This window comes from Dendrobium catenatum, unplaced genomic scaffold (assembly GCF_001605985.2).
Source record: "Dendrobium catenatum unplaced genomic scaffold, ASM160598v2 fragScaff_scaffold_1290, whole genome shotgun sequence".
In the NCBI taxonomy this organism is placed as follows: Eukaryota; Viridiplantae; Streptophyta; class Magnoliopsida; order Asparagales; family Orchidaceae; genus Dendrobium; species Dendrobium catenatum.
In genome coordinates this window covers 15,781-86,977 of record NW_021319752.1, presented here as the reverse complement: position 1 = coordinate 86,977, position 71,197 = coordinate 15,781, and the positions used below count along the sequence as shown (strand labels likewise).

The 71,197-nt window shown below is 37.2% G+C and overlaps 5 protein-coding genes across 11 annotated transcripts; 3 read left to right on the top strand and 2 right to left on the bottom strand.

Annotated features, from left to right (window-relative positions):
* The first annotated feature begins 2,603 nt into the window (after positions 1–2,603).
* On the top strand, positions 2,604–5,549 carry LOC110115096 (cytochrome P450 81E8-like). The gene is made up of 2 exons (XM_020848229.2): positions 2,604–3,572; positions 4,932–5,549. The coding sequence occupies exons 1-2, from the start codon at positions 2,604–2,606 to the stop codon at positions 5,547–5,549; spliced, it is 1,587 nt and encodes a 528-aa protein (XP_020703888.1).
* Positions 5,550–10,560: 5,011 nt separating this feature from the next.
* LOC110115092 (isoflavone 2'-hydroxylase) lies at positions 10,561–17,231 on the top strand. Its single transcript, XM_020848224.2, has 2 exons — positions 10,561–11,544; positions 16,469–17,231. The coding sequence occupies exons 1-2, from the start codon at positions 10,636–10,638 to the stop codon at positions 17,081–17,083; spliced, it is 1,524 nt and encodes a 507-aa protein (XP_020703883.1). The 5' UTR covers positions 10,561–10,635; the 3' UTR covers positions 17,084–17,231.
* A 5,990-nt stretch (positions 17,232–23,221) lies between these two features.
* Positions 23,222–35,909, bottom strand: LOC110115093. 4 transcript variants are annotated; one of them, XM_028699452.1, is made up of 2 exons: positions 35,672–35,909; positions 23,222–23,345 (listed from the first exon to the last, which is right to left on the bottom strand). In XM_028699452.1, exons 1-2 carry the CDS (start codon positions 35,887–35,889, stop codon positions 23,291–23,293), a joined length of 273 nt encoding a protein of 90 aa, XP_028555285.1. In that variant the 5' UTR covers positions 35,890–35,909; the 3' UTR covers positions 23,222–23,290. The 4 variants fall into 4 exon arrangements, 3 of the variants coding, with proteins under 3 accessions (XP_028555285.1, XP_020703885.1, XP_020703884.1); XM_020848226.2 differs by lacking the exon at positions 23,222–23,345 and adding an exon at positions 24,024–24,554; XR_002305293.2 differs by lacking the exon at positions 23,222–23,345 and adding an exon at positions 25,823–26,194.
* Positions 35,910–42,068: 6,159 nt separating this feature from the next.
* On the top strand, positions 42,069–43,041 carry LOC110115100 (zinc finger protein 4). The gene has a single exon (XM_020848237.2). The coding sequence runs from the start codon at positions 42,153–42,155 to the stop codon at positions 42,735–42,737; it is 585 nt and encodes a 194-aa protein (XP_020703896.1). The 5' UTR covers positions 42,069–42,152; the 3' UTR covers positions 42,738–43,041.
* Positions 43,042–52,790: 9,749 nt separating this feature from the next.
* LOC110115097 (mitochondrial substrate carrier family protein ucpB) lies at positions 52,791–63,509 on the bottom strand. Of its 4 annotated transcripts, XM_028699451.1 has the most exons (10): positions 63,391–63,509; positions 63,186–63,308; positions 62,953–63,014; positions 62,767–62,860; positions 62,624–62,679; positions 62,393–62,554; positions 62,219–62,268; positions 62,000–62,132; positions 60,963–61,000; positions 52,791–53,115 (listed from the first exon to the last, which is right to left on the bottom strand). In XM_028699451.1, exons 2-10 carry the CDS (start codon positions 63,301–63,303, stop codon positions 53,019–53,021), a joined length of 810 nt encoding a protein of 269 aa, XP_028555284.1. In that variant the 5' UTR covers positions 63,304–63,308; positions 63,391–63,509; the 3' UTR covers positions 52,791–53,018. The 4 variants fall into 4 exon arrangements, with proteins under 4 accessions (XP_028555284.1, XP_028555283.1, XP_028555282.1 ...); XM_028699450.1 differs by having other exon boundaries at positions 52,791–53,120; positions 62,624–62,860; XM_028699449.1 differs by having other exon boundaries at positions 62,624–62,860.
* Between the last annotated feature and the right edge of the window lie 7,688 nt (positions 63,510–71,197).

The following is a 71,197-nucleotide window of genomic DNA, read 5'->3' as shown; positions in this document are numbered from 1 at the left end:
CGAGACGAATCCAACGAGCCCAAGATCACAGAATTCTGACATCACTAAGGCCTTCAAATGTCCAATGAACGGTGTATGATCGTAGGATTCAATATCGGCCGGCCATTGGACCACTCCCTATTCGCCCCTGATCTCGCACCTATTTACGGACCCTGCCACTCCAGAAAATCTATAAATAGAGCCCTCATTTCTCATAAGAGGGAGGCCGAAGCAAGAGAGAGAAGAAGAGAAGAGAAGGAAGAAGCTCCTCCTCGACGGCTGACGGACCACCGCCGGACCACCACCAAAGCCTCGCCGGAGTTTCATTGCACCACTGCCTTAAGGTCCGACGTTCAGTCCCTACGTCCAGCTGAAGACTCGACGTCCCGTTTAAGGTCTGATGTTCAATCTCGACGTCCCGCTTAAGGCCCGATGTTCAGACCCGACGACCTACCCAAGGCCAGACCATCAACACCCGATCTTCCAAGTGACACTGGGTTTAACACCTGACTCCTTGTCTCCTACCGCCTACGGTCCTTCTGACCTCTATCGCCTACTACGGTCCGTCCGACCAACATAACTAGACAATGGTCTTTCAGACCCCAGTTTTCTATCGACTACGGTCCTTCAGGCCTTCGTCACCTAATATGGTCCTTCTGACCTCCATCAACAAACAACAGTCTTTCTGACCCCGGTTTCCTCCCAACTACGGTCTCCTGCCGACTACGGTCCTTCAGGCCAAACAAACATGTATATGCAACTCATACCATGTAATGATATCTATATCATGTATATTTGCTACATCAATCCAAGGCCTTCTCCTAAGGAAGAGCCTCATTTGTAATCGACTGCAAATACTAGTGGATTCATTCAAACTGGGCCAGGCCCCGTGGTTTTTCCCCCTTTTTAGGGGTTTTCCACGTAAAAACTTTGGTGGCACTTATGAATGCTACACCCTCTCACTTATCTATTTGTGTGCTGGATCTTCGTACAATGCTAAGACGTTAAACTAAATATTTCTCTACCGTCACGAATACTCCAGGACGCAACATATCTAATCAATTATTCAAAGAATGATAGTCATTACGATATATTAACAGTCAATTAAAAATCTATCTTTTTAATATTTTTAGTCTTTGCCGATTTAATGCATTTTTTTATTGGGAAGTAAACCACATACACAAAAGAACCACATCATATCAAAAAATTCATTATAAAAATTAACGGTAAGTTTACAAATCTCATTATCTCTTATTCTCTTCTTGTGTCACTTCACTTCTTAATTCGCTTTGTTCTCTAAACATAATTGACAAAGAGATGCACTTAAAATGCACCAATGGATGGAGCCTTTTCAAATTAAGTATGAAAAACGAGGAAGAAAGCTGTCCAGCCTAACTCATAGTGCTAGCTAGAGCTTGGAGAGGACACTCTCTATCTCTACGCCACCCGACATTGCCGCAACACATTATTCTCTTTATCCAACCAAAGACTGTGGCACCACAACACTCAAGTATATAGCGTCGTAACATTGTGCAAGTATACAAATTTTTTTTTTTCATATGGTCGTAAAGAGCTGCAGCATTATATACTCAAGAATTACAGTGCATCAGTCTCTAGTTGGAGACAAAGAACAGAGTGTTGCAGCACTGTAAGCGGTTGGACTAAAACAAAGAGAGTAGAGCGCTCAGACACTGCAGACCTCAAACCCTCAATGATGCGAATTAGGTTGGATGATTTTCTTTCACATATTTCATATTTCATTTGAAGAGTCGAGTCCTTTGTTGTTTTGAAAAACGTATATTTATCTTTTTTGAGTGTAGAACGAAGAGATTAGTAAATAGAGACAATAACATAGTGTGAAAAGAGAGATTTTTACGATTTCTCTAAATTTTCATATTGAATTTCTTGAATTTATAGTATTATGTAGTTTTTTTTCTTGATTTATAATTCTTTCGCATTAAATCCTGATACCCTTTTACATTATTTTCTTTTCTTATTTATTCTGTTGCGTGCTCTACTTCCAAACAATCGTAATGACTATTTTCTTAACATATCACTTGGGTGATTAGGTGTGATTAGGTGAGATATATACCATGACGTCCAAGCTGACTATAATCATCTATAATGATATTGTTGAACTTGCATGCACTCACAAGCAATTAATGATATGTTAAAGTAATCAAAACTGACGAGCTTGACAACCTGTAATAAGAAGGCGGTTATAGCGGAGAAATTATTTCGTGCGGAGTCTGGATGGTAAAGAATATGAGTGTATATATTATTTGTACAAACTAAGTATAACAAAATCAAACTGTGTACAAAATTATAATCAGTGACACACTTTGTACACTCATATTTTTTCTATTCTTTATCGTATGGACTTTGCATGTAATAATTTCTCGTTCCAGCAAATAACCGTAGTTAGCATTCTTCTGATGCGAAATATTAAAATTTTAAATTCTATATATGTAAATACTAAATAATATGATATAAAATGGTATTTATGTAAATCCTCCTTTATATTTCCGTTGGCATCAAAAATAAAGTATTCAAACATAAAAGATGAGATTCCTTTGTCGTCTCTCTGTCTCTCTCTCTCCCTCTTCGCAGTATAAATTATAGCGATGTCTCCATTCTTCTGCAGCCAAGAAAAGTCGATCATGGAGCACTTGAGCTCCATCTTCTTCACTTTCCTGGCTCTATGCATCTTCTTCACCCTCCACCTATCAAAACTGATCTTCTTCTCCACAAAAAATAAGAAAGAAAGGAATCACAATCTTCCACCAAGTCCTCGCTCTCTTCCCATCATCGGCCACCTCCACCTTCTCAAGAAACCCCTCCACCAATCCCTGGCCCGTCTCTCGGCCCGACACGGCCCGCTCCTCCTCCTCCACTTCGGCTGCCGCCCCGCTCTCGTCGTCTCCTCCTATTCCCTCGCCGAGGAGTGCTTTACCACCAAAGATCTCGCCTTTGCTAACCGGCCCAAATTACCCTCCATTCAACTCACCACGTACAACCACACATCCCTCGCAAACGCCGTCTACGGCCCGGAGTGGCGTAGCATGCGCCGCATTGCCACTATTGAAGGGCTCTCCGCCAACCGCCTCGCTTCCTTTTCGAGTGCTCGGGCCGAGGAGGCCCGAGCCCTTGCCCGAAATTTGTTTAATGAAACGACGGTTGATAGTTTCACCAAGGTGGAGCTGAAGACGAGGCTGTTCGGGCTGGCTATGAATGTGATGATGAGAATTATTGATGGGAAGAGATACTACGGAGAGGATGTGGAGACGAATAGGAAGGTCAAGAGGTTCAAGGAGGCGGTTCAGGCGGCCTTCTCGTTAGCTGGTACGACCAATTTAGGAGATTTCTTGCCGGCGGGGATAAGGTGTTTGGTTGGGCGAAGGTTGAAGACAAGACAGGCTTGGATTCATGAGTGTAGAGATAATTTTATTCAGTCTATTTTAGATGAAAGGAGGATGGTGAAGAAAGAGGAGGTTGAGGAGAAGAAGGATAGAAACTTGGTAGATGCGTTGCTGTCGTTGCAGAAGGAGCAGCCTGAGCAGTACACTGATCGTTTTATCAAAGCATTGAGTATGGTGAGTTCTTCAACATAAATTTAATATAAACATTTTCTTTTTTAATTGTTTCTTGGATTTTTATATCAATGAGCATTATTATGCAAATTTGTTTTTGTTATAACTAATAATTTTCGAATTGATATGATGCAGGTTATGATCTCTTATGAGACAGATAAGAAAATAATACGATAATTATATAGTGACCAGTAAGGCTTTGTTTGGGATGGCTTTATAACTATTCTGTAAAAAAAAAAATTAAAAAATTTTATCTTGGGTCTCTTGTTTAGAGTGATGGTGAAATAGATGAGGATATTATTAGTAGAATTCAGATTTGATGGTTGAAATGGAGGAATGCTTCCAGTTTGTTGTGTGATAGGAAAATACCACTCAAATTTGAAGGAAAATTTTATAAGATAGATGGTGGTCAAACCTCCAATGCTTTATGGCTTAGAATGTTGGAGATTAAAACTAGAAGTATAAAATTAAGTTGTGTTGTTGAGATGCGGATACTCAGGTGGATGAGTGGATTTATTTTTAGAGACAGGATACGAAACGAGGATATCCGTGAAAATATTGGAGTAGCTCCAGTGATAGATGATATTAGAGAGAGTTTTCTTAGATGGTATGGTCATGTAAAATGGTGTCCTTCCGATGGCCCTCTTAGAAGAGTATATGTATTAGATTTGGACGAGGATATGAAAGGTAGAGGTAGACCCAAAAAGACTTGATTAGAAAATATTAGAAATAACATTTCTTTATTATATTTAAACAAAAATTTGACTCTTAAAAGGATATAATAAAAAAAAAAAAGAATTCTTGTAGCAGACCCTACATAGTGGGATAAAGGCTTGATGTTATTATTGTCGTTGTTGATAAAATTGATATAGTAATTGATGTGATTTGCGGATACTCTTATGAGAGAAAGAAGTGGGTTAGAACTTAAAATAAGACGGCTACTTTAGGAAAGAATTGAATAATGAGCCGAATCTTTTTGATGGAGTCAAGGAATTAATATATGATAGAATAAATACAATATTGTGAGTAATAGTATTGCTTAGTCAATTTTAGTTATACTTGCATAAGAGTTTGACTATTTCTTATGGCTAAAAATTATTTTGATATAAAATAGATATATAATCATATTATTAAGAAAAAATTCACTAAAACTTCTAATCACATGATCAATAGTCGGATTCATTTGAAAATTATGACTAGAAGATCAAAATATGGTTAAAAGTTTTAGTTTTTATAATAGTTTCAGAGTTATTAACTAAAATTTAGTAAGTAATAAGTAGTATTAGATAATTGGTGAAGTATTTTATAATCAAATCAATAATTTCTTTTGTGAAAATAAATATTTTCTATATTTTATTGCAGAGTTTGCTATCTGCGGGCACAGACACTTCATCAAACACCATCGAATGGGCAATATCTCTCTTATTGAACAATCCCAAACAGCTTGTGAAGGCCACAGAAGAGATTGACGAGCAAGTAGGACACAATCGTTTGCTTGAAGAAACTGATCTTATCAACCTTCCCTACCTCAATTGTATCATCAACGAAACCCTTCGGTTATATCCTGCAGGGCCTCTCCTTGTACCTCACGAGTCTCGAGAAGATTGCACTGTGGGAGGCTACCACATACCCTGCGGCACTATGCTTATAGTGAACGCTTATGCCATCCAAAGGGACCCTAAGATATGGCCGGAGCCGACGAAGTTCTGTCCAGAAAGATTTCAAGATGTAAAAGTGGATGAAGTGGGGAAGATGCTACCGTTTGGTATGGGGAGGAGAAAGTGCCCAGGAGAAGTTCTTGCGATGAGAGAGATAGGGTTGGTGATTGGAACTTTGGTTCAGTGCTTTGAGTGGAGAAGAGTTACAGAAGAAGAGGTGGACATGAAAGAAGGTGTGGGAATAACTATGCCCAGAGTTAATTCTCTTGAAGCATTATGCAGGCCTCGTGAACCTATGATCAATTTATTGGCTCAACTTTGAATGTTATTTCCTCGTGAACCTATGATCAATTTATTGGCTCAACTTTGAATGTTATTTAATGTATCTTTAGTAAGTAAATTGCAGTTTAAATAAGAAAATTTCATTAAGGACTTTGTAGATCAGATATGAGGAATCTTTTCTGTATTAATTGATGCAATATAATGATCTTTTTCATCAATAAAAACGGTGTTTTGATTGTATTGAATATATTGGAAAATTCATGGTGATCGGTAGTGTAGTAGCAAAAAAGCTATGCATGTACTCACCTATCTATCTTTTATGAACGAGACAAGTTATTTCACTTCAAATTTCAAAACTTTTCCAAGGATCCATCTCTTTCAACCTTATCATGCCACATTATAAGATTATTATTGCATAGTAGCCGGATAAACATTGGAATTGGTTACACTAGTAACAAATTTTATGATTGATAGTCATTGATTGCAATAATCTCATAATCTGGCAACCCCTTTCTTTACATTTTCATTTATCAAATTCATAACCCTCAATCGCATCCACTCTGTCTCTCCCTTCATATGGTCTTCTTCTCTAACATCAGTAATTGTCCTAGACTAACTAAGATCTATGAAGACTTTCCTAGCTAGCCACATACATCATGCAAGATATCACACATTATTAATTAAGCAACATCCTGCAACTATCTGACTTCCCCAGATAGCCAGATAATGTCCTTTCTAACCTTTGTTGTTTGCTGCCTACAGTCCTTTCGCTCTCCGTCGCCAGATAATAGCCTTTATAACCTTAGTCGCTTGCCTTATCACCTACTAGCATATTCAGATTACGGTCTCCCCGACCACTATCGCCCAACTATGACTCTTCCTGTAAAACCCCTCAGATTTTTATTTTTTTGAGTGCTGTCAGTTCGTACGAACTGACTTTAGTACGGGACGAACTGAAGAAAATTGTAAAAATCTGTATGATTAGTACGTACGAACTGCCTATACGAACCTGAGTTTGTCCATACGAACCTGAATTCATCGGGACGAAATGTATCCAGAGAGCAAATCATCCCGGGACGAATAGGATTCGTCCCGTACGATCCTGCTTGATAAATATCTGATTTTGAGATATTTTGAAGAAAGAGAAATTTGGAGAGAGAAAGAGAAGGAAAGGAAGGAAAAAGGCTTGGTTTTTGAGGCTGTGGAGCGATTTTTGTCCGACGACGCTATTAGAAGAATTGTTTGTCTCGTTGTAAGGACTCTGAATCCTATTTCTAATTTCGAAGATTTCGTATTTTGGTATTTTTCTGCTCAGTTTTGTGTTTCTGTTACCAAAATTCTTGTATATCTTTGTATTGACAAAACTTTTACCGCGTAACTTTTGGTATATTATAGAAATGATGATTCTGCACGATTTGATTATTTTCTGAAAAGTTTTTACCGGGTATTTTGAATTCTGTGAGATTTTTATCAAATAGTAAATTATCTGGATGTTGAAAAATATTGCTTCAGTACAAGTAAAATTTTGAAATGATGTTTTATCCGATTTCTGATAATTTGGTAGTTTTCTGAAACTGTATATTTTGCCTCTGTTTAGGATTTATGCCGACTGTACAATATTTTAAGGATTTTCTTTAATTGAGTTAAATCGTGTTTGTTAATTGCAATGTATTAATGAGATGTATACGAATGTGAATATATGATTGTAATTATTGTTATATTACTGAAAGACAAGTAAAGACTGATTGAACCGTTGGTTAGAAAATTATTGACCTGTACGATGGTGGGCTGAGATTTCCTTTAAAAAGGGTTTGATGTTATCCTTTATTGATCACGTGATATAATGATTGGGAGTCATAAGAAGATTATGCCGACGGGTGAAGAATGACGACTCTATTATTGAGCCAACATATACAACGATACATCGATATTAACCTTGAAAAATGCTTTAATAGCCAGTGATTGTACTTGTCGAGTAAGACTATTGTGTTGAATTACATGTTTAAAGTATTATTCTTATGATTATCTTATGGATTTACTGATATTGAATTGATTTATTGTTACTGATTGATTTATTGTTACTGATTGATTTATTGATTACCGTACACATTTATTTATATAGACGGATTTACCGACGGATTTACGGGTTTACAGTTACTGTACGATTTCATGATACTGCATACTGTACATGTCACTGATATGGATATTAATATTGCATTGATTCATTGATACTACAGACACTGATATTATTGATTCATCGATACTATAGATTTATTGATACCATTGATTCATTGATACACCGAGCACGTGATATAGAATACATTTTTACTGCATTAATTTGATTTTAACTGTTCTTACGATGCTTTTTCTCTATGGATTTGACCAGTGTTTTCAGATATGATGGAATTGACGTATGTATTAATTTATTGAGCATTCCAAATTTTCTATTGTTTACCGATTCTCCTACCGATGACTGTGGATTTTATTGATTATGCATTGATTACTGATTTTCGTATCTGCATAGATTCAATGATCATGTGCAAGTGACTGTTATTGATTTGATTGATTGGTATGCATATTGTTTCAGTACCGTGCTTTGATTTCAGTTGTAGGTTTTTGGTGACCTGTTAGGCTTTTTGAAGCTCATTATATATGGTTAATATTTTCAGGTCAGAGCAAGGGAGCAGGAGACTGAGATTGAGCAGGAGACTGTTTAATACTTATTGATAATTATAGATAGCTATGCTAGTTGATGGTTTAAAGGATCGACTGAATAATTATTCTAAGTTAGATCTTGGGGCGTTACACTTCCCACCTACATAGCTCACTGACTGGTCATGCCAACCAAATTAAGCGAACATATTAGCACTGATTCTTCCAACTCCCACCATGTAATGCACTTTATATAAATGTATATTGGCTATACAAGCCAAGGCCTTCCCTCCAAGGAAGGGCCTCATGCATTTGTAATAAATTGCAAATACTAGTGGATTCATTTAAGCTGGACAAGGCCCTGTGGTTTTTCCCCTTTTAACTCTAGTGTGTTTTGGCAATGCTGAAGTGCTAGGCATGAGAATACAATGGTATCAAAAATCTCCCTCGCGCCATTAAAGGATACGTTCTACAATAATTATAGATTCAACATGCAGCGTTGTGGCGCAGAGTCAGGCGTGGGAGCTGGTGTGAGAGTGAGCGTGCGCGTGAGCACATAGGCAAGAGTGCGCGTGCTAACACGACCCAGGTTGGTTTCAAGTTGACTTGAATTTGACCAGAATTTGTAATATGAACAAGATTTGAAACTCAAATCCGACCCGTTTGGAAAAGGGGTCGTCTCAAATCTGATATTTTCGAGTCGGGTCCACGTCAATTTTTAGGTACTGTCAAGTGTTGATATCCTTAATCCTCTCGAGGAATACTATGACCCTCATGTTGTGTGTAGTGTTTCCTTAAGGTTTTCTTTTATGTATTATAAGACGCTCTATTTATACTACAAATAAATATATAATTGTTCTCTTTCATCCATATAGGTTATCATTGAAATATTATAAATCCTTAAGTCCCTTCGTTATAGATTCTTTCCATAGCTTGTGCATCATTTCTCTCTCCCTAATTGAGATAAGCTTGGCTTGCTAGTCTTTGGCTTCGATTGGATTTTTTTTTTTTAACTTTTTTCAAAAGAAAAATTGGGCTAATTTTAAAAAGGAGCATGGTTAAAATCTAATTAAGTAAAAAAGACATGATTATTAAAAAAAATTTAAAGGGAACAAATTCGTCAAATTATTTGACTTCGTCATAAATACACAAATGATTTGATAAATTCAGAATGTGTCAAATTATTTGGCATATTTAATTGAAATATGAGAGAAATGCTTTGGAGAGAGGAATACGTTGAAGAAGATTATTGAGGAGAGAGGAATATGCCAAATCATTTGTCGTTTTTAGTTGAAATAGAAGAGAAAAATACTTTGAAGAGAGGGATAGGTAGAGAAAGACTAGGAAAAAAGATTATTGAAGATTATTGAGAAATGATAGAGGGAGATCAGGAGATGGAATGTCATGTAGGCTTTCTTCTTTTTTGCAAGTATTCTTCCTAGCTTTCTTTTTTGCATGAATACTTTGGAGCTTTTTAATTTTTATTTTTTTAATACAAGTGTGAATAAAAATAATTCAATCTATAATTACTTTTTTATAATTTAAAATTTATTCAGAATTTTATATTTAAAATATTATATAAAAGTAAAAAAAATTACAATTTATAATTAAATATTATATTTTGATTTATTAAATATTTTTCATTCTTAAAAAAAAAGATGGAACTATATAAAGAGCTAAAAACCAACTATCTCATACTTCTTCATGATGTGGGACTAAAAAAGTTACATAAATGCTATATGAGCTTGAATGTGAGTTTGGGCTTTATTGGACCATTAATTTGAGTTGTTTGGGCCACAAATTTGAACTGGTTATGTCATGAATTTGAGCTAGTTGGATGCAAATTTATTTTAATTTGTATTAAAAATTTGTTATAATGTATATTATATAATTTAATAATATAAATCTATATATTATGTTAAAAAATTTTATTTGTTATAATGTATATTATAAGAATCTCATTTATTATATTTATAATTAAATATAAAAATTAATTATAATTAAAGTATTAGATATTCATAAATATAATATAATTAAGCTATATTTTTATAAATTATAATTATATTATAATATACTCATCATTTCAATTTAAAATTATATTGAAAGATAATCTATTAAAATTATATAGTTTAAATTTTTAAAATTATATTGTTTGAGATTAGATTCTGATAATTATTCTATTAATGTTATTAATTTTTAATAATATTATTATTTATTATATCATCCAATTTCACGCTAATTCGACGCTAACGTTAAACCTCTCCTTATTTCGAATCGTTGTTCGGTCTTGTTTTCAAGACCTTGTTTATAACTTTTATTTAACTCTTTCTCATATATCCCCTCTCTCACCTGTCTCTCTCCCCCTTCTCTCTCTGTGTGCAGTGTAATGCACTGCTAAATAATTTTGCTTACAATTCTATAACGTATATAAATAAGCTATTGGCGTCCCTTTCGCTCATCCCTTCCTCGCCGCAATGGAAACCATCTCAATCTTTACCTACGGAGCTCTATTCCTCTTGTTCCTCCAACTAACCAAACGCCTCTTCGTCTCCAGCCAAAAGAAGCTCCCACCAAGCCCACCTTCGCTTCCCATCATCGGTCATCTCCACCACCTAAAGAAACCCCTCCACCAATTCTTGGCCCGACTCTCGGCCCAACACGGCCCTATCCTCCTCCTCCGCTTCGGCACCCGCCCAGTCCTCGTGGTCTCCTCCGCCGCTCTAGCCGAAGAGTGCCTCACTACCAACGACATCGTCTTCGCCAATCGCCCCAGGCTTCCCTCCTTCAGCCTCAGCTCCTACAACTACACTAACCTCGCAACCGCCAACTACGGACCCGGATGGCGCGAGATGCGCCGCATCGCCATGATCGAGGCGCTCTCCGGCCACCGCCTAGCCTTCTTCGAGGACGTTCGGGCCGAAGAGGCCCGAGATCTGGCCCGACGGCTATTTCGGGAATCGGGGGTTAGGGATTTCACGAGGGTGGAGCTCAAGTCGCGGCTGTACGGACTGGCTATGAACGTGATGTTGAGGGTGATGGTGGGAAAGCGTTACTACGGAGAGGAGGATGGGAACGAAGAGGCGCGGAGATTCAAGGAGATGGTGGAGGTGACATCCTCTAACGCCGGCGCATCTAATGTTGGGGATTTTCTTCCGACAGCGATTGGATGGTTTTTCAGGCTAAGTGTGGAGAGAAGGCTTGCTCGAATGCACTCGTACAGGGACAGGTTCTTGCAGGGGCTTGTGGATGAGCGGAGGAGAAAGAGAAGGGTGGAGGAGGAGCAAGGGAGGAGTGCTAGTAAGACGATGCTGGATGCGATTTTGTCGATGCAAAAGGATCAGCCGGATCAGTACAGTGATACTTTTATCAAATCGCTTTTTGTGGTGAGTTATTCGATCTGAGATCTCCAGCTATTTTTACCCTCTTTATAACTTTTTTTTGCCAATTACTTGGGTTGTTTGAGATTTTTTTTTTATGTTCTTAATATTTGATTTATAGGTTTCATTTGTATTTATTGTTTGTTTTTAAATCAAATTATTTAAAAAAAGACTCAAAATTATTTTTAGGTATTTTCTTGGTGTTTCCAAATTTTTTTGGATGAAAGGTACTTGGCCACTGCTCATTGCTATTGTCAGCCACCACAATGCCTCTTATTATTATTATTATTTTTACATTTAAGTCAATTAAGACAAATTCATATACAATAAAAAAAAATTAAAATTACAAAAAAAAAAAACTAAAAAAACTCAAACTAAAACAAACTAAAAAAAAACTCAAAAACTGAAAAAATAAAAATTAACTCATAAAACAAACTCTCAAAACTAAAAAAAAAAAATACTCACAAACTCAAAAAACAAACTAAAAAAAAAACTCAAAAACTCAGAACTCAAAACTCGAAAACAAAACTCATATACACTTCGCATATCTAAGATTCAAATGTAAGGCCTCTTGATTGGTAGTCTAAGCTCCTAATCAACCGATCAAAATAAGCTGGACTATTTTTTGTTTTATTCTATTTATATCTTCATATGAATTAAAGCTATATTTGATATTTGATAATTACTATTTTTAGTTTTATTAAATATTAGATGTGTTATCTAATATTTAATAAAAAAAATATTAACTATTGAATATCAAATATATTTTTATTTGTATAAAGATATAAATAGAATAAAAAAAATAAAAAATAAAACTAAAAACATATATTGCAAATTATCCCAAACTAATTTATAGGTCATTGATTGTTTGATATAAATTTAAAATTAGAGGCGTAAGTGAGCCAAGTTACTTTGAACACAACTCGTTAATGAGTTCACTAAACAAATTTATTGATCCATGAGCTAATATCATATATGAGCCCAAATTTGAGCCTGATCCAGCTTGACTCATTGGCTCACAAGTTGATTCGGTTCTTATTTCTTCTTGTTCAATTTATAACTCATTTGATGAGTCACCCACTTCTCATCTTTTTCAAATATCATTGGTCTACCGCTATTTTGATCCTAGTGCTCTTGTTATATATATGACTCACAACTTTCCCAAATACTGATCATGTCGATGCATTCTTTAGTAAAGCTCCCATCATGTGACATGTGACTTCCCCAAACACTAATCTTATTGTTACCTTGTCCAACGAGCTCTCATTATATCTTCCTTCTATGATGTCGATCACTACTTCTTTGACACTCTTCCATCATTAGAATCGTAACTTCCCTCGGGATGAGGTCAGCCCATCATATGAGCTCGAGCCTACAATTTGATAGAGAAGCCGGGCTCAAATTAGTACTAATTTGAGTTTAGCACGACTCCCTTACCGCATGCAAAATTCATCTTTCTGTTGACACCATCATTTTCTTCTATACTTTTGAATCTGATCCAGTCATTTAGTTTAGGGGTGTCAATATTTGACACGACACGAAAACCCGACCCGGACCCGACCCCCGGGTCGTGTTATGGTCGACCCGTTTGAACCCGGGTAAGTTTCAGATCGGACCCGAACCCGACCCGTGACCCGAAATTGACACCCCTAATTTAGTTAGCCAAGCATCTGACATGCATGGATTGAATAATATTAAACTTGCGTGTCCCATTTGGAGACCCTTAAAAATAATATTTTTCAGAGTGACTGAGGTTTGGTCATGTGTTTCACATGGGCTAAATGAGATAAAATATGAGACTGCGTGTACCGTTTGGCACGCTAAAAGATAAAATGGGACTTGCGAGCATGCTCACCTCACGTACATTTCGAACTTTTATTCTCTTATTATAATTGTGTCGAAAGCAATTTTTCGAATTATCTAGATTCCGAAGATTGTTTGGGAAGGTAAAAAGTTGATATCATTTGATTTTATCCTACATTGATGGTGGAGGCCGCACCATTCGATTAGCTCTAACTGAGCTTATATTATACGATACTTTCAACATTTTTCAAGGAAGATATAATTAATATAGGAAAAAAAATTAAAATGGTCCGTTTAATTTTTATAAGGACTAAAATGATTCACAATTATATTAAAAAAAATTTGGTCTCTCAGGTTTATAAAAAAATTAAAATAATTTCATTGTGGAACTATTTTGATTCATCTTTAAGAAATTGAGGGACTAAAATTATTTTTTTAATATAGTTGGAGACTTTTGATATTTAATAATGAGTCAAAATATCATTTTGATCCTTTTCTCAATGATTATCATTAAGAATTTAAGTATTTGAAAGGGAGAAGAGAGAGAGAGGTTCAAATGCACAGCTTTATTAAAAAGTAAAAAAGATATGCAATATTAGATGCAAGAAAAAAAAACGATTCATGGTATTAAATTTAAATAATTACTAATGCTAATATGATCAAGGTTTTAAAAATTGGACCAGACAACAAATCAGAAGAAGAGGAGGTTCATGATTCGACCGAACTAGACAACGAACCGGATGATGAAATAAATAATAATATTATTAAAAATTATAAAAGGAATGAGAAATTTTCATGTAATACCTTCAGTCTAAATTTCATTTTCATATCAAATTGATCAAATTACCTAAATGTGGCATCAACTAAGTTTATAAAATATAAATAAATAACACATAATACAAATATGACATCAAGTAAATCTATAAAAGATAAATAAATATTTCACAAATAACTTAAGCAAGATTTATAGCTACCCTAATAAATGGAGTAATTGTAATTCAAAAAGTATCATCAAACGACACACCTTGTGGCTCCAGGTTCCTACACAAGGTGATCCGGCCATCCCGCGACTCTCAGTTCCCGCACAGGATGACCAAATGACATTGCATTGGGGGAGGAATGCATACCTTTTATCAAACCCTGCCACCTTCCAGTCACTTATGAACCGAGTATTCCAGCCATACCTTTGAAGGTTTGTCCTAGTATTTTTTTATAACATTTTGATATATAGTAAGATCAAGGCGGAACACTTGGAGCAGTTGAAGACTATCATGAAGACATTAAAGGAGCATCAGTTGTTTGCCAATGGGAAGAAATGCATATTTCGGCAACCATATGTTTAGTATTTAGGACATGTGGTGTTCATGATATTTTGGACTTTATGAGGTCTTGAAATGCATCGGAGCTATTGCCTATCAACTAAAACTATCCTCACCTCAGCCTTGCACCCAGTCTTTCATGTATCACAATTGAGGAAGGCGATAGGAGAACATACACCATCATCGCTATCCCCAATCTTGATAGAGGACATGGAAGTTATGTTGGAACCCATGGAAGTAGCAGGTGTATGCAATGGTAAACAGGGACACAATAGGTGTTGATCAAGTGGAAGGATATTCTAGAGCATGATACCACTCGGGAGTTTTATGAGACAATCAGAAGACAGTTCCCAATCTTCCACCTTGAGGACAAGGTGCATTTTTGGGAGAGGAGTAATGTTATGACCAACCCAACATCTAAGGGGCGGGCCAACTATAGGAGGTTGTAGGGGTGTCAATTATTGACATGACTCGACAACCTGACCCGAACCAGTCCCGCCTCTTGTACTCCTGTCAAACTCGATCCCGATGATCCGCATAGGCATAGCCAAATCGCGCTCGAAAAGCCATAGACCTCCGCCCTCACAAGGCTCGCGTCGAACCGTGGAGCGCTGGAGCCGCACTGGTCGGTCTGGTCTCACCTCGCCCAACCACACTAGCCCTCGAAAGGCTCACGTCACGTCGAATTGCCGAACCGCAATGCCACAAACTCTCGTAAACTCGCAGACGATAGGTGCACAGCTCTCCCCTATCGTGCTGTCGCGATGGCACCTCAAACCTCGCTGAATCGGCGAATCCTGATCTCCAGATTTAAGTTCCCGGGTTTGCGGGTCGGGTCGGGTCAACCCGGTAACCCTCACAGGTCGGGTCCGGGTTGGAAATCTTCACCCTTTTAGCTAAACGGGTCAGGTTCGGGTAAACCAGTTTATACCAGGGATAAGTCGGGTTCAACCCGAACACGACCCGTTGACCCGAATTGACACCCTAGGAGGCAGGACAGTTGGGGGATCGGGCCCTCCTTATGGTGCCCACGTAGCCAATCATTCTTTAGGCGAGAAGGAGGATTAAGGAAGGAATTAATGGGATGAATTTGAATTCAAAGTAAGGAGGGAATTTAATTAAGGAAAGGGGGTTCTTTTAGTTCTTTTTTGGAGGGAAAGATGGGGGATCAAATTAGGGTGTACGTTATTTTGTATTAGGGTTATGTTTTTGGAGTTTTTTCCGCTGTAGTTTTTTGTGAGAGCTTCCTAGCGATGTTTACGTTAATTGGGAGAGATGATCTACCTCTCTAAGTATATATCGATTGTATCTTTTGTTTCTTGTTGAGTTGTTATGAAAAAGCAGTCATTATATATTTCCCCTATATCTGCTGTAACTTGCTATTTTTCTATGTAATTTCTGCGCTTGATTGCTGATTCCTGCTCCCGGACGTATCATATTCACATTACCATAATCTCATAACTTCATGTCATTTTTTTTCTTAATTATAGTAACTGATTTATTGTATCTTTCAAACTCTAAGATCCAGTTAACTGTTTTTGAATGCTTTATTTTTGGATGCGGTGCAATGAATTATTACCTATTAGAAGTGGCTAACTCTACTATTCGGTGGTAGTGCACAACTCGAGAGGAGGAGGCATTAGTTCCTGCAAAGTTGGCCGCATGTAAAAGTAACGTCATATAATAATCAGCCAAACACAATTCAAAAACAAACATTATTTTTAGATCATATTGCCCTACATGTACGTATCAGTACTGATTTCTCTTATAAACTAAAATTCCTTCAATGACCTATATATCTCTTTCAGACTTTATTGGCGGCAGGTACAGACACTTCATCGAACACCATTGAATGGGCAATGTCTCTCTTGCTAAATAATCCAGAGAAGTTAGCCATGGCAAGGAAGGAGATCGACAACAAAGTTGGTCATGATCGAATACTTACGGAATCTGATCTTCCCAACCTTCCTTATCTTCATTGTATCATCAATGAAACGCTTCGTTTGCGTCCTGTCGTCCCTCTCCTCCTACCTCATCACTGCTTAGAACCATGCAAGGTTGGAGGCTTCGATATATCGTCTGGGACGATGCTTATGATAAATGCTTATGCGATTCAAAGAGATCTTAGTATTTGGTCGAAGCCAACTGAATTCATTCCTGAGAGGTTCTTAGATGGTGAGGCTGAGAGCGGGAAGATGCTGCCCTTTGGCATGGGGAGAAGGAGATGCCCAGGAGAAGGGCTTGCAATGAGGGAAGTTGGCTTAGTATTAGGGACTTTAATTCAGGGTTTTGAGTGGAGAAGAACCAGTTCTGAAGAGGTTGACTTGACGGAAGGCTCGGGCATTACAATGCCGAAAGCTAATCCACTTGAAGCCCTTTGCATGCCACGACAGATCATGATAGCAACACTATCTAAGCTCTAAGTAATATTAGAGTCATGAGTTATATGAGAGAGCTTTGTTATGTTTTAGTAATTTTGACTAAGATTATATTTTAGTCCCATGCACATTTTTTAGTCTTTGATTGTATTTTTATTTTTAAATTATGATATATGATTGTATGGCCAAAGGCTTGGTTAGTACTAAAAATAAGTATTTAATTATACGTTTATAAAAAAAAATAAAATCTAATGGTTTTTTTAAAAAGAATATATTATAATTCATCAAAATATATTATTATATATGATTCAAAATAACCAAACAAAATTTTCCTGTACTTTTAGAATATTTGACTAAAAGTAAGTATTTAATTATGCTTTTATTAAGTTGTATTACCGTCTCTTTCAAGTTTCACCCTATAGCCTCCTGCCTCCTTGTATATGTTACCTTAGACTTAGGATAAGGAAAACTATTTGAAGTATATTGTAATAAATATAAAAAATAAAACTTAAAACTTTTAATTTTTCATCTAATCAAATAAATTTAAATTTTAAAAATATATATATATTTATTTTAATTATTCTTTACCTTTAAAAGGTCAACTAAACCGCCCCTTTAAATTTGAAAAGTAAAACTTTTAATTTTTTACTTTTGAAAATTAAAAAGTTTAAATTTTGTTTAAATTCAAAGTTTAAATTATTAATGATTATAACTCAAAATCTTGGATTTTTTAATTTAGTATTTTCAAATTTATAAAAGTGTTATTTGAAATCATTAATAATTGATTATTAGATAACAAATTATTCAAATAATCAATTCAAATTTGGAATGGTCAGCCATCACTAATTTGAGAACAATTATTACGTCCTCTGACCAGACGTAGAGCTACGTTTGACCACCAATAACATGTCGCCACGTGCTCTTACTCTCTACCGCGCGGTCCGACGACTTGACCTGGATCGGAACCCGGGAATGCTATGTTAGCGTATTGCGATGTATTACTCGGTATTTGCTCGGTATTGCTCGGTATTGCTAGGTATTGCATGGCAATAACGAGAAATACCGCTCTGTGAAGACCAATACCGAGCAATACCGAGTTGTACCGAGTTTTTCTTGAAATTTAAAACGGGTAAAAAAACTGAACCCGAACCCGACCCGTTTTGGGTTCAGGTTGACCCGAACCCGAAAAAATCGAGTCGGGTTCGAGTCGGGTTATCGGGTCGTGTCATATATTGACAGCCCTAAAATCACCTTGCAAGCTAATCTATTACAAATTTACATGAAAGAAATATGTAAAATAAAAATGAGTTACACAAATGAAATTGAATAAGAGCATTTACGTGGTTTGGCACATTTGTGCCTACAATTACATCCACGTGGACATAGATGCCGACATTCTAAACGAAGCCGAAAATTCTTACTACAAGCGTTATATATTTTGATTTCTAATTTGAAGGTCTTAAATGACAATTTTAATAATTGTTAGCATATGGCATTTATCCTACTATATGGGGTTGTCTACATGAATCCTTTTTCTCCACTGTCATGCTAAAAATCAAATTCTCATTTAAATCTAATAACAAAAGGTCAATTCTAATATTTTCTAACTAAATCTTTTCAGGTAAACCTCTATATTTCTTAACATAAACCAAAACAAATACATCCACTACTCTATTAAATCATTCATCAGGAGGTCGCCATTTTATGTGAGGCCAATCCATCTAAGCTAATTTTATTTTTCACTGGAGCTATTCCAACCTTTCACGTATATGCTTGCTTTATTAACTGTCTCTAAGAATAAAGTCATTCATCCACATAAGCATTCTAATCTCTACAACACTTAACTGTAAATTTTTTTTCTATATCGAATATAAAGTTAATATCAGAATTTATCCTTATATAGCATTTGCTCATTTATGATGAAAATCAAAATTAGTTGAATTGCATGCAAACAGACACCTTTTCTATTTTATTATACATGTGATAACGACCTTTTGCAAAAAAAATAAAAAAAAAAATTAACGAAGAAACTGTTTATCTATTTAAATATATAATTAAAAAATAATAATTTTTCATTATTATAAATCCATTAAATATTGGATGTATTCATACAAAAAAACAAAACTATAATTTTACAATACTCTGTCAAAAACGATAATTCTTTAATTATTGATTTTTTTAAAGTTGGTAACAGCAATAGTCTCTTTTATCAAAAATGGAAAAATACAATTCTGTAGGGGTGTCAATTTCGAGTCACGGGTCGGGTTCGGGTCGAATCCGGAACTGACCCGGGTTCAATCGGGTCAAAATCCTAGACCCGATAAAAAATAGAAAAAAAATATCTTTTATAATTTTTTTTTTTAAAAAAAAAATTAAAATCGAGAGTTCTAATATTTTGCGTTCAACAGAAAAATGTGATGCTACTATAATTTTAATTTTAAAAGAATACATTTAAATTATGAAAAACTTTATTTAGTATTTTTTTTACATACATTGAAAGACACTTTAAGTCAAGATTTAAATTGTTTTAATATATAATATTTCTAATTGAAGAGAAATAAATTTTAAATTAATCTAAATCTTAATCAAAATCTACTTATTTCTTATTTAAAAATATTTCATTCATTATTTTTGATATGTCATCAAAAATCGTCATGATCTAGCACAAATCTCGAGAAATATTCAAGTAGTAAATTTTCAAAATTAAAATCCGGGCCATCCTAACTCCAATTTCAGCAACCTTATAGTCAAATTGAACATCTCAAGGACATGAAAACGACAACAAAATTGGCCTAATTCGAGTCCAACTGGGTCCAAATCAAGGGATCGAAGCATATTTAGAAGGTTCAAAACATTAATTGGATGATTAAATGACCTCTAAATATGACATGCTTATAATCGAACCGAGGGCTCAACAAGATGAATCCAACGAGCCCAAGATCACTTAATTCTAATATCATTTATGCACATAAATGCTTCACAAATGTTCTAGGATCGAGGGGATCAATATGGGTCATCTGATGGAGCACTTCGAATTTGCTCCAGATCTTCTCCATATTTATGGGGTACAACACCTAAAAATCTATAAATAGATTCTTACTTTCCACATGAAAGGGGGCTTGGACCTTGGTGAGCTAGGATCTTTTGGTAGGAGATTTAAGAGAGCTCTGAGACTTCAAGGATCCTAAAGTTCTACCCAAGCACCACCGCTATTGAACTTTCGTCGACCACCACCACACCACTACTCAGCCGCCGATCTTCGCCGGACCACCGCCCGACCACCAATAATCTCTATTAGACCTCCTCTCTTCCAGCAACCACCATCAGACCACAACCCGTCTGAGAGGTGTCAAAAATTGACACGACCCGAAACCGGACCCAAAAAAATCCAGGTTTGGGTCAATCCATTTATAAAATAGGTCGTGCCCGAGTTTGAATTTCCGACCCGTTTGAAAAATGGGTCGAGTTCGGGTTAACCTGGAAACCCGTGGGTCTACCTATTTAAGGTCATTTATCGCGTCACTTAGTGAGTCAGGGTCACGTCGCATGACTTGTCCCATCACTCAGTCTCATCCTAACTGTCGTTCAGGGTCGTCGGTTGTATCGTAGCCGTCGCTCACCACTGCCAACCTGCCGCCGTCCCATAGCTCTCGCCGCAATACAATCACCATTGAAGCCAACAAATGAGCGAAGAGCAAAATCCAAAGAGTGCCACTGTCCCAGGAGCTGTCGTTGCTATCCTGCCCTCGAGGTACCATTGCCACTACTACTGTCCAGCTTAAGATGCCGCTATCGGCTAGCCTGAGAGCCAAAGACTACCATCATCATTCCCTCGCGGGTCAGGTCAGGTCAACCCGGTAACCCGCACGGGTTAGGTCTGGGTTGACAATCCTGACTCATTTGTAAAGCCAGGTCGAGTTAGTGTCGACCCGTTTAAGGCCAGATCAAGTCGGGTTCGACCCGAACCCGACCCATTGACCCGAATTGACACCCCTACCGTCTGTTGATCGTCGCATGATCTACACTCGTCCGTAGACCGCCGTTGGGCCAACCCTTGTCTACCAATCTCCATCCAACCTCCACCCATCCAATGACCGATGTTGGACCACCGTCGTCCACCAACTAAGGTCCCACAGACCACCGTCTCCCGCCGACTAAAGTCCCTCGACCATGGTCACCCACCCACTATGGTCCCACCTACCACAATCACTTATTGATTATGGTTCCTCTGACCATGGTCTCCTGTAGACTACAGTTCCACTGACCACCGTAGCCCACCAACTATGATCCCTCTGACAATGGCTGCCCGCCGACTAAGGTCACTCCGACTATCATCGTCCGCCAAATATTGTCCATCTGACTACTCTTAGCCAAGTACAATCCCTCTGACCTAAATCGCCCTCAACTACAGTCCCTCTAACCACCATCGCCCACCAACAATGGTCCCTCCGACCACCGTCGCCCTATAACTATGGTCCCACCAACTACTATCGTCCACCAACTAGGGTCCTTTGACCTCAATCTCCTGCCAACTACAGTTCCTCCGACTTCCATCACCCATCGACTACGATTCCTCCGATCACCGTCTCCTAACTACAATCCTACCGACTGAACAAATATGCCAACACTCTCTTAAGAATAACTCTTATATCACTAGATTCTTAAAACTCCTACCATGTAATGACCTATATACGATTATTTGTTACATCGAGCAAAAGCCTTCCCCCCAATGAAGACCCTCATTTGTAATAAACAATAAATACTAGTATAATTATTTAACTTGTCTAGTCCCCTTGGTTTTTCCACTTTTTAGAATTTTAAGTGTGAAAATTTTGGTGTCTCTTAAGACACTTGCCCATCTTCCTTATTTGTCTATGTGACAATGGTCCCTCCGACCACCGTCGCCCTATAACTATGGTCCCACCAACCACTATCGTCCATCAACTAGGGTCCTCCAACCTCAATCTCCCGTCGACTACAATCCCTTCGACTTTCGTCGCCCATTACGATCCCTCTGACCACCATCTCCTGACTACAATCCTACCGACTGAACGAACATGCCAACACTCTCTTAAGAATAACTCTTATATCACTAGATTCTTAAAACTCCTACCATGTAATGTACTATATACAATGTATATTTGTTACATCGAGCAAAAGCCTTCCCACCCCAGGAAGAGCCTCATTTGTAATAAACAATAAATACTAGTATAATTATTTTAGCTTGGCTAGTCCCCTTGGTTTTTCCACTTTTTAGGATTTTCATTGTAAAATGTTTGATGTTTCTTATGACACTTGCCCCCCCTCTCCCTTATTTGTCTGTGTTGAATTTTCGTACAAAGCTTGAATGATAAACTCTATCTCTCTCAACCACCGTGAATGTTCCAAGATGCAATAATTTTAAAATAAGTGAAATATAGAAAACAACAAATGTTTCTTGGAAAACATAAAATGATTTGATAGTTTTATTTTAAAAAAAAAAATTATTAACCCAATTTTTTCATTTAGGCTTCATTTGACATGAATTTAACTTTTTGTAAATATAATTGTAAAATTATTGTGAAGAAAGTAGGTGCTGAGAAAAGCATCTTCCTCACATAAATTTTTTTTTAAAAGCAACAAAAAAAAAAAAAACAATGGCCAATAAGAGATTATAATTGCAATTTAAAAAACAAAACAACAAGAAATTTATCTCAAAGGAAGCCTTAGTTTAATAATCCAAAAGCTCCTTTTGAAATTTTTGCCAATATTAAATTTTCAAAATATTCTAAGCAACTGAAGCATTATTTATGGTGAATCAATATTGCCAACTTTTTGTGTGCATATATATTCTATTATTTATATTTGAACTTCATCAAATAATATAAATAACATTTAATTAACTATACCAATTTCAATTAAAATATATAAATTAAAAAATGCCTATTAATAAGACTACATATTTTAAAATTAAATCATATTCAAATTCATATCGAATTTTATATATAAATAAATAAATAATCTTGAACAAAATAATTCTCAATTAACTTAATTTATAACCCTACAAATCATTTATCATTAACGACCAAATAAACAAGATGACAGGTAAACCGTTACTCACCTTTTTTTTTAATTAAAAACTAACTTATAATTTAAAAAAAAAAAAACTAACTTATAAAACTGCTGCTCACCTTCATGCAAAACACAGCAGCTTAAATTTTCTGCTGTTCTTCTTGCCATTTCTCTCTCATAATTGCCTAAGCAGAAGGGACATTAACGTTTATGATTCCTGCCACAATATTCCACAGAACTTTCACTTGCTGTCAGCCTGTCACACAAGCCATTAGTGTTTTGCGTAACCCAGCATTAGATAATTCTGCTCACTTCCGTCATAATATAATGAACTTATAACCAAACAAGTCAAAGGAACATAGTTCTGCATTGGGTACTCATACCCACATACCCACTCACATACTCACCCATATCCAATCGGTATGGATACGCTCATGGTCTCATGAGTGGGTAGGGTGGGTACTCAATATTAGGGATAAAATGATTTACGTACATTGCTAATCACCGTATGACGTATATTTGCGCAGTCCACACTATACAGTGCGCAACACTGAACTATACTGCAACAACAATAAATTCTAATATGAGGCTTGAAAGTTTGTAATCAAAGCAAAGGCTAACAAGTCAAGGCCATATGTCCGTGGCGGACTGCGTTCAAAAAGCATGAAAAGTGGGTGGATATGGATGGGTACGGCATCCCAAAAGTCACAATAGGTGGGCATAGGCGGGCTTCGCCCACCCACCCAGAGCGTGGATACCTAATGGGTACCCAACCAGGACCTCATGTAGGGTTTTGCAAAGGAAGCAAGTTAAAAAAGGGTATGTCCCTTTACTATAGGATTCCTAGATGAAGATTAAGAGAGAAGCCCTATTCATAAGTACTAAGCTCCAAAATGTATGTGTATGTCCCTTGAATAATTTAGATAAAAATGATTTACGTACATTGCTAATCACCATATGACGTATATTTCCGCAATCCTCACTACGCAGTGCGCAACACTGAACTACGCTGCGACAACGATAAATTCTGAAATGAGGCTTGAAAGTTTGCAATCAAAGCAAAGGGTAACAAGTCAAGGCCATCAATCCGTGGCGGACTGCGTTCAAAAAGCATGAAAAGTGGATGGATATGGGTATGTACGGCATCCCAAAAGTAACAATAGGTGGGCATAGGCGGGCTTCGCCCACCCACCCAAAGCGTGTATACCTAATGGGTACCCAACCAGGACCTCATGTAATGTTTTGAAAAGGAAGCAAGTTAAAAAAGGGTATGTCCCTTTGCTATAGGATTTCTAGATGAAGATTAAGAGAGAAGCCCTATTCATAAGTACTAAGCTCCAAAATGTATGTGTATGTCCCTTGAATAATTTAGATAGATTGGAGCAGCAAATGCCAGAATTTCTTCTGCTTAAGCAAATTCTGGAGCCACAAAGACATCTGATTGATGGCCAAAGGGGACCTTACCCTGCAGTGTGAGAAATGATCAAGGTTATCTAGACAAGCAATGGTATCCGACAATTTCCCTGAAAAGCATTCGATGTGCAACATGTTTTTTAGTATATAAGATTAATGCCCTCTTATATTTTTACTCTTAAGAAACACTTGTGCTGCTTGTGTCGAGCAAAATGAACGCAAGGGCCTTTTTGTTTGATATGAAGAAAATCAAGTTTAAATTATTAGAAATACTCTAGAATACTTGTTTGTGAAAATTTAGATTTCAGCTTGAATTCAAAATGCCGGTAAAACTTAGAACTTATGACTTCATATTTTTCACCCGCTACCACTGCTCATCACTATCAACCATTGCCACCATGACTTTGCCACATCCATTTTTGTCATTGGCTATCACTGGCCAACTATGTCATTCACAATCGTTGCCGCCCACCGTTGTCATCATCGTCGTCAATGTTGGTCCCCAGCCAACCACCACCAGCCACCATTGTATCTCATATTTCAATGCATTTATAATATATCATAATAAACACACAAAAATATTCCAATATATTTGATTGTATACAACTAAACAATTCATAGATCTCCTAAAAGCATGCATTCCCAATATTTTGTATTAAAAGCATCCAACCGATCCCTTAATTTTTCCTATACCACATCACTCCGACTCATAAATCATAATTTTTGGACAAATAATTGGACATCATATAAGTGGAAACCCTTTTCACACTATATATTATAAAATATAGAAAATTTATGTTAGGATTATATCAGGATGGACTTCAAAATTATTAGATTTATATTGATATTAGTGCTATATATAAATAATTTGTATCACACTTATTTCAAAATAAATTCAATAAAATTTAAGCTCATCTAGTATATTCAAACTTTTTTTTTTACTGTAACAATGACAACAAAGAACATCCCGAATAATTAATAAGTTCAGAGATGCCAGCAAGGATGATTGAAAGCTTTCAATGCTCTTGGCCCCTGACTACTTGACTGCAAGGACAAATTATTCTGTGCAGAGACCGGACGCATAATGCATCCGGAGACCAACCAAAATGTGTCAAGTCAGTCATACTGAGCTGCGATACCGAGCAGTACTGAGTAAGGGATGACGTGACATATTTTGATTGATCTCTGGATGAAGTTCGACGTCCACACAGAATAATTAATCAATTGGCAAGACCAAGAATGTGTGCCGAACATCCTGAAAACGCATTAAGGGCAGTTTTGTAATCTAAAGCCAAGTGGTAAAAGATGAAGGCATAAATGTCATGGAAAAATAGCAAATCTCTAATAATATTGATGCTACGATTCAGTCCAAACTATCCACTATACACCTATCCAAGAAGGAACATGGAACATGATAAGCCTCCGCTCAATCATATCAGTACAACATGGCGCAATCAGTGTTGCTCTTTTTGTGAGAACATTTCAAGACTAAAGTCTGGGGAAAGAAACAAAAGTGGGGAGCCACAGATGGGACATCATTGCATTGTGATCATTACATTTATAACTAAGAAGATATCATATCTTCAAGATATGATAGAAGCCTAGATGATATAGACCTCCAAGTGTGTTCAAATCATGTGGAGAAGAAGCCAGACCTTTCTAAGTTGATCAGGATGTGAAACTTCTTCAATTCTTGACGCCATACGTATAACATCAAAAGAAGGTTTAGCACCAAAGCTTACATCAGCAAAGAGCCACCAAGAAACTTCCATTTTGATTTTAAGGAAATTGAGTGACAAGCTCCATTTTATCAAGAAAGAGAATCGTTAGTATTTGGTCAAATTTCACGTTAGGTTTCAGTTTTACTATTTTGCTTTAGAATTAAATCTGGATTAGTTACTTATAGGTGTACTTTCTTTAGAAATTTCTTTGTTTAGCTTTGTATAACCATTGGTTAGAGTTTTTTTATTGATTTGTCTGTAAATAGATGCAAGAGGTTGTAAAAGAGGTACTCCTTAAGGTGAATTGAATAATAATATAATAGTTTCAGTTCTATCTTTCCCTCCAATTAGTTAGCTCTCCCCTTTCCTTCTCTCCCATTTCTCTTCAAGAATCTTCCAAGAATCCCAACAAGAATATATAAATGCAACCAATAAAAGAGACAGCAACAATCTACATGAGAAAAAATGCAAGACCGACCACCATTCAAAACAGAAAGGATTCAGAACTAGGAAATAGTTTTCAAGCACATAAAGGTCAGCGAGAATTTTCCTGAGTAAAAAAACTTGAAAAAAAAAAAATTCGGTTGAGCATAACAATAAAATATTATTGTAGACTCGATAGGAATCATACATATAGGACATTAAAGCATAGGAAAAATGAAATTCATCATTGTCCAAATCATCCATGAAAAAATAGAGAAAGCAACCCAGCAAATAAGAGAGCCATAATATTCAAAATTCATCACCAAAACTGTCTAAAAAATGCAAACAAAAGCAAAGCTATGATGCACCGACACTCCGCTTAAAGAGGGTATGCAGTGTCGAACATGTGTCGGACACGGACACACGTCGGACACGGCATGGACACATGTCCAACACGGCATTGAAGTGTCGCAATTTAAAAAATTAAAATTAAAATCGGACACGCGTGTCCGGTTATTAAATGATAAAATTGTTCGTTCTATTTAGCCTTTTCCGCGAACGAGAAGCCCTATTTTCCAATCCACGAAAGAAATCTTCTAGGGCAAACCGGGAGAGCTCGCAATTAACACCAAACGGAGCCCGCTGCCTTCGCCTCCCGTTCCTTCATCATTTCTGCTCGAACCGAGGCCAAGCAGAGCTCATTTTTCTCATTCCTTCGTTCTTGCGTGATTTCTGCGGTCATCCGAGGCAAAGTTCGCAATCAAGGCCAAACAGAGCACCTTCTGCGCGCAAGAGAGCCAAGACCTGTAAGTGGATTTCACCATTTCTTCTCTTCTTTGTTGAAAAACCTAATGTACATGCTCGGTACCGCTCAGTACATGCTCGGTACCGCTCAGTACATGCTCGGTACCACTCAGTACATGCTCGGTACTGCTCAATATATGCTCGGTACCGCTATGTACATGCTCGGTACTGCTAGGTACATGCTCGGTACCGCTCGGTACCGTTAAGTACATGCTACATTTTGGTTTTCACTGATCCAATTTATGATATATTAAGAGAGGCTGACGTAGATAAATCATGCCTACATTTGATTTATGAGATGTGGGACTCTATGTAAGCAAAAGTGAAAGAAATTATATACAGGCATGAAATAAAATCACATGATGAAGACTCAAGTTTTTGGAGCATTGTCTATATCATTCTTGAATATAGGTGGAGCAAAAGCAACACACATTTGCATTGTTTGGCTCATTCATTAAATCCAAGGTATATTTATATTCATCTTTTAAATTAATTTAAATTTGTTGGTAAATGAACATATAATTTTATATGCTTTGTATTATTTGAAGATATTCAAGTAAAGAATGGCTTCAAGAAGATCCTCAACGTGTCTCACTACAAAAAGATTTAGAAGTTTTAAATATGAGAAAGATATGCTTGAAAAAAAAAATTAATATAGAACTTGCAAAGTTCTTTGGATATTTAAAGATTTTGGTGATCAAGAATCTTTGGTTGATAGATGGAGGATGGATCCAAAAATGTGGTGGTTGATTCATGGAGCTTCAGCACCGCTTCTTCAAAAAATAGCAATAAAACTTCTTGGTCAAGTATCATCCTCTTCCTGTTGTGAGAGAAATTGGAGCACATACTCATTTATTCAATCAATGAAGAGGAATAAAATAACTCCACAATGTGTTGAAGATTTAGTTTATGTGCATACAAATCTTCGTCTTCTATCAAGAAAAACCCCACTTTATATGACATGTGATAACAAGATGTGGGATGTTGCTGGAGATGGGTTCGAGTGCCTTGATGATATGAGATTATTGGAGGTTGCAAATCTTTCTCTAGATGAATCAGAGTTGGAAGCAATGATATTCAATGATGATGATATTGAAGGCCAAAGAACAACATCTGAATCTAATTCTATCATTCCCTCTATTGAGTAATTAGACCTTCATGTTGTATTAAATAGTTTTTTGCTTATATTTTTATGGTTGTACTAGATATTTTGTACTAAACATCTTTATGTTATTAGCTAAACAAGTTATCATGAAATTGATTTATTATTGCTTGTCATTTTTACTATAATATCACCTTAATTTTTATATATTTTATTAAAAAATTATTATGTCGTGTCCACGCCGCACCCCTGTCCTATATTTTTAAAAATTGCCATGTCCCGTGTCCGTGTCGTGTCTGTGTCATCGTGTTCGTGTCGGTGCATCATAGATGTGAACACAAGAGAGATCTTGAGAGTATTGTAATTCATATTGTCCTCCAATTTAATAAAATCATCATCCCCTTCCCATGGATATAGACATCTTCATCGAACAACATAAATTGTCATGTTCTTTGTGATTGTGTTAGGTAAATTGATTTTATTTTCGCTGTGATTGTTTGCACAATAATTGGAATTAGAGTCAGATCTTGGCGATTTTTCTGACGACGACATGAAGAATGCAAGAACTTAAACTATTCATGTGATACGTCCAAGCGAAGGAAGAGAGTCAAATTGGTGCAATTTTTGCCACATGAGCAACTATAATTTTTTGAGGTTATGAGATCTGGTGGAGCCATGGATACATCCATCTCAACGGTGGAGAATGCATCGATCAATCAGGAAATTATACCTCCCGTCAAAATTGATATAACAAAATTTGACGGCGAAGGAAACTTTGGCATGTGGCTATGTGAGGTGATGGATGCATTGTGTTTTTTGAATATGGAGGAAGTTCTGGAGAGCGATGAACGACCTTAGGAGATTTAAGAGAGAGATTGGCTCAAGATGGATCAGAGTGCTTGTGGCTTAATCAGAAATTGCCTATCTCAAGAGATTAAGTATGAGGTGATGATGGAGACTTCTGTTGTGAAGTTATGGAAGACATTGGAGAAAAAATATATGATGAAGAGTGTGGAGAATCATCTCTATATGAAGAACCGACTATACATGTTTCAGATGAGGCATGGAATAAGTATTTGAATGACTCCACAAAGCTGTTGGTAGATATTTTGAATATGGACGAGGAAGTTAGAGATGAAGACAATGCCCTACTTCTACTGAATTTGCTTCCAAATGAGTATGAAAACTTCACAATGACACTTATTCATGAAAAGGATGTCTTGAATTATGATGAGGTAACTACTGTTTTGTTGAATCACAAGTTCGGGTGTTGGAATAAGGAGTCTATAAAGATAGATTCAGCTGAGGCTCTCACACTTAAACAATGAAGATTTAAGAAATAGAAGAACAAAGCTTCATTTGGGACGACTTTCTTGCTGCTTCTTAAAACGGTTTTTAGTGCATATCACATTTATCCCACTAGGGAGTGGTTCTGTACCAACAGGGAGCTTGATAGTGGTGTTATGATCATGTAAAATGATCAAGCCTGTTGTACAGTTGGTCTAAGGAGTATCTTCATCAGAATGCATGATGGTAATGCAATAACTCAAATATGTGAAATAAAATTATTTGAAAAACATAAAAAGTCTGAAGCATAGGGCTTTGACGCTGATCTGGGGAACGCTGCGATGCTAGGCCATGAATTATATATAATATATCCCTGCCTCACCCCACCAATTCTCTCACTTAATTGTTTGGCTAGGAAGAAATTAAAAGGGGAAGAAGAGAGATGAGAGAGAACGTTTTTTTTTTTTTTTTTTTGTTCTTATTTATCAATCATTCATGTTACAAATTTTATTCTATTCATTATAAGTGGCTGATATCTTACTTCTATTTTAATGATTTTAATTTTTAACAATTTTATCTCTCCTAAATCTGCCAAAAATATATTATCTCTTGATTTTATAAGTTTTCACTGTGCAAGTTTGAATATATTTTAGGTTTGATCTTTTTAAATGATTTCATATAATTTTATTATATTTTAAATGAGGTATTGAATGATATCATATATATGATATGATAACTCCACATAATATCTTGTTAATCTACGTGATTCAATGAGAGTTATAAGAAGTACATTGATTGAGAGTTATAAGAGGCAACTGATTTGAGTCATAAGTGTAAGAACAAGATACCTTTAAGATACACTCATTGAATATATGAATATTGATATCGACATTGCTATAAATATTATATTGATATTGTAATTAACAATAATATTGTTTATTGTCATTAATACTATTTAGCATTATTGATCATGATACTAATATTATTACTGGCATGAGTATTGTTACTGTTATTGATATTGTGATTGATGATGTAATGGATTAAAATATGATGAACTATAGAAGGATAAATTGATACAGATAATTAGTATAAATATTGATACATATATTTCTTTATATGATTTATTGCATATTATTCTATTTTATCTTGCATTGATTTTAGATGTAAGATTTTAGTTACTTCCTGAGCTATGTGCTCATTATATATTTTTACATATTTGTAAGGATGATATGAGACTCCAAATATGATAAAAATATAATCATATTTATTTCTATTGTTCATTGATAAGCTCTAGTTAAAATGAAAGACAGATATAATTCTTCTATATAGATCCCAGAATGTCGGTACTATGAGAGAGCCGACTAATGTAAGGCACTTTCCTTATATAAGAAAGAATTTGCTACATGTTGAAGCTTTGGAGACCGAGGGCTACAAGGAAGTCATTAAGGCAGGAGTTTTGAAGATATATCATGGAGCACTGGTTTATCTGAAAGGAGTTCATCACCATAATATTTACTACCTTCAGGGAAGAACCGTGATTGAAACGACTGTTGTTGCTGATATTCTTCTGACACCACTATAATATGGTATATACGGCCAGCTCATACTGGAGAGGCTTCTCTTATGACTTTGGTGAAGTAACGATTGATCAAAGGAGTAAGCACCTGCAAGCTCGATCTTTGTGAACATTGTGTGTTTAGCTAAAAGACAGGTGTATCATTTGGTACTGCCAACCATAGTACAAAGGATATCTTAAAGTATGCTCACAAATATGTTTGGGGCCTGACAAAGATAACACATTCAACGAGAGGTGATATTTTGTCTCTATTGTTGATGATTACTCCGTATATGTTTGGGTGTACACCATGAGGCATAAGAGCGAGGTATTGGATATTTTTAGGATTTGAAAGATGTGGATTGAAACTCAGACTAGCAAAAGGATATGATGTATCAGATCAGATAATGAGAGAAAATACACTACAGATGCATTCTTATAAGAGTGCCAAAGATATGGGATATAGCACCACTTCATAGTTAGAGAGATATCGCGGTAGAACAAGGTGACAGAGAGGATGAACTGAACTTTGGTGGAGAAATTTTGGTGTATGTTATCCAATGCTGGGTGGACTAGAGTCTATTGGGCTGAGGTAATAGATAATGTCTGTCACTTGGTGAACCGTCTTCTTTTTGCAGTTATTGGGAAGAAAACCCTAAATGAGATGTGGTCATAGCATCCTGTTAGAGATTATAAGTACTTGAGGATGCTTTGGCGTCCAACTTATTATCATGTTCATAAAGTTAAACTGGAACCAAGGGTAAAGATGAACATTTTTATTGGCTTTAGGCTTGGAGTCAAGGGCTTCAAACTCTATGATCCAGTAAAGAAGAAGAATGTCATCAGCAAGGATGTTACTTTTGATGAGGCAAGCATGTTGAAGCCTCAAGGCTCTAAGCAGGTGGAGAGTTTTACTGGGACCACATATTCACCACATAAGCTGGAGTCTATGATGCATCGACACTCCGCTTAAAGATGGTATGCAGCGTCGGACACGGACACGCATCCGACACTGCATGGACACGTGTCTGACACTGTATTGGAGTGTCATAATTTAAAAAATTAAAATTCAAACCGGACACGCACACGCGTGTCCGATTATTAAATAATAAAATCGTCTTTTCAGCAAACGGGAAGCCCTATTTTTTCGATCCATAAAATAAATCTTCTAGGGCAGACCAGACGAGCTCACAGCATATGCCAAACGGAGGACGATGCCTTCGCCTCCCGTTCCTTCGTCATTTCTGCTCGAGCCGAGGCCAAGCTGAGCTCGTCTTTCCCATTCGTTCATTCTTGCGTGATTTCTATGGTCAGCCGAGGCAAAGTTCGCAATCAACGCCAAACAGAGCACCTTCTGCGCGCAAGAGAGTCAAGACATGTAAGTGGATTTTGCCATTTCTTCTCTTCATTATTAAAAATGTCTACATTAATTGAAATATTAATTATTGTTTTTTTTTTTAATTTACTAAAAAAAAGCTAATGTGCATGCTCGGTACTGCTAGGTATCGCTAGGTACATGCTCGATGCCGCTCAGTACATGCTCGGTACCGCTCGGTACATGCTCGGTACCGCTCGGTACATGCTCGTACCGCTCAGGTCGAACCCCGCTAGGGGGCAACACCCCCTGGCGGGGTTCAACAATATACCAGCCAGGTCGCGGGGTCAAGGGGCAGCGCCCCTGCAGGGGTTTCCGGGGGCAGCGCCCTAGGAACAAAATTTTATTATAAGAGTAATTTTTGAAATTCTGCTTGTTTTTAAAGTTCATAAGTTGTTTGTATGGAAAGATACCGAGCGGTACCGAGCATGTACCGCTAGGTACCGGGCGGTACTGGCTCGGTACCGAGCGGTACTGGCTCAGTACCGAGCATGTACCTAGTGGTACCGAGCATGTACCACTCGGTACTGAGCATGTACCGCGAGGTACCGAGCATGTACCGCTCGGTACCAGGCGGTACTAGCTCGATATCGAGCGGTACATGCTCGGTATCGAGCCAGTACCGCTCGGTACCGAGCATGTACCACTCGGTACCGAGCAGTACTGGCTCGAAAGATAAGGAATTTGTTCTTCGCTGTGAGCTCCGTCGAATCCTAATGAGGCGTCGCCTCACGCTGCCTCAAGGCGTTACGCCTCGCTAAAAAAATCGCACACCTCGTCAAATAAATTGAGGCTTAAGCCTCAAGGCGCCAGGTTAGCGCCTTGAATTGAGTCGAGCCTCTGTTCGGACGCCTCGACCGCTTTTTTAATCGATGCCTTGACCCATGGTTACTTGACAATTGTAGTAGAATATGATTTGATTTTGAAGCAGCTCGATCCAAACATTGCATTTAGCATTGTCAGCATGTTCATACATGGTACAAGAAGGAGTCATTGGCAAGCTGTGAATAGTATCTTGAGGTATTTAAAGGGTACAATTGATACCAGTTGATACAGGCTTAGAGATGCAGTCACTATGGCAGTGGTGCAAGACTCATGACTGATTGTCCACTTGTTTGAATAATTCCACTCAGCTTGGTCCCTTGGAAAGGAACAATTATTACGTCAGGTGACCTGACGTAGTTCTACGTTCGGACGTCAATAACATGTCGCCACGTGGTCTTACTCAATACCGCGCGGCCCGACGACTTGACCCGGAATTGCTATGTTTGCGTATTGCTCGGTATTGATCTAGGTATTACTAGGTATTGCTCGGTATTGCTAGGTATTGCTTGGCAATAATGAAAAATATCGCTCTGTGAAGACCAATACCGAGCAATACTGAGTATACCGAGCAATACCGAGAAAAACTCGGTATTGCATGGTATTTCTCGGTATTGGTCTTCACATAATGGTATTTCTCATTATTGCCGAGCAAAATCGATCAATACCGAGCAACACCTAGTAACACGCGAACATAGCAATCCCGTCTCTATTCCGGGTCGGGGTTGTTGGGCCGCGCGGTAAATAGTGAGAACACGTGGCACTATTTTACTGACGTCTGAAAGTAGAGCTACGTCAGGTGACCGGACCAAATAAAAGTTCCTTGGCATACGTAGGCAACCATCTGAGTGTAGTCATTTAGATATTGGAGCCTGATTTGTCATCTTCCACTTTCTGAAGTGAAACATGAGGGAAAGATTATTGATTTGGAATTCTTTCTAAATTCAAATCAGCTTTGATTTGGAAGACTTTGATGGCTCCAAACCAGCCTTGATTTGGAAGACTTCAATGGCTCAATTATATAATTAATTAGGGAGTGATTATTTCCCTAATTAATTTGATTTAATTTGAGATTTAATTATTTAAGTTATGTGATGATTACTCTTATTAAATCAAGGCCATGAGATCTATTTCATCCTCCTTGAGGCTAAATTAATAGCCTCGTAGGATCAGGTTATCAGGTAACCACCTCGTTATTATTAAGTTGATTATTTCCTTAATTAATTTGATTTAATTTGAGATTTAATTAGAGTTTTAATAGTAATCGAACCCTTGACATTCAACATATTGTCTCAACATTCGAGTCAATCATTAACTACAAAAAAAAAACTAAGAAACTTTCATTGCCACATTGATTCATATCATGATAAATAATTCACCAATAGAAGGACTATGAAAATCGGCGAGCAAAACATGTTTGAGATTTTATTCTAAAATATATAGAAATCATACTCTATAGTATACATTCAGATGATTGGATCATGATGAGATTTAGCAAATGAATTGTATCCAACATCACAATTACGAGAAGGAAAAGCAACATGAAACCCTCATATCAAATACATTTACAAATGTTTAATCAAAGTCTTCAAGCATAGCTATTTAAAAGATGAAAACTATGTGCGAGGATGAAGCATGGGTATTCATAATCAAACATTCCAACTTGCTCTTGATTAGTGAGAATTCAAACAACACATGCATCTTCAAATATGATTTCCAAACATACAAACATCTTTTGCTTTGAATCAAACAAAAGAACTTGTACCACCTCTTAACAAACAATAACACAAACACTTTGCATACATATATATTTTTTAAAAAAAAAGAATAACATGACTCATAATTTTTCAAAAGCTATACATAAAACTTCGAATCACATGACATGAATCATAACAAATATAAATTTCAATATACCAACTATTCATTTCCAAACAATCTATATCAACATGAATCGTCTACTTGGAGAAACAAACATTATTGCTATAGCTTCTTACACCATAAAGAAGAAATAGGAAAAAGGAAATGGAGGAGAAAGGAAAGATGAAGAAGGAAATAGAAAAGAAGAAGAAGGAGGAATCACCTGCTTGCCAGAGGAGACCGGAAGCTAGGGCTCGCGAACGAGGGGCGGCGGATAGGTCCGGCAGGTTCGGCCTGCTCCTGGGATTTGCTAAAGAAAGATGGCGAATAGGGAGGAAGAGGGGTTGGCGTCGTGTGTCTCAGATAAGAGACGGGAGAGGGAGAGCTGGAGTGCGAATGGAATAGCCGAAGGCGAGGGGGCTTCCGTCTGGCTGGAGTCATCCTGTCTTCCGATGCATGCCATCAAGTGATAGCGGGAAATTGCTTAGAAAATCAAATCAAACCATGCTTATAGAAATTAATCTAATTTGGGTCAAACTTGGGTCCCAACTTGAACCCAATTTGACTCAAATTAAGTTGATTCAGGTTTAATACAGTTCGATTAAATTAATTTGGTGGTATTGAACTCGAATCGATCGATTTAGATCAAATTGCATTCGAAGAGTCTCACGAAGATTAATAGAGCCTGACCGAACTCGAGTCGCCTCGAATGCAAATTGGGCTCGACAAGGCTCAATTAAATTAATCGAACATGCTCAAAAAGAATGCAAGCAAAAAATGAGGTCAATAGTTTGGCCAATGGAAATTAAACCAAAAATCTAATAAAGAAGGATGTTCAGTAGGAATAAATCAACTGGAAAAAAAAAAAGAAAGAAAGATTTGCAGCAGGAAAATACAAATTATTTGGTATTAGCTCAGACTAATTGATCTTGTAGACACTTATAAACTATCCATTGAAATTATATGATATGATAATTCATGTTAATGAGATAAAGGCTTCGTTTGGGACCGCTATTTTACTGCTTCTTAAAGTAATTTTTTAGTACAAAATTTTAAGAAGCAGTAAGAAACATATCTCAAATGAAATCAAAGTTGAACAACTTTAAATAATAGAAGTCGTATAAATTCATTTTTTTACAAATAAACTTAACGATAAGATATTTTTTGTATTTCATAAAGAATAAATAGCTTTTTTCATACAAAGTAAAAGGAAATACAAGTTATAAATCTTTAATGATGTGATTCTTTCAATATTTTCTGTAATTAACACAATTTGTACCTTGCTACCCAATTCTTCATGTTTATTCCATTTATAATAGTAGTGCTAGTTGATATAGCATTAAAAAATTATCTTGATCGGGCACAAATATCGAGGCAAAATCAAGTTTGAATCTTAAAAAATTAAGTTCGGGACCATCTGAACTTCTATTTTAGCAAACTTACTGTCGAGCTGAACAACTCAAAATACAAACACAACGACATCAAATTTGACTCAATCCGAGCCTAAATAGGTCCAAATCAAAGACCTGAAGCACATTTAGAAGGTTCAAAACATAATTTGGATTACCAAATATTTTTTAAATATGACATGCTTATAGTCGAATTAAGCAGCTCGACGAGACAAATCCAAATAGCCCAAGATCGTCAAATGTTGATATCATTAAGACATTTAAATGCCCAATAAACAGTCCACGATCAAGGGATTCAACATCTGTCGTACATCCAAACATCTCCCAATTTATCCTTAATCTTCCTCCTATTTATAATTCATGTCACTCTCATAAATATGCAAATAGATCATTCACTTCTCATGAAAGGGGACCCCCAAGCAAGGAAGCAAGAAGAAAGATGGGAGATTGTTCTTGCCACTTAGCTCCTCCTCGACCACCACCCAAACTTTCGACGGACCACCGCTTGTTGTCGGACTTCCGCTAGGCCACCGCCCGACACCGGATTTCTATTGGACCACCAACTGATGTCCGGACTTTCACCGGACCACCGCCAACGCTGAACATCTGCCCGACGCCAGACTTTCGCTGGCCGTCAAACTTTCACCGGCCACCGAAGGATGCAAGACTTCTGCTCGGCCACCGACTGTCATCAGACTTTCTCTCTGCTGCAGACTATCATCGTAGGACTTTTGTCAGACCTCCGGTCGGCTCACAACTATCGCCGGAATTACACTCGGCCACCAACTGACGCCGAACTTCCACCAAACAACGGTCATTCTAACCTCTTTTACCAGATTATGATCTTTCTTATAACAACCAAAACTCTTAACAAGTTAAATTCTTGTTCTTTCATCTACCAATGTTTTCTTCAAGATTACTCCACATTAATATTATATTGATCTTATTTACTTAACAAAAATGATAAAAGGATGCTTCAACATCTTCTACCTTTCTGAAAATTATAAGATATTCTCTCCCAGTGAAAGAAGAATATCCCACTATTACAAAAGGAAAATGTTGCATAAAATTATTTTGGTGGATGAACAGTTTTTTGTTTGTAAGAAATGGAGCTGTTCCCTAATGAATTAAGAATCATGCCTTAATAGTAAGCGTTGAGTCAGTGTTAACTTTATAGGAAAGCAACTGTATATCTTCTTTTACAAATAGTTACTCAACTGCGACCGTTGGTTTCAGGGCAACAATGAGAAAAATGACTAGCATTTTTTTTTTCTGTAAGTGATAACGTCAGAAAAATAGTAAGTGTTGCAGAAATGAGGATGCTTAGGTGGATGAGTAGCTTTATCCTTAGAGATAGGATACTAAATGAGCATATAGATGATAAGGTTGGAGTAGCTCCAGTGGAAGATAAGATTAGAAAGAGTCGTCTTAGATGGTTTGGTCACATTAAACGGAGGCCTTCTGATGACCCGGTTAGAAAAGTTGAGGTATTAGATTTGATTTATGTTAAAAAAGATAGAGGTAGACCGAAAAAGACTTGGTTAGAAAATATTAGAAAAGATCTTTCTTTACTAGATTTAAATAAGAATTTGACTTTTAACAGGACATAATGGCGAAAAAGGATTCATGTAGCTGACCTCATATAGTGGGACAAAGGCTTAATGTTGTTGTTGTTGTTGTTGTTGTAAGTGATAACTTGACAAAATCGTACTAACGTTAAACATGGTAGCAAATACCAGTAGGAGCCAAATTAGAGTAACCCAAAAATTAAAATCCTTCACTCCCACATAACTTATTATCCTGGACCAAACAAACAAGATGGCAGGTAAACCGCTATACACCTTCATGACAAACACCTCAGCTTCTTTTCTGCTGTTCATCAAGCTCATAATTGCCTGAGCACGAGGGGCATCATTAATCATGATTCCTTGCATAATTCCACAAAACTCTCTTGCAGTCACAGGCCATGAGTATTTTTCCTGGCTTGTCTACCAAGAATCCTGTAGGCTTACATGACCTATCACCACACAGCATTTTACTACTTTTTCCCCATGCATTTCTTTTGGTGAAGTTAAAAATGGAAAAATATTGATAATTTTCTAGCTGTTATCATGCACAAATAGGGCTGTCAATATTTGACATGACACGAAAACTCGATTCGAATTCAACTTGGAAATTTCGGGATAGACCCGACCAGATTTCAAAACGGGTCGGATTCGAGTTGACCCGACGGGTTGCCGGATTGAACCTGTTTAAAATGAGCCAACCACTGCCCGAGCCTGCCCGCACTTGCCCGCAGCTGACCACGCACCTGCCCGCTCGTGTCTGCATCCATCGTCCAGCCCCCCTGCCACATGCAGCCCATCGTTCAGCCGCCCCGCCGCAGCCAGAAGCTCAACCGTGTCGAGTCGGGTCAACCCGGAAACCTGATGGGTCGGGTCCGAATACAAATTTTCGACCCCTTTATATACTCGGGTCGGGTTATGGTCTACCCATTTGAAACCGGGTCAATTCCGGGTTCGACCCGAAACCCGATTTTGACACCCCTTTGCACAAGCATCAGAATAGAATAATTTTAGTTTTTTACTTTCTTTGCCTAAGTTCAAATTTAACCACAATTAAGTTAGACAAGGAATTTCCTCTAGGATTCTTAGATGAAGACAACAAAAAGTGAATATTGTCAGAATGTCAGTTCATAAATACTAAGCCCCGAAATGTACGTGTATGTCCCTAATATCATTTACATGTATCATTTAAGTTGGAATGGACCAGCACATGCCAGAATTTCTCCAACTAAATTAATACGCTGGAGCCATGCACACAAACAGACACCAGACTGATGGAAGAAGGGACCCCATTCTACTGGTGTTTGAGAAATGGTCCTGTTTCTCTCCTTTCAGCTTCAAACAAGTGGAAAGTTACACCTATATCATGTAACAGTGACAACAAAAAGTACCCAGAATGATTAAAATGCTCAAAAACGGAAGCAAGAATCATTGTATACTCTCAAGAGCTCTTGGCCTCAGTTACCTTCTTATCTACAACTTCTTTTTTAACCTTCTTTCTTAAGGTGGAAGACCTTCATCTTGAAGAAATTAGGTATCAGCATCCTCAATTATATGTTCTAATATTTCATAGAAAAAGAACAAAATTCTTAAAATTAATGCTACTCACAAGTTGTCCAAACTAAATATTATAAGTCCATCACAAGCCACATGACAAGCCGTAGCTAGATCATAGCAAATGCCGGGTATGGGTGTCAATTTCGGGTGAAGGGTCAGGTTCGGGTCAAACCCGAAACTGACCCGGCACTATTTGAGTCAACCCGAATCCGACCAGTTTTTGCAAACGGGAAGATTTTTAGGACCTGAACTTGACCCGCTTCGGGTCCGGATTAACCCGACCCACTTTAGGTCCGGATCAACCCGACACGACCAGAATGACCCGGTGCCAACAAAAAACTTATAGTTTTTGAATAAAAAAATAGATCAATATCCGCTTTTCGGGTAAAAAACGGATCAATCTCAGGTTGCCGGGTCAAAATGGGTTTTGTGTCAAAAAAAATAAATTTTGGATCAAAGTTTCAACCCGAACACAATCCGGTTTTTAAAACGTGTCGAATTGTTGAACACGAATCCGACCCGTTTCGAGTTTGTGTTGGCCCTAAGCCAAAATTTTCGGGTCGGGTTCAAGTCGGATTTTCGGGTCGTATCAAATATTGACACCCCTAATGCCGAGTGCCATGGGCAGCACAAAATGGCGAAACTAGTGCTGCCCTTTCTATAAATAATATCATGCTAGAGAACAGATATATAAAGATTGTGGAAAGATACACCTGGGGCACCACAACTGAGACATGATTGATAGGTTATTATTTCATATATAGCTACAATCTTCACTACAATGACAGAAGCCTACATATAGACCTCCAAGTGTAGTACAAATCATGTGGAGGAGAAGCCAGGCTTTTCTAAATTGATCAGGACGTGTGACTCTCAAATGGAATTCTAGTTCAGAATCCAAAGAAGGTTCAGCATCAAAGACTTACATCAGTACAGAGACAACAAAGAAACTTTATTGCTATAAGATTCTACTGGCGAAGTACAAGTGGTTCTTAAAGCACTTGACTTAAGACTTCTCCCACTAACTAAAATGTGCTTGTAATTTACCCCATTGGAACTCTAGTCACCAAAACTATGTAACTAAAAAACCGCACTAATTAGCATAATGAGCTAATGCAGCACTAACCTTTGGATAGCTAATAATACCATTATTGTCACCATTGTGGGGACCCTGTCATGAAGAATAAGACACTTTGAACAATGGAAAGGCTTCTCCACCTCGGCAATTTCCTATTATTGCGCATGTTAAGCAGTTCTCTGGAGTAATAATGCCCAATTAAGGGCTAACATATCACATTACCAATCACCCAGTCAATCCTTTCAAAGGTTTTTTCGTTTAAGATGTTAGAGAGAGAGAGAGATCAAATTGAAGTTCTTAGATTGACCCATGATGGCAGAGCTACCTAGGTGATCCAATGGACCAAATGAAAAATACTGTAAGGCAACTAAAAACAGGTAAGATTATAGCTTTCTCCAGAATCGTTCAATTCAACTTTAAAGGAAGTTTCCTTCTCTTTTTGTAGATCAATTGGTCAGGAAGCACATCATGGAACAAGCTTCTTACCTGATTCTCAAGAATAGACTTTTGCAAGTCCTACTTGCTAATGAAGTGCAGTGGCCAGAATAACTTTATTGTTGGAGGGAAGAAAAAAGATCAGATTTGATGGCTGATGCATTTTTTATTACATTGTCAACCCTGTATCATCATGGAATCATAGAACAGAACCACAAAGTGAGCGTCACTTAATGAGAAAAAAGATAAACAGCATCTGAGGATAGATATGGGCAAACAGTTTTCATGATGTAAGCATTGCCATTGGAATAACATGCCCCATAAAAGAATTTTTATTTTGTGCGGAGTCGGGACATAGCCCAGAGACCAACAAAAATATTTCACGTCACCTAAAAAGTGTACTGCGCTCACTACCGAGTGCGGCATCGACGCTCGGTACCAAGCGGTTCTCCCGTCCGGTGTCCGCACGGAATAATCTTTCCCCAGAAAGTGGGCCATATACGAAAGAGATAAACAGCTAGAAACAATCCATAGCCAGTTCTTCTTTCTTCTTATTCACCACTGGCCAAGTTTATTCCCATTATAACCTTGTGCTCCTTTTTAATAGAAACCAAGACCATTCCTCAGAGTCCGTATGACTTCTAATTCTGTCCTAAACTGATGATTCCACTCTCACTAAGTTCCTCTTGTTACTTTGAAGAGATGACAGAAAAAGAGAAAAATAGCCTGAAAGTAGAATTGCAAGCTAGAGATTATGCAGAAGAAGAAACCAGCGATGGAAAGTCTAGAAAATGGTTGGATTTAACTCTTGGAGGAAGCAACTCATCGACAACTGAAAATTCTTCTGATTCCCATAGAAAACCATCCCCACTAAAGGTGTTTTCCTGTAATTTCTGTATGAGGAAATTCTACAGCTCACAGGCATTAGGAGGCCATCAAAATGCTCACAAGCGAGAAAGAGGAGCAGCTAAAAGAACTTATCAGTCACAGATGATGATGCTAGACTTACCCTTCGCTCCTTCCTTTCTACAGTCACTACGAGTTCAGCCACATTCAGTAGTTAACAAGCCCAACAGGGAAGGAGTTATGCCCATTGCAGCAAGGAGCCAAGATTTCAGCATGACTTGCACACCCTTTGCCTTTGAGGAAGCAACAAATATGGCATGGCCAGGGAGTTTTCATAAGTCGAAATTTTCCAAACCACCACCAGAACTGCAGAAGCTAGACCTGAACCTCAAACTGTGACCTCTTTACTAAAAGGTACAGACCTTTCCCATTCTTGTATCTCACCATCTTTTTCAAGTCCAGATTTGTGCTTGTTTTCAGCCATGTTAAACTTACTCCAGAACACCAAGAACTCCATCAGTACCAGGACGAAACCCATAATAAGTTTAAGGTTGTGTATGTGCAGATTTTCTACAATAAGTGTTATTTTCTGAGTTGCAGATGTTATATTCAAATTTTACCTAAATAAGGTAACACAGGTTGTCATTCAGTGGTTTGTTTCAGATCAACAATTCTGTAATTAGTATGCCGAATTTATGGGCCACTTTCATGGAGCATATTCTCCTTGAAATGGTGAAGGTGTTAACAGGAATTATATTTAAATCTTAACTGTCATAGCATCAACAACAAATTAAGAAGAGTCCGGTTTCCTTTGGGACGACTTCATACTATTTTTTAAAGCGGATTTCTGAAATTTTTGTACTAAAAAGCTGTTCTAGAAAGCAAAGAAAAAACCGTTCCAAACGAAGCGTTAATATACAACTGTCAAGTTTAGTTGCCCAATTATGCGTGCAGCTTAAAATAAGATGTTTAAATAAGTATTTTAGATAAGAAATGCAAACTTGGAGGCAGAAAACTAATTGTGACGCATGACAGGATTTTTCCCTTCATAAAGCTAGAAGTGGGCTGAAGTATTTTGCACAATAAAGTTCATCGAAAAAAGAAAGTAAACTCTCCTCCTGATAAGCCCATGTGGTTGCTAAGATCAAAACTTAATTGTCAGCAAGCCAATTGCTAAGATGTTCTGGCAAGTTTAGATGGCTTGTCAAAATATTTAGAGAAAGAACTTACAGAGGAGGAAGAATAATCATTCAACCACAAAATCCTAATAACCTGAGTTTTTTATTTTTTTATTTTTTAGATTTTTTTCTCTTTTTTTCCTTAAGTTTTCTTTTTTATTTTTATAGAGATTTTTTTTTTCTTTTTTACTTTTTTTAATAGAGAAGTTCTCTCTCAAATTATATATATATATATTTAAGAGAGGTTCTTTTTTGTATTTTTTTTTCTTTTTTTCAAAATTTTTTAACCGACCCCATGTAGTGGGACAAAGGCTTGTTGTTGTTGTTTCAAATATTTTATGTAGTTTTATTTTTCTTTCAATTTTTTTTCCATATTTTTTAATTTTTTAAATGACTTTTTTTATTTAAAGCCATGTAACTCTCTTTAGTAATGTTACTTAACTCTCTTCTATAAAATCATGTAACTATCTTCCTTAAAGTTACATAACTCTCTTCCGTAAAGTCATCTAATTCTCGTCCTTAAAATTGTATAACTCTCTTCTATAAATTCATATAACTTTCTTACTTAAAATTATGTAATTCTCTTCAATAAAGTCAGCTCATTAATATCACATAATTCTTTAGTTTAAAGTTATATAAATGAAATCTTCCTCCCTCTTCAATTATATATACCTCTTTATCAAAGGAGAAGTTTGCAGCACTTCTCTCTTCCAATCTTTTTTTACCCATTTTTCTTCTTCATTTTTTTAAGAGAGTTATTTCACTGGCTTGAATAAGCGGTATCTCCTTTCAAGCTCCAATACCCCTCGTAGAGAATGAATTACTATTGCCTCATTTTTCTTCTCTATTTCTTCTCTCAAGAGAGATATTTCACTGTCTTGAATAGGTGTTATTTCCTTTTAAGCTCCAATGACACTCTTTGTAGAGAACGAGTTACCCTTTCCCCCTTCTCTTCTTCTCTTAAGAGAAGAATTCTATGGTTTTGTATAAGTGATATCCCCTTTCAAGCTCCACTACAGCTCTCTTTAAAGAATAAATTATTCTTTATACTGACTTATGAGTGATACTCAAAAATTTTATCTTGACGGTAGAGCTTTGGTCTTTATTTTAAAAGAAAGTTGACTCACTCTGTTTTGAGATACTTTTCATCATATTTTGAAGCTCTAAATTTTCTCCCAATATGATGGTAATCATTACAAAAAAAATTTTGCAATGTTGGAAATAAAAAAATCATGTTGATGAAAGTATTTTAATTCATGGAGTTTTATTTTCAGCTCCTTGCATTAATCATTTAGATAAAAAAGATCATATATTTGAATATGATGTAGACTTCTGAAATTTATTATGTTGACATCATATAAATCCAATAACCTTATATAAGGCTTTGAGATGTTTATATAAGCCTTACTAATATTTGCTTTCAATTTATTTAAATTAATAAATGCTCTATCTTTATGTAAGAATCATTTTGCCTTTAAAAGTTTTTAGACAATCTTAAGCCTTTTGAGGCTTTCACCTTTCTCAGATTTTTGAAGAATAAAAAAAAATTTGTATCTTCTATGGCTTTTTTATATATATATATTTTTGTGTATATATACCTTTAGAGAATTATGCCTTCTGAGATTTTTGAATAATCTCATATCTTATGAGGCTTATATTTTCTAAGATTTTAAATGTACATATATCTTTTGAAGCTTTTGCCTTCCTAGGTCTATATATATATATATATTTGTGGGCTCCGAAAATTCGGCAGATCTTGGGCAGATAAATGGATAGTAAGGACAGGATAAGGAGATGGGTAGCCAGCTATATAAGGACTTTAGCATGATCTAAGTAAAGTTTTTATTATATTATTTTTTAGTTGAGATCAACAATATTCTTTCTAAGGCCTTTATCTTTAAAGATTTTTGGATAAGGCCAAGACTTTTTGTCTTCTGAGATTTTTGAAAGAGTTGAGACCTTGTCAACCACTTACTCACATGAAGTCTTTCAAGTGAGAACCATATCCACTATTAGCTTCCCATCGAGGCTACCTCATGGGCGTGCCTTCCTAAGATTGTGAGTAGAGACCATGTATACCACTTGCCCTCATAGGGTCTTTCTAACGAGGACCCTATCCACTATTAGCTTCTCTTCTAAGCTACCTCGAGTGATTTCCTGTAATTTGTATTAATTAAGCATTACTCGATGGGATTAAATTGAGATTGGGAGAATTCTAGCAAAAATGTTTGATCTATCTAAAATTGTTTAACAAAGTGTTACTCCATGAAAGTAACATGTATAGAAGAGAATGAAAGAAATCCATCAATAATTTTTGACCTATCTGAGGTTATTTATCAAAGTATTGCTTGATAACGTTAACCTATATGGAAGAGGTGGAATCAAACCCCTTATAATTGATTATATCTAGATTTGGAGGGGGCAAATGCCACGTATATCCCAAATTGAATGTGAATATTGGTTTGTCTTTAGACCGTCACTTCCTTTTCGAGATTGAGACTATAATCTTGCCCAAGGAGTAGAAGTCCACTTATGGACTATATAGAGTTTGAGATTCACTTAAAGCATTCCCATATTTATTAAAAACTTTATAAAAGATCGCTTCCATTTATATTATCTTTGATGCTAAATATAATGGGGAACAAGTTTGACCATGTTCGAGATTTCAACATAAATATTTGTTTAAGGTTATAGCCAAGATTGCCCCTAGTCCAAATTTGCTACCCACAAAATAGAAGCAAAAATGTATGATAATTGAGGGGAGATAAAATAATGAATGTTTTTTTATGTTGTGAGGTTGCCATCACTATTGAAGAATGTCTTTCAAACCTGATAATGGATCATAATAAAGGGACTATTGTTGTGCTACAACTATGCTTAGGACATTGACGTGAATGATCTTTGAGGTTGTAGCAAAGGTTGTTCATCACCCAAGAATTATTTCCCACAAAATATTACGTGCTAGAAAATTTGAGTCAGTAGAGTATATATTTTACTTATCAATATGGTAAAAAATTCAGCATGCACAGATAAAAATAGTAAGATCATAAAATTTTTATGTTTAAAATACGAATAATATCAAAAATGAGTGATCTTAAACTCGTTGGATTCGTCCAGCCAAGCCATATAAACATATCAAATTAGGATTTAAGATGATCATTATTTTAATTTCAATTTTTTCTTATTAAAAAATTATTTTGAGGTTTGTTTTGATCATATGATTTTTCTAGTCATATCAAAACTAAAGATTAAGTGGAATTTTAATAAAATTATTAATATTTTCTTAGCGATTCTAAACCGACGGAACAATCGAATAATGACATAATGTATGCCTATCGAATTTCGCATCAGACGATCCTCTTTGTTTTTTTTTTTTTCTTCTTCCCATGTAAGTATGGTGTTCCGGGCATTGCGTTGAGGACGAACCGTCCTCGGGTGCCGCCGCCGCCGACGGCCGAGAATCCTGACGTTTTTTCATGCCCCGCTTTCTTCCGTGCTACTCCGTCATCCGATGACGGAGACAATCCAATCATAGATGAAAGCCCAGTCTCCGGCAAAGCCTTCTGCGCGTTCGACGATGGCATTTCAGGTAATTTTTACTTGACAAATGAAACGATTTTCAAAATAGTAAAGCTTAATTGAATGTTTCAACAAAAATAAAAGTGGAAACGACAATGATTCAAATTTGATCGAAATTTCAAGGTTAAAATTTTGCTTGATTCTGTGTTTTTTGGGATGATAATGCTTTATAAAGCTAAATAGATAGCAAAATAAAAAAAATAAAAGAGATGAAAAGAAAACTAATTTTTAAAAAAGAAAGTAAACATATTTAAAATTTCATAAAACTAATTTTATAAATCTCACTCAAATCCTCTTAAAAATAATAATTTTGTTTAGAAAAATAAATAATTGACAAAATCAATGTTTTTTTTTTTTGGAATAGGATATCCACTCACTGTCATCCCCGAAAAGGCGCTTGGCGGCGTGACTAATTCTCGGCTTAACTAGAAGAGGCACACCCACCCAAAAAACCTCCCGGTCTACACTTAATTGGACCCCACCCCACTTAAGAGTCATTGCCGCTCGAGGGGAATCAAACACAGGTTGAGGGGTTTCCAACCGTACGCATCCACCAACCTAGCTAAGCAATGATGGATCAATGTTTTTAAACTGAATTATTTTCTATATATCAGTCTTTTTAAGAGGCTTTGTTTGAGGGAGTTATACACACACACGTCATAGAAAAATTATCTTGATCGGGCACGAATCTCGATGCAAAACCAAGCTTGAAACTTACAAAATTAAAATTGGGGCCATCCTAACTTTGATTTTAGCAAACTTACATTCAAACTGAATGTCTCAGAAATACGAACCCAACGACACCAAATTCGACTCAATTCGAGCCCAAATGAGTCCAAATCAAGGATCCAAAGCGTTGTTGGAAGGTTTGAACCACAATTTGGATTACTAAACGATTTCCAAACATAAGGTGCTTATAGTTGAATCGAGTGGCTCGACGAGATGAATCCAACGAGCTCAAGATCACTAAATTTTGACATCACTAAGACATTCAAATGTCCATAAATGGTCCATGATCAAGGGATTCAACATCGGTCGTCCATCCGACCACTCCCCCTTTACCCTTGATCTCTCACCTACCTACAGGTCATGCCACTCCAAAAATCTATAAATAAACCCCTCATTTCTCTTGAAAGGGGATCCCAAGCAAGAAGAGAAGAAGAGAAGAGAAGGAAGAAGAGAATAAAGAGAAGGAAAAAGCTTCTCCTCGACCACCGTCGGAGTCTCGTCGGACAACCACCTAACTCTCGGAATTCTACCGGACCACCACCTAAGGCACGGACTTCCGTCGGACCACCACCTGACGACCAGAGTTCTGCCGGACCACCACCTGAGGCTCGGACTTCCGCCAGACCACCGCCTGACGTTGTTGCTCCTCTGGACCACCACTTGAGACCCTCACCTCCACCGGACCACCACTTGAGACCCGAACTTTTACTAGACCACCACTTGATGCCTGAACTTCTACCGGACCACCGCTTGAGGCCATGTGCTTCACCAGGTCGCCACCTGAGGCCCGGACTTTTGCCGGACCACCACCTGAGGCCCAGACTTATGTTGGCTCAGAGTTCTACCAGAGTACCGCTATACTACGACGGTCTTTCTGTCCCCAATCTCCGGTCAACTACAGTCTTTTGGACCCCTGTTCCCTGCCGACTATGGTCCTTCCAACCTCCGTCTCATACTACGGACCCTCCAACCAACATTGTCAAACAATGGCCTTTCTGACCTCGGTCTCTTGCATACTACAGTACTTCCGACCTCCATCACCAGACAACGGTCTTTCCGACCTCTATCCAATCGACTATGGTCGTGCCGACTAAACAAACATGTCTATATTGTAACTCCCACCATGTAATGCGCTCTATATGATGTACATTTGCACCATCAAGCCAATGCCTTTTCCCAAGGGCCTCATTTGTAATCGACTGCAAATATTAGTGGATTCATTCAAACTGGGCTAGGCCCCGTGGTTTTTCCCCCTTTTCAGGGGTTTCCACGTAAAAACTCTGGCGTCTCTTATGAATGCAACACCCTCTCTCTCTTATCGGATTATGTGCTGGATCTTCGTACAACGTTAAGACGTTAAATTATATATTTCTCTACCGCCGCGAATACTCCAAGACGCAGCATATATGTCTTCAAAAAGTTTGTATACTAAAAATATAGCTGTACAAAATAGTAAAAAAATTGATCCCAAATATAGCCTTAATAAATTTGAGTTAATTGTGATAAATACAACTCACAAATTTCTTAGTTTAATTTTTTTGAGCAAAACCATAATTTTGTAAATAATTAAATTTAAGGTGACAAATCCATTTTTTCTCTTTTAACAAAATATTTTCTACACATAAATGGCATAATAAGCATGAACTCAGAAGCGATTATTTGAACGTCGTGCTCATCTAAAAACTCAAAAGCTTAATTGCTTGAATTTATGGAATATCCCAAAATCACTTATGATTTACTTAAAGTGTAGAAAAGCTTAAGCAAAGTGAATAAAAATATATAGTTATTACAAATATATTATATTTGAATGCTTTGATTTTTTCCTTATTTTTGAAAAATGTAAATTTTAATTATTATGATAAATATAATACTTCATTTAAGACAATTTTCTTATTATTTATTTTCTGCAGCAATTTTCTAATGCACAAATTTCTTAAAAATAATCAATAACAAAATAATTTATCCCAAAGGAAACCATAAGCAAATAATTGACAAAATCAATGTTTTTTTTTTTTGGAATAGGATATCCACTCACTGTCATCCCCGAAAAGGCGCTTGGCGGCGTGACTAATTCTCGGCTTAACTAGAAGAGGCACACCCACCCAAAAAACCTCCCGGTCTACACTTAATTGGACCCCACCCCACTTAAGAGTCATTGCCGCTCGAGGGGAATCAAACACAGGTTGAGGGGTTCCCAACCGTACTCACCCACCAACCTAGCTAAGCAATGATGGATCAATGTTTTTAAACTGAATTATTTTCTATATATCAGTCTTTTTAAGAGGCTTTGTTTGAGGGAGTTATACACACACACGTCATAGAAAAATTATCTTGATCGGGCACGAATCTCGATGCAAAACCAAGCTTGAAACTTACAAAATTAAAATTGGGGCCATCCTAACTTTGATTTTAGCAAACTTACATTCAAACTGAATGTCTCGGAAATACAAACTCAACGACACCAAATTCGTCTCAATTCGAGCCAAAATGAGTCCAAATCAAGGACCCAAAGCGTTGTTGGAAGGTTCGAACCACAATTTGGATTACTAAACGATTTCCAAACATTACGTGCTTATAGTTGAATCGAGCGCCTCAACGAGATGAATTCAACGAGCTCAAGATCACCGAATTCTGACATCACTAAGACATTCAAATGTCCATAAACGGTCCATGATTAAGGGATTCAACATCGGCCGTCCATCCGACCACTCCCCCTTTAACCTTGATCTTTCACCTACCTACAGGTCATGCCACTCCATAAATCTATAAATAAACCCCTCATTTCTCTTGAAAGGGGATCCCAAGCAAGAAGAGAAGAAGAGAAGAGAAGGAAGAAGAGAATGAAGAGAAGGAAAAAAGCTCCTCCTCGACCACCGACGGAGTCTCGTCGGACAACCACCTAACGCTCGGAGTTCTAGCAGACCACCACCTGAGGTACGGACTTCCGTTGGACCACCACCTGACGACCAGAGTTCTGCCGGACCACCACCTGAGGCTCGGACTTCCGCCGGACCACCGCCTGACGTTGTTGCTCCCCTGGACCACCACTTGAGACCCTCACCTCCACTAGACCACCACTTGAGATCCGAACTTCTATTAGACCACCACTTGATGCTCGAACTTTTGCCGGACCACCGCTTGAGGTCGTGTGCTTCACCAGGTCACCACCTGAGGCCCAGACTTTTGTCGGACCACCACCTGAGGCCTAAACTTCTGTCGGGCCACGAACTGATGCTCATAGTTCTACCATAGTACCGCTATACTACGACAATCTTTTTGTCCTCGATCTCCGGTCAACTACGGCCTTTTGGACCCCTGTTTCCTGCTGACTATGGTCCTTCCAACCTCCGTCTCATACTACGGACCTTTCAACCAACATCGCCAAACAATGGCCTTTCTGACCTCGGTCTCTTGCATACTACAGTACTTCCGACCTCCATCACCAGACAACGGTCTTTCATGGTCGTGCCGACTAAACAAATATGTCCATATTGTAACTCCCACCATGTAATGCGCTTTATATGATGTACAATTGCACCATCAAGCCAATGTCTTCTCCCAAGGAAGTGCCTCATTTGTAATCGACTGCAAATATTAGTGGATTCATTCAAACTGGGCCAGGCCCTGTGGTTTTTCCCCCTTTTCAGGGGTTTCCACGTAAAAACTGTAGCGTCTCTTATGAACGCAACACCCTCTCTCTCTTATCTGATTGTGTGCTGGATCTTTATACAACGTTAAGACGTTAAACTATATATTTCTCTACCACCGTGAATACTCCAAGACGCAACATATATATGTCTTCAAAAAGTTTGTATACTAAAAATATAGCTGTACAAAATAGTAAAAAAATTGATCCCAAATAGAGCCTTAATAAATTTGAGTTAATTGTGATAAATACAACTCACAAATTTCTTAGTTTAATTTTTTTGAGCAAAACCATAATTTTGTAAATAATTAAATTTAAGGTGACAAATCCATTTTTTTTCTCTTTTAACAAAATATTTTCTACACATAAATGGCATAATAAGCATGAACTCTGAAGCGATTATTTGAACGTCGTGCTCATCTAAAAACTCAAAAGCTTAATTGCTTGAATTTATAGAATATCCCAAAATCACTTATGATTAACTTAAGTGTAGAAAAGCTTAAGCAAAGTGAATAAAAAATATATAGTTAATGCTTTGATTTTTTCCTTATTTTTGAAAAATATGAAGGTTAATTATTTTGATAAATATAATACTTCATTTAAGACAATTTTCTTACTATTTATTTTATATAGCAATTTTCTAATGCACAAATTTCTTAAAAATAACCAATAACAAAATAATTTATCCCAAAGGAAACCATAAGTTACCCTGTCGATCAGGAATTTTTATTACATCCGGTAAAAATACCGAGCATACCGAATGTACCGAGCGCCTGTACCGAGCACAGTACCGAGCACTTTAGTGACGTGGCATTTTGTTATTGGTTTTCGGATGCATTCGGTAACCTGACGGAATAATCACTCGTCGATCAGGGCTTCACTAATGGCCCCTTATCATAAAGTGCTTGATCTTGTGAAACTAAAATTTTAGATAAGAAGAATTTAAATAACATAGGGCAAATTTTTTTTTCTAAATTTAGATGAGCTTCTATAATATATATAATTAATGAGAATATAAATAATAATTTTTTTAATCAAAGAGAGGTGAGAGTCACCCTTAACTTCTCCCAAATTACACAATTGAGCTCATCTACAAAGCTAGAAAAATTAAGCACCATCTTTTAGAGAATTTATTCGGTGCGGACACCGAATGGTTCGGTGACAACACACTAGGTCACCTTGTACACAGCAGTATCGAGTACCAGTACCAAGCAAAAAAATGACATGACATGTTCTAGTTAGTTTCCAGATGTCGTCTGGCGTCCGCACAGAATAATTGTTCCTTCTAGCAAACTATTCCAATACTTTCAGAACATAATGTGATGTTTGCTTAATTTTATTGAATGCAAAGAACTAAGCCAGCACAACAAAATGCGGCCTAAATAAATAAACTGTTTCTGAATGCTAAAGAGATTTGTACATTATAGTTTAAATTGAATCAATTATTGAATATAAAAAAAAAAAATCAACTATCATAAAATACCACTGCTCCATGCACTGCAATTCAAATTATAGTCCCCTGATCTTCGTTGGGGAAGAAAAGGCTACTCACATGGCGTTCATACCAGCAAGCTTCCGCAGCTTTTCACATACTAGAAACGTAATGGTAGTTTGAGGGCCTATTCTTGCAAAAGTGGCAAAACCCCTGTGTTTCATTGAGAAAAAGTATCAGTTGAGTGCTCAGATGCTGCAGCTACAGGGAAAATAGACTTCAGACAGAAAATTCTTAAACGTATACAAAAGTTGGGTGATATGATTTGCAGGTGTTTAAGAAGAACCTTTGCGAATTTAAAATACTACAACAACAACATCAAGCCTTTGTCCCACTATGTGGGGTCGGCTACATGAATCATTTTTTTCCATTGTGTCCGGGTAAAAGTCAAATTCTCATTTAAATCTAATAAAGAAAGATCATTTCTAATATTTTCTAACCATGTCTTTTTAGGTCTACCTCTACCTTTCTTAACATAAATCAAATCTAATACCTCAACTTTCCTAACCGGGTCATCAGAAGGCCTCCGTTTAATGTGACCAAACCATCTAAGGCGACTATCTCTAATCTTATCTTCCTCTGGAGCTACTCCAACATTTTCACGTATATGCTCATTTCATATCCTATCTCTAAGGGTCAAGCCACTCATTCACATAAGCATCCTCATCTCTGCAACACTTAACTTAGTATTATGCTTCTCTTTTAATGGCCAACATTCGACACCATAAAGTACTGCAGGTCTCACCATCATCTTATAAAATTTTTCCTTAAGTTTGAGAGGGACTTTTCTATCGCACAATAAGCCCGATGCTACTTCTAAAATGCAGTCATAAAATTGCTACTACTTCTAAAACTTAACAAAGCATAACAGATACACGACAGATAGCAGAAGAATGATGACCTCAAATCCGGAGATTCAGTATTGTTGCATGGCTCATATGGGAAAAATGAAAATGGCTGACAATTTTTTGTCAAGGAGTTTATTTTTTTTGTTGATGTTGCTTGCAATTTCTATGATTCTTCCATGGAAAACCATCAGCACTTTTTTTTGCAATGGGATATCCGCTTGCTGCCACCCCTAAAAGGACGCTTGGTGTTGCGAGTAATCCTTGGCTGACCTAGAGGAGGCAGCCACCCCAGAAACCTTCTGGCCCGCATTTGATTGGGCCCAACTTATGTCCGTGTTGTCTCAAAGCATCTCAACACGGACATAAGCATCCTTTCAAAAGTTTTCCACCACTTGGACCTTGCTCCATTTGCTGGCACCAGTTCAGCCAATTTGTAAGCATGTTCAAAATGCTGGAATTTCTCTGGCCACATTATCTTCAAAAGCTGCAATGGCGGAATCTTAACTTGTGACCGGAAACCTCGTAGCTGGCCCCAGGAAGATGTTCATTAGAGTCAGTCTACATGGCGTTAAGCGAGCCTTCCACTGGAGTCAATAGGAGCAAATTTTGCAGGCTTCATTCAAGATCCAGCTGCCTTTGTCAAGAAGAAATAAAAATACTTAAGAGCAAATAATGTAGTGCTCAAATTTCAAGCTATCTTGGGACTTCTGCATCTCTTCCAATCTACCTTCACCCTTTAGCTTCCTCTTAAATAAGTCGATCCACACGGATTACGTGCACATTGTATGCCCAAACAATTTATAGGCATTTGGTTCAGGTCAAACTGGATCGACGAAGGGAATATTAACCTAAGAACTCTTGGGCTGATAAACTTGCTTGAGCCACTACAAACTTGCCAAAATCATAACGAATCTATCAAATCCACCTGGACACACTTGCCTAAGTTTGGAGCTCATTGTGGAAGATTGATAGGTAGTTTGATACAAATTTCTCAAAATCAGCGAACGATAATAAGAAATTAGGAAGAATAACACACCAAAATTATTTTTATTGCAAAATATAAGAAAGAAAATAGCAAGATACAATTGGATCTTCAATTGGAGAAGATGGAGAAGAAGATCCGGCTCTCCCAAATCCCTAGCCAACAGTTAGAACCCTCACAACCTAAGAAATTCTAATTTTAGCAAACTCAAAACATCCTTGTGTCCACTAATTTCACCCCCGATTGATCTACGACCTGGTTGGAGATAAAATTGTGGGTCGCCTCATTGTCTATCAACACCAACATCTCCCTCTCTGCTATTTCCCCTTTTACTTTCATGGTATGATTTGGAGTGAATCCCACCATTGAGTTTAAGGAGACATTCACCATGTCCAGATGCAGCTCTTCCTCCTCTACCAATGCCTCACTCCCACCTCCGTCCTCAGCTTCCTCATCATAACAAACGGTGAGAATTTGAAGAGTTCGGTCATTGCACATGTGCCCCAATGTATACCTCTCATCACATCTGAAGCACAATCCCTTAATCCTCTTTAATTTCGGCCAAATATTATCTTGAGTTTTACAAGCACTTCCTATCAAAGACCTCCCAAAAAATCAGCGACTTCTCTCAGTAAGTTAGCAACCTCTCTCGATAAATCAGCAATCTCCACTAGCAAGTCGAACCTCTTCCAGCAAGTGAACAACTTTTCTAAACAAATCAGCAAACTCACCCAATAAGTTGGAGACCTTTCCCAATAACTCAGTAACTCTCTCAACAAGTTGATATCCTCTAGCAAGTCAGGAGCTTCTATTAGCAAGTCTGCAACTTCAATTCGTAGGTCGATGACTTCACCCATCAGGATGGAGACTTCAACTAAAGACTGCCCACATATCAATTGTTCATGTATATTTTTATATTTTTCTAGCTACATACTTTTTAGGTTATACATTACCTCTTTTACATATAACAATTAAAGAATACTCTGATTAAAAAAAAAAATCAAGTTTCAAATCATGCAATTTCAATTGGTGAGGTCATAAAATTAGGCAAAATATATATGTTAACAAGATATATATTAACTAGGATAATAATTAACAATGTTATCCCTAGTAGTAGGATATTTTATATCAATCAATTGAAGCATAACACTTTTCTTTGAAGTGTGTTTGAGCTGTAAATCAGTTACAAGGTGTTATGGTGGATGTCTTCTTCATAGGTTTGACATGCTGGGTTTTGAAAATATAAATATTCCATCTACCATAATGAGTAAAACTCATATCAAACCAATGTCGTCCAAGCAAGATGTAAGCAATATCCATGGAAAAAACATAACACAATATTTAATCTTCATAGCTACCTATCTTGAGAAAAACTAAGCATCTACAGGTGATGGGAAGGGAGGCATAGTTGACTCTGATATAAAAAGGTTCTGGATGTGGTTCAGTCTTAAGATTGACTCTGGTAATAATGTATGTATAGATGATATTCAATACACTTCTCCCATCTAGGATTAATATAAATCTTTTCTTGTTACACACAACATACATATTAAAAAGGACAAATTTTAAAACGACTATGATGTGTTGTTGTTTGACAAATGATATTTTTCAAACTCCTACTCTCTTGCTTAAACCTCCATCAAACTGCCATAGACAAGGCTTGGACTGAATTTTTTCGTACCGAATGCAAGCAACTGTAACCTTCTACTTGTTCAATGCAATGACAAAAAATTGAACATTTTTCAAGATATACCATTCACGTATAACAAATTGTAGGTTTGACTTCCATTTGAAGCACATCCCCTTTGACAACTGTTAGACCGGTCCAGCCGGTCCGCACGGGACCGGCAGTTCGCGAAATGTCGTGTGATCTCCGCCTCCTGCGGAGATCGGGAGGGCCGAACGCTCAAGAGGAGCATTTTAGGAAGCGTTTTTGAGGAAGTTTAGGAGGGAAATTGATTGTAGGGAATGTTTAGGGAATTCCTTTTGAATTGTATGCATTAAATAGTAGATTTTCCTAGGGTTTGATCATCTTGAATTTGGCTGAAATTTGAGATCTCTTAGATTTAGGTTTTCTTTGGGCTCTAGCGGCGTCTAGAGATTTGGGAGAGATCGATCCTCCTCTCGAATTGAGGATCAATTGTATCTTGCTGTTTTTGTTCTTCTATTAGTGAAATACAAGTGTTTGCTTGGTTTTATTTCAGATTTCTAGCGAATATCTCCTGTTTTCCACTGTTTTTGGGCTATTTCCTGCTGTGGACAATAATAAAACTACATCAGTTTACTGATTTCGGTTAGGAACACTTGTGAATACTAGTGTTTCCTATCAAAATGGTATCAGAGCGTCGTTTTTGGGACCTTAGGCAGCTGAAAAGCCTGAAATCCTTATTTTTCAGCGAGCTTTTGACTTCCGGAAGTGATATTTTTCAGATCCGTTGGGGAAGAAAGATGGCCGGAAAGAAGGTTGACGTCTTGGAAGGCGAAGTCGGCCAATTGAAAGCCGATTTGGAGGAAAGATTCTGCAACTTTCAAAATCAAATCACCTCCAACAATGAAAGGTTGAAGGGGAAGTTCACCGCGATGGAGGAAATGATGAAGAAACTACTTGAAAGGGAATGTGCTTGGAGGGAAAAGCCTTAGCCTGGTATCAGTGGCGTGACAGACGGGAGCCTATCCGGAGCTGGCGGGAGTTCAAAGAATGCTTATTAGAGCGTTTCCGAGCAGATGAGGGAGGAGACTTCTATGAGCAATTCTTTGCCCTTACCCAAGAAGGCACGGTGGCAGATTACCGGGATAGGTTTGAGTATCTGGCTAGTAGGCTGGATCATATCTCGGAGTCAGCCCTTGAAAAGAATTTCATGAAGGGGCTGAAACCGGAGGTAAGAACAGCAGTCAGAGTGTTGGAGCAAAGGAATCTAGGCAAGGCCATTGAGTTGGCCCAGCTGGTGGAAGACCAGAAGAAGTCTGAAAAAGGGACTCGAGGAAATTGCTCAGGAGGCTCTTACAGGACGACCACCACTCTTCTAGCACCCAAGGGGCCTGCATCAAGCAATATTAATGAGACCACCCGGGAGAAGCCAGTAGGAGGAGGGAGTGGGGAAAATTTCAAGAGGCTGACAGAGAAGGAGATGCAGGAGAAGAGGGCAAAGGGATTGTGCTTCAGATGTGATGAGAAATACCTGCCGGGGCATAGGTGCAAGGACCGAACTCTTCAGGTTCTTCTTGTCTGTGAAGACGAGGAAGACGAGGAGGGAGGTGGGAGAAGATCTGAAGAGGAGGAGAAGGTTCACCTGGATGTGGCAGAAGTCTCTTTGACATCTGTAGTGGGATTTACTTCGAGTCACACTATGAAAGTGAAAGGAGAGATAGATAGCCGTGAGGTGGTGGTGTTAATTGATAGTGGGGCTACCCACGATTTCATTTCCACTCAAGTCGTTGACCAAGTGTGATTGAAGTTGGTGGATACCGGTTGATATGGAGTGATGATGGGTACAATGAAGGTGGAGAAAGCCCAGGGGATCTGTAGAGGAGTGGTGTTGACCATCCAGGAGATTCAGGTGAGGGAGGATTTTCTCCCACTAGAGTTAGGAAGTACTGATGTCATCTTGGGAATGAAATGGTTGCAAAATTTGGGGGAAACCAAGGATAATTGGGGAGCACTCACGATGGAATTAATGGTGGATGGGAGAAAGGTGGTCATAAGGGGAGATGCAGGGTTATCCAAAGCCATCACATCACTTAAGACCATGGTTAGGGACGTACAAGAGGTGGGGAAAGATTATCTAGTGGGACTACACAGGCTAGATGCGATCATATTGGAAGAGGGAGGGGATGTTCCTCCTTTCGTGCAGCCCTTGGTTCAGCAATACAGTGAGGTTTTTCAGTCAACTCAAGGATGGTCATCTCCGCGGGAACACGAGCATATTTCAACCTTGAGGACAAGGTGGATTTTTAGGAGGGGAGTATTGTTAGACCGGTCCAGCCGGTCCGCACGGGACCGGCAGTTCGCGAAATATCGCGTGATCTCCGCCTCCTGCGGAGTTCGGGCGGGCCGAACGCTCAAGAGGAGCATTTTAGGAAACGTTTTTGAGGAAGTTTAGGAGGGAGATTGATTGTATGGACTGTTTAGGGAATTCCTTTTGAATTGTATGCATTAAATAGTAGATTTTCCTAGGGTTTGATCATCTTGAATTTAGCTGAAATTTGAGATCTCTTAGATTTAGGTTTTCTTTGGGCTCTAGCGGCGTCTAGAGATTTGGGAGAGATCGATCCTCCTCTCGAATTGAGGAACAATTGTATCTTGCTGTTTTTGTTCTTCTATTAGTGAAATACAAGTGTTTGCTTGGTTTTATTTCAGATTTCTAGCGAATATCTCCTGTTTTCCGCTGTTTTTGGGCTATTTCCTGCTGTGGACAGCAATAAAACTGCAGCAGTTTACTGATTTCGGCTAGGAACACTTGTGAATACTAGTGTTTCCTATCAACAACTCAGAAGGAATTACAAATTCTTCTTCTCCTATGTTATAATCACAACTATTCTCAATTGTAATTTCTTGGTCCCATTGACGGGTCATCTGACACATCCGTGCATACTCGTTGTTAGCAACCATTCCAGTTTTTGCATCAGCAATCACATTGCAATGATTTTGTATAAACTCACGAACGTCATCATGATCAACTACAATCACCTCATTTCGATAAGGTGGTAAGTCATCACCACTATCACTATCCAGCTCTCTCGATCCATTGTCTGTAGTCTCATAACCTTCGTCAAGAACTGATATGGTAACTTTACACCCAATTGCTCCCGACATGTTCACACAAGAAGTTTGTGCCGAACTAGCTTGAGCATCAACAACAAAATCATGCATTGTGTAGGTAGATAGGGTCGAGTGGTAAAAGCAATAAGCATTTAAAATACACAACCGAAACATATGTATATTCTCGCTCGGATGCGATGAACGAATTTTGGATGATAACAACTTTTGAGGCAAAATGGCTTATCAGATTAGATGTCACACAAGATGAGGTGGTGTTGAACATGATCAAGATGAGGACAACAATAGTGACACAAGCAAAAAGGAGACATAATGCGAGCAACAAGGCGACACAATGTGAACAGCAAGATAATGCAACATGAGGAGCTCTTCATCTTATTAATGGAAGGAGTGGAAGTGATGACAGTACTTTCCTATTGGTTGATTACGGAGACTAGGTAGTGTTAATGGAGCACATTAGTTACAACTTACAAATGGATGGAGCATTGGCATTGGAAGACAAAAGACAAAAGTGATCGTAAATAAGACAGATTATATGAATTAATAAGGATAGGGAAGAAATAAAGATGAAGAAACCAATTACAAAAAGGGACAATCAATAGCAAAAAATGACATGAGCTGCAAGCAGATGGAGAGACTTAAGGCGAGAAGGCTTCGTGATTGGATGAAGGTGAGCAAGCAAGGAGAATGAGAATGAGAGCTGACATAGGAGGGTGATGCAAACGAAGGCATGCTAGAGAACTTGTGATTTGGAAATCGCTCAATTTTGATGATTTTTCAAATACAACAAAAATAAAAAATTTGGGGTATGCCAAATCCCAAAAAATGTCACTTCGTAATTCTCTTTCTTTAAGCCAAATATCAAAAAAGTTGAAACGCAAAAAAATGAAATGTAATGCACTACTAATTTTTATTTCTCTTGCTTCAAATTAAACACAAAAGTTGAAGTGCAAGGAAATGAAATGCAACACACTACTAATGTTGCGGACAAAACAACTCCAACAAAAAAATTAAAAAGAAATGCAATATGGCCAGTCAAAACATTGTCTCCAATACCCCTCTAAGAGTGTTTGTGCTTTATAATCTTAACTATAATAAATCATAGCACACATTACATGGAAACATTGAAACTAATATTTCAATGCCAAATATAAAAAATAACAATGTAGCAGTTCTATGAAACAGCAAAAAAAAAAGTTGCTGATTGTAGTAAATTTCTGTTTAATTTCTGTTGTTTTTTTCTAGGGTTTTAATTTGGTATCAGTTATAGTTTAGCTAAAACCAACTTAAAAACAATTAATCTTGTGTACAAGTGTTTCTGTTGGACTTTCATATATAAAGCATGCAAACTTACTATCATTTTTTATTTATAAAAAAACAAAGAGATGCTTACCCTTTATAAAGCGCGCCTGCACCCTCTGTGAGAACTACCTATAAGAATGAGGAGTCCAGTGAATGAGTTGAAAGGACGACAAAAACTGGCATTAATATATTTGCTCATCTAAATTGCTGGATAATATAAATTAGACTTTCTTCAAGTATATCTCCAGTTAAAAAACTTAAAGCAACACATTAGTATAATATTAACGTATCATTCACATACCTGAAATTTTTTATATTGCTGTAATGGATTCAAATTCCAGGATAAAGCTCAATGAAATAACCAATAACTCAACGAAGGTTTTGTTTGGGACAGTTTTTTTATTGCTTCTTAAAGCAGCTTTTTAGTACAAAAATTAAAATTTATGTATTAGAAAGCTTCTTTAAGAAGCCGTAAGAAAGCTGTCCCAAATGAAGTCAAAGTTACATTGTATACCATTGCAGAACGAAAAATAAGTAGATTGCCAGTACTCAAAGCCCTATTTGAAGTTCACTTACCTAAATTTTTGCTATGTTGCTGAGTTTTGATTCCTAAAGTTTGAATGGTTATGCCTGTTGAGATACGTTATCATTTTTTTCTTCATACACCTTTCTTACATTATCAGAACAAAGCCTTAATGAAATGATTGATTATCATTCATTTCTATCTTACATCCCTCCTCTGTTATGTTGCTGAGTTTTTGCATAGTTATGGTAACTTTTTAGTATATTGAACATTATGTATGAATACTTATTCATATATATCACAGGTCACTCTTCTTTCTTCTATAATATAATATTTCCAACAGATTTGTCCTCCATCAATTTGTGTTGTATTATTTCAAATTAAACCAATTGATGGCAGCCTAGTAAAGAAAGTATGTGAGAAATAACTAGTTAAGTAGGATGGTTATGAAATCAAACCGCAAAGAATTTACAAATGAGAAAAACTCCACTGTCAATTAGCATAACCGACCAACAAATGAAGATAAAAGAACTAGATTAGCTAAGAGAAATAGCCTAAATGAGAAAAGTTTGTATTAGTGTGGCCATATGCTTAATAGCTAATACCTGGTATGCACAGTGAAATACATTTCTGTAAATCCTGGGGCCTCTGGAATCTTGCTGCAACATTAGTCGAGTCTTGAGCATGTCCACAGGTGCAGTTACTAGGGTTCCAACAGTTCCTGCTACAAAACTTGAGCTTCACGTAGCACAGATATGAATTAGTTATCCCCTAGCTGATTTCTTTTGAGCAATCTAAACAAAGAATGAAAAAGAGCCCTGTACATGAGATGTAAATGAAACCCTTCTTCAAGATGAGTCCACTTAAGCAAGGCCTGAAACAGGAAAACGTAGCAGAAATATAGATTTTCAAATCATATATAAAACTGCAAAGCACAATCTACACGAAGGCCCTTAACGTAAAATTTCTTTGAGGTGGAGGAATGCCGAGAACGAAACCTGCTTTGACTCGTCATATGTTACCAACTGTGAGGCAGTCAATGCACCAGCCCTGGTCATTGCAGGGCCTACTCCTTTCCAGAGTGCCCTGAAACCCTCTTCTGATATAATTTTATGTATTTCTCCTGTAAGACCCCTTCTGGAGTTCATTTGCAGTCTAACCTGTACATGGAAAATCACTGCAAAACTAACCAAGCAAGATTACAAGCTTGCAAATATGCAAAATTCTACCTTCAGAACTTCCATTGGATTAGTCAAAGCGGTTGCAAGCGCCCCAGAAAAAGCTCCTGATGCAATCTTCACGAAGATATTAGTTGAACCAACCATTAAGTCGGAAAGATATTTACAAGGCTGATACAAGCCCAAACGCAGACCGCCATAGAGAGTAGACCTAGTTAGTGCAGGCACTAGTCCAAGATATAGTCCTCTAACTCCTTCAACTTTAATTATTCTTCCAAAAGTTTCGCCCTGCAAGGTTCAGTATAATGAAGGTCAAATAAAAATAAAGATCTAAGAGAAAGTGGATCATCTTGTGAAACAGGCATATAGCTGGGGCATACCATCCCCACCAAAGGACCTCTTTGGCCAAGAAGCTGCATCTGGAGTCTAACTTTGACAACATCTGCATTTCCAAGATAAAACTTTTAAAATTTGAATAAAACACATTACAGTGCCTAAAGAAGGTAGATTCTCACAACAGTAAAATATGAAAACTGGGTAGAATGGTTACAAGTATCAAATCTACAGCAATAGACAGTACACCAATTTCAAGATTCAAATAGACGCTGAGGACCTAAAGGATGCGTGAACGCGGTCGCAACGGCAACAGCTCCTCCGCTCGTGGAGAAATGGCAAAGGGCATATGGCAGCGATGTACTCCATTCTTTGTCCCTGTCGTCTTTGCTATCCATGAAACCTGAAAAATCATAATCAAAACGACTTAATGAGTTGCACCTAGCCTTCTAACCCTAGCTTTTATGAAAAGAGAAGGAAACTACCGGCAGCCGGCGGGTTCCGTTAATGGCTTTGTACCTATCTCCGCCGGCCAACTTGTTCTTCCTGTATAGCATCAAAAAGTTTGAAGACTTCTACAGAATTTAAATTCGTAATTTTTTTAAAAGGGAAATCGTATTAAAGAAAAAAATTACAAAGATTAGTTTAAGAAGGGAGTAAGGGACCAGTCCGGCGACCGAACCAAGATAGCCGATGCGGGGAGGTTTTTTTTTTTTTTTTTTTCTCCCAAAGTTTTTTAATTTATAAATTTGAAAAAAAAAATCTTTTTTAATTATATTTACTTGTTTAATTTAACTTTTTATATATTTTAATTTTTTGAAATTTCTAAGTTGCAATTATTATTATTATTATTATTATTATTATTATTATTATTATTATTATATATAATTCTAATTTTTTATATTACAAACATTCCTAGAAATATATTTTCATGTATGTTATTCTATTTTTATTTTATTTATATAATTAATTTAAAGGTTTAGTGATGTGCTAATTATAATATTTTTCTAGATTAACTTTTTTTGAAGTATAATAAAACTTTTTTAAGATTTTTTTTTTCAAAAGAAAATTGACTTTTTTATTTTGTTGAAGAATTTTATTTGACACCATAAGAATCATTTATTGATACTACTAAAATTTAGGCAAATGAAAAATGAAAAGTACTTTCATTAAATTATACAAATATTTATATTGTTACTTTTCGTAAAAATTATATAACCCGCATGTCTCTGCCAACCAGCATAATTTTATATAAGATTATGCATGAGCCTAGATGGTCATTGATCAGTATCTTGTGATAGAAACATTAGATATTAGACAATGATAGGAGACGCACTTTGTCATTCACTTGATGGAGAGGAATGTAAAATCCTTTAAATAAAAGAAGCTAAACTCTCAAACATCAAGGCATCTTTTGATTGAAATTTTATTAATAAATTCCACAATTAAGCATACTCATCTCGGAGCAATTATGAGATAGGAAACCTACAGGAAAATTACACAAACATGACAAAACTGTGAGATCCTCAGGCCAAAAAGGACAATATCTCGATATTTAAGAGTTTGAGATGTCACAAAATGGTATTAGAGTCATACACCACCCGGAAGATAAAAACTAAATGGCATACAAGACAAAATGATATGCCATGGGTGCGACCTCTTGAATCTTGTATGAGATAAAATGCTACATGACGAGAGCTAACACTTGAACTTGTATGGGCCACCTCTAGAATCTTATATACGTGGTGGATGATTATGAGATAAATATGCTGACAAGGATATCAGTTACTTAAGTGGGAGAGATTGTGAAACCCTTAAGTAAAAGAAGCTAAACTCTTAAACATCGATGCGCCTTTTGGTGTAACGATTTTAATTTCATTAAAAACTTCACAGTTAAGTGTGCTCATCTCAAAGTAACTCTAAAATGAGTGACCTACGGGAAACTTACACCAACATGACAAAACTATGAGGCCTTAGACCAAAGCAGACAATATCTGAATAGTCAAGAGTTTGATATGTCACAAAAAAACCAGCATCGAGTGTCGAATGGCTAACACACATCATATATCAATCATCAGCAAACATAACAAAACATTAATTGTTCATAAACATTTGGAGTTAATTGATGAGAAATAAAATTAAAAAAAATGTAAATATATAGACTAATTATCATTAAATTAATTTAATTAATATTTGTAATTGGTTGATTATTATATTTATTAGTCATATAATTATCCTTAAATTAATTTAATATTTAAATATTTAATTAAATCATTAATATGAGTAATAATTAAATAATTTATAATTTCAAAACATAATTAACAAATTAATTAAAATTTTAAAAATATAATTAAATAATTAGAAACATACTTAAAAGTTAAATTTATTATTATTAATCATTAAATTAATTATTTACGTGTTAATTATCAAATTACTTATTATATTACTAATTATCTAATTATCAAATAATCTCATATAAAATGAACATGCAAATTAAATTCAAAACATATTAAATTTAATTTCTAAACAAACCAATCGTCTAAAATCTTATATTACGTTTCAAAACAATTTCTTAAAACTTATCATAATGTAACATTTATCATACCAAACAATTCTCAGGATTTAACACCCTCAAAATTTAATAATTTATTAAATTCAATTTTAGAGGATTTACTAAATCCCACTCAAGTGAAATCCAATCCAATGCCAAACAGCCCCTTAATTTCATCACCAATAGCATCTTCATCCCTCCAAAACTCCAATCCCGATAATCTTACTCGTAATCAAAATTTGCAAAACTAGCTTTAAAATCTTCTAACTTTCGCGATTTACCTTTTACAAAGTCAATGCGGAAACTGATGAGCATCAGGTTGTTCGCCTTTGCATGCATTACTAAGCCACAATATCAAATGGATTTTATGAAGATGACTTGACATGAGGAGGTAAGCTCGGTTCAGTCCGGATGGATGGCAAGGTTGCCCTGGTAAAATCCATGCATCTCTGGCACTGTTTGGTAAGAGCTGCATGCACTGCTGGTGGAGAGATCTGACCTGAGCGTTCCAGAACTTTTGCCACAGATTCGACAGCATGATTAATCTGTGAATGAAAAAAAGCTCTTAGAAAAGTTAAGAATAGTGGAGAAATTATTCTGTGTGGACACCGTATACAGCTTATTGTCCATAAGCCAATCAGGTGCAGTCACGTCATCCAGTACCGAGCCACAGTACCGAGTAAGGGGTGATGTGGCGCATTTTCATTGGGTTCTGAATGGCATTCGGCATCCGCACAGAATAATTCATCGACACCAAAGTCGAGTAGTCATGTTACATGCAATTAAAGATTTTCTTAAATTTTGTGACTGGAGTTGGAGCTTCCTTGTAGAGCATTAAACCAAAGATTTGTAGGTAGTTAACCTATGGCTAAAATTGAATTCCCTCTGTAATTTATCTGAATCCAACTATACACAACTAGGTCAATTTATGAATACTCACAATTGATGCACACAAGCAAACTTCTTGCTTCATTTGGGATAACTTTTGATCACTATTTTTTTACTGTTTTCATGAAATTTTTGTGCTAGAAAGCACTACAAAAATTGTCTCAAAAGAAGCATCCGTAAGATCCATCAACCAGTTGCCGTACTAATCAAGCCAAAATAAAGAAGCATTTGAGCTAGTTTTCTTCAATATATCAGAGAATAATAGAAAAAATAATAATTAAATTATCAGCCCACACTACAGAAATTCGTAAGAATTAAGAAACAGAGCACCGGGCACAATTGGAACAAATTTGAAAAAAAAAAATTTGATTTAGTTTGGCTGAGTTTTAAGACTATGATCCAAATAACAGTATATACCTTCATAACTTCATATTATTTTTATTTGGTCAGAAAACAAAACCTTTACAATCTATGAGTTGTTCAATTTTAAATATTCATAGACAAAGACCAACAATTTCATTGCTACTCCGGCAATCACCAAAGCTAATTGTTGGTTCTCAAATCACATTGATGACAAGCAAATTTATAAGTTAAAATTAGCTTCATTAATTAATCATTCGTCAACATATTTTCCAATCTGACAGTTCACAGAATAGAATCTACAGAACAATATGAACGTTTACATAGTTGTGATCATGCTAATAGATGGCATAAAGGTATACTCCATACACCTTAAAAATAAATATCACAAATCAAAAAAAAAAAAAAAAAAAAAAAAAAAAAAAAAAAAAAAGGGTTGAAAACTGGAGATGTTCATTGGCACTGTAAACAAACATAAGTCATCTTTATTGGAAAAGTTTAGCTATTGAAAGTTTTTAAATTAAAATATCTCAGTATCTTGTTGTCTTTGTGGATTATCAAAATGTACCGAATTTTCAGAAAATCCGCTCAGTGTTGTTGAATTACTGGGCCTTCCTCCCGAGTTATCCAGGTCAACCTCTCCAGCAATTGGCTAATTATTAGGTCCGGTCATCGGACCTAAATTTGTGTCCGGATTTGTGTGCTTTTCATGCGCTTTTGTTGTATTTTTGCAAAAAAACAGCTAATTCATAATTTTAATTGCATATTAGCTACTTTTTTTTTTGTTGAGTAATTACAAAATAAAGCAAAAAACATAGTAAAAATGCATCAAATATCTTACTCATTAAGTATTTGCTGTCCTTTTTTTGCGCTTTTCATGAGTTTTTCAAATACTCAGTAAAAGGGCAACAAAAGGGCCGCAAAAGGACTGCCTTTTTGCAAAAATACATCAAAAGCGTATGAAAAGCGCACAAATCCGGACACAAATTTAGGTCCGGTGTCCGGACCTAATAATTTCCCCTAGCAATCTAGCCTTCTCAACAACATCATGAGAGACACTTACTAAGCAACCTCTTTAATAGAGCTATCAAACTTCCTCTTTCAAAGCCAAACAACTCGAACCTTCTTAGCAACCTCTCCTTGAGAACCCGACACTCTCAAACTATTTGAAACTCTACCTCTCTTAGGCTTCGTTTTGGACGGCTTTCTTGCTGCTTCTTAAAGCAGCTTTTTAGCACAAAAATTAAAACTTTTGCGCTAAAAAACAGCTTTAAGAATCAGCAAGAAAGCCATCCAAAACAAAGTCTTAGTATATTCGACAGGCTCCTCCTATTCTCTCGGCTTCCCCTTTCAAGAGTATAACAAAGGTGTGCTGATGCGGAGCATTTTTAGCTTATAATGTCCCTTAGGTTATTTTATTTAATTGTTACAAGTTTTCTAGAATCTTCTAGGATTTTCTAGGTTTTCCTTACTTTAGTATTATATATAGGGAATGTGTAAGAGGAAAGAAACTCATTGATGAACCTTATGACATTTTGAAGCTTTGAAGCTTATGTTTACCTTTATTCCTTGAATTGGGATTACATTCCTTCAAGCATCCTCTTCTTCCAACGATCAATCTACATCACTTTGGTATCAGAGCCTAGAGCTTGCGAAGAACGATGAACTACATAAGAAGGTGGACTGTCAACGACGATTGAAGCCGAAGAATAAGATTGGCGGTCGACGATGATCGACGCCAAAGAAGGGAGGTTGTCGATGATGATCGAAGCCGTATAGCCTTCAATCAAGCTCAAGTGAAAGCATCACTTGATCGAATAGACAGAAGATTTCGTCGCATAAAGAAGATGCAATCGTCGGCAATCATACTGGCATCTTCTTCTTCACTCCTCTCATCCGCTTCACACGAACGCCACCAGTCCCACAATATACCCACCGTGGTCGACAACTACCCTCCGCTCAAGCTTCCTCTCCGGTGACTCAACCCCCCTCTACTCCAATGGCGAGATCCTCCGCCTGATCCCTTATTTCGCACTCAACCTGCTGTCGTCTCTCGCATCTTCCGTTCTCCAGAACTTCCAATTCCACGTGTCGCCACTCCTCTATCGGGCGTCCAACCCAATAGAGCGCACGACAGTCCCAGTCCGGCACCCGTCTCCGACATGATCCAAATTCCTTAAAATTTCATTCCTCTGACATCAGCTAGCTCCATTCATTCGACAAATTCCCATTTCTGGAATGTCACAGACCTAGAGCTGGATATTAAGCAGATCCGCGACCCCCAACAACCCCAACACAACTTGCCTCTTCTGCATCCGTAACACTCGACCTGCGAGGCGTCAAGCGCAATTCCGCCCTCGAAATAGCCAAGCAATACCATCCCAAAGGCTCTTTCGAACCTACATCTTCTTCTACTACCACAGCGGTTGATGATTCCAACCACCGCTCTTATTGCGATCCGAGAGTCTGCACTCGTTTCAGTTCACCCGAACGTTCCGCCCTCAAGAGCATTCCATCCTCGGAACAATATGCTCCAGCTCAAGAAGGCCGGATGCAGTCGTCGTCCCAGGCCTGAACGCTCTCAGCGACATCCAATCCCAGATCCACGCGCCGCCAGCACGCTCGACCCTCCTTCCGCCTCCAAATTCGTCTTCTTCTTTGCTCCTTCCTCCTCTCACGACCAGAGCCATGATTTGAAGTTGATTCAACGCGATTTTCGCAACACTCCGCCCTCGCTTTCGCTCTGCTTCGGCAATCTCATGCCCGACCTCACACTTACGTGCGACTTGTTGAACTCCAACCACCGCTCAAGTGGTGATCGTGACCATGACTAAGCTCGAGATCAAGACAGCGAACACCGCACACAGTGCTCCTATGTTAACCCTTTCGTTCGCATTTTCTCCCCACGGAAAATTTCCATTGCAACCAACCAACAATCGGGATATGACATCATAACACAGTTCATGATCGGATTTATCTTGCTTGGGATACCGATAACCAATCTTCTCTTCATGATCTACAGAAGGACCAGCACAGGAATTGAGATTGATGATGAGAAGCTAGCATGTTTTGTTGAGCATGTGGATAAAGATAACAACGGAATCATAACTTTTGAAGAGTGGAGAGACTCTCTTCTCCTATACCCACATGAGGCAACCATTGAGAACATCTACCATTATTGGGAAAGAGTCTGACTTGTAGATATTGGCGAACAGGCTGCTTTTCCAGAAGGGATCAGCAAGCATGTAAATGTTAGCAAGTATTTGATTGCAGGTGGAGTGGCTGGAGCAGCTTCTCGTACATCAACTGCTCCTCTCGACTGTCTTAAAGTGGTTATGCAAGTCCAGACAAAGAGTGACCGTCTTAAAGTGGTAATGCAAGTCCAGAAAAAGAGTGCTCATATTATTGCAGCAATAAAGGATATTTGGAGAGAATGACGTTTCTTGGGATTTTTTAGAGAAAAGAGAGACATTGGTGCATACGAGCCTGAAGCTGATTCTATTGTGCAAAAGCGGTTCGTAAGCTGTTTGATGAAGTGCCACAAAGGATTACCATCTCTTGGAATGCAATGGTTCAAGTGCATGTAAAGAATTATTTTCTTGAGCTAGTAGATGATTATTGGCCCAAGAGGACTGCATTCAAAATCTTTGATCCAGGAGGATTGATCATAATTTCTATATATCTCTTTCTCCCTATAATGCACCTCGATGGAGTCGAGCTCTTTAGGCACAATGGGAGAATGATGCGGAGAATTTTTAGCTTATAATGTCTCTTAGGTTATTTTATTTAATTGTTACAAGTTTTCTAAAATCTTCTAGGATTCTCTAGGTTTTTCTTACTTTAGTATTATATATAGGGAATGTATAAGAGGAAAGAAACACATTGATGAATATTATGACATTTTGAAGCTTTGAAGCTTGTGTTTACCTTTGTTCCCTGTATTAGGATTACCTTCCTTCAAGCATCATCTTCTTCCAACGATCCAATCTACATCATGTGCCCTTCGAATCTCCAAGTCAGCTCTATAAATAAATCAGCCTTATAAATGAACTCAACCTTTCTGAGAACTTAGCCTTCCACTAGGACTTGTTCTCAATCATACCAACATCTCAACTCTCTCAACACACCATCTCGATGTTCTTTAGAGGATTCTCACGATAGCACACTGACTCCTGCCAAACCAACTCTGAGCATTAAGCATCTAATACCACATTGCCTAATCCATCCACTCTGGGGGTGATATGTGACCACCATATACCATGGCAGATAACACATCCGCATTTTTCATCATAATTGCACAGTAAGAGGATAGGCATTTATTACACCTATGTCCCGGGGGACATGGTTCCTACACCCCCATACTTCCATAATTGTTGTTCGTGAATTCCCACAACACCACTATCCTAAAGCCAATCTCTTTGGGATGCTCGAACGTTCCCCAAATGGCATTGGTTCCCCTTTTCCTCTATAAAATGCAACCTCCCCCATTTCAA

Coding starts and splice junctions, on each gene's coding strand:
- LOC110115096 (XM_020848229.2), top strand. CDS start 2,604: ATGTCTCCATTCTTCTGCAGCCAAGAAAAGTCGATCATGGAGCACTTG. Junction 3,573..4,931: donor TTATCAAAGCATTGAGTATG/GTGAGTTCTTCA, acceptor ATTTTATTGCAG/AGTTTGCTATCTGCGGGCAC.
- LOC110115093 (XM_020848225.2), bottom strand. CDS start 35,889: ATGACTCCAGCCAGACGGAAGCCCCCTCGCCTTCGGCTATTCCATTCG. Junction 26,303..35,671: donor CGGTCTCCTCTGGCAAGCAG/GTGATTCCTCCT, acceptor GATAAAATGGAG/CTTGTCACTCAATTTCCTTA.
- LOC110115100 (XM_020848237.2), top strand. CDS start 42,153: ATGATTCCACTCTCACTAAGTTCCTCTTGTTACTTTGAAGAGATGACA.
- LOC110115092 (XM_020848224.2), top strand. CDS start 10,636: ATGGAAACCATCTCAATCTTTACCTACGGAGCTCTATTCCTCTTGTTC. Junction 11,545..16,468: donor TTATCAAATCGCTTTTTGTG/GTGAGTTATTCG, acceptor TATCTCTTTCAG/ACTTTATTGGCGGCAGGTAC.
- LOC110115097 (XM_028699449.1), bottom strand. CDS start 63,303: ATGGATAGCAAAGACGACAGGGACAAAGAATGGAGTACATCGCTGCCA. Junction 62,133..62,218: donor GGGTTTCATTTACATCTCAT/GTACAGGGCTCT, acceptor TGCTACGTGAAG/CTCAAGTTTTGTAGCAGGAA. Junction 53,116..60,962: donor GCAGGCGCGCTTTATAAAGG/GTAAGCATCTCT, acceptor AATGAAACACAG/GGGTTTTGCCACTTTTGCAA.